The 72,089-nt window shown below is 36.7% G+C and overlaps 1 pseudogene; it reads right to left on the bottom strand.

Moving 5' to 3' along the window:
* Positions 1–57,209: 57,209 nt before the first annotated feature.
* Positions 57,210–58,376, bottom strand: LOC149239827 (auxin response factor 17 pseudogene; annotated as a pseudogene).
* Between the last annotated feature and the right edge of the window lie 13,713 nt (positions 58,377–72,089).

Here is a 72,089-nt window from a genome sequence, read left to right as displayed (position 1 = left end):
TCTATAATACAGTGCAATCATTACAGGATTCTTGTGTCATTTTTATTGGTGAAGTGCATATCTCTTTGTCAAATTGTTTTCTTTTTATTCTCATATGTGATTCTAAAATCTGAATTATTCTAAGAAGATAAAGAATAGAATTTGTTTGAATGTACACTCTATCTCTTGATTAAGAATAATTTCTATGTTTTCCACTGAAGATTAAAATCAGAATTCTTAACTGCTTTGTTTTTAATTGGATTTCTAAATCTTTCCTCTCCTTCACACCATAGATCTTAAAGGATCCAATGAATTTTCCTCTTCCCTGTAATTTTAGCCTGTAAATGTTGCATTTGATCAACCCAAACCTGTGACTCCATTTTCCCAATGGCCTTTCTTCCCAGTTTCAACCCAACAACACAAAAAACCCAAACCTACACTTAATAGCTAGCCTAATACCTTCATTCAAACAAAGTTAAATCATAAAGAGAGATCCCTCTATGAAACTAGAAGGGATAGATTCCCAATTTTGAAAGTGGTTCTGTGGTTACCTCTGTAATTTTTTCTGCAACCTTAAAAATAATGGAGTGATAACACAATCATCAAGCTTTCTAGCCCTCAAGGATTGTGTAGTTTTTTTAGGCAAGCCCGAAACTGCTGAAAAACCTAGGAGGCCAGCATGTGACTTAGAAAGACCAGTTAAGTGTGAAAATTAGTTAATGCAAACACAAGTGAAAAATATAAGTCTCAATCAAAGCAAGAATACTTTATAATAGTGCAAGATAAGCTCATATGAATAGAATTTTAGGCTAAGCATATGCAAAATTTTGGAGGGTGGTTGTAGCCGCTACAACATTGGCGACACATTGGTAGAACTCCAGCTCTCTGAATGAATCTTGTCTCATGAAAAATAGGTCTAACTCTTCTGGAATTATTGTTCAGTTCATTCAATTCACAACTTCTTCACTTAGCTTGAGTTAAAGACATAGTCCCTACCATTCTCTTCATCGGCAACACATATACAAACCCAAGTCAGTCTGAGTTGTTTCGAATGGGGATGAGGAGTGTTAACAATATGTAATTTTCTTTAGGCTGAGAAAGGATTACAAAGGAAACCACATACCACTTTTAGGCTATAATCTAGCCCTTCTAGCCTTGGAGAAGGCTCTCTCACTAGGGTTTTCTTAGTCAATTAGCTAACTGAATGATTCAGATCTTAGGCTAGTTCTTTAGCATATAATTAAATATAATTGTTTAATGTTTTGCTGGTAGGTGTGAAGATGGATCTATTCGGCATGGAATCACTCTCAATTCATGTTTTTAATCAATATGTGGGATAGTGAAGGGTTCTTGTAATAGGAGAAACATAGGTAGTCCTTTTGATGTTTTGATCAAGTTCGTTGTAGGAGGGTGACTAGTAGAACAATGGACAAATGACATATAAAGCATCTAACTAAAGGACGAATTTCACAGGTCATTTAAGAGGCAAAACACAAATTGTTTAGCACATAACATTACAATAGTGAATTCTGAGATTTTTGTTTTGTTTATCTAAACAAGAAGACATATATTCATGGCATAATGATTTCAAACATGAAACTTACATCACAGAGAAGCACATCATCATAGAGACTAACATGAGAATTCTTGTAACAAGTCCTTTGGCCTTCTGCTATTCACTAAAAATATTTAAAATGTACAAAAACAAGTCTCTCTCTTCACACGCAGACCAACCCTTTGCACTATGACCTTCACGTGTTTTATACATTAAAATATTCGACTGCCATCTAACAGGGTTGAATTTTTCAAAAGAAATCTAGTCAATAGCTAGATACATTGAATTTTCACCTACTCTACTGAAAATAGGAACTAATTACCTACCACAAATCTTAAATTAATACATCTTTAAAGCATTTAATTTTCACAACAGTGCATAACTATATCATCCTAAAGTTCTATGACACCTAATATCATCATCAAAACAACTTTTATCAACCAAATCATTGGAAAAGCAAGTCAAAATGTACATAGTGTAATAAACGGAACAAATCTGCTCCAAATCTCCAATTTTGCAACAACTTGTGCAACAATCCAAGTTATGCATATCTTCAGCCTTTTTCCGACATTCTGAAGCGTGTGGGTTGCCTTGAAATGTCCCTAAGAAGCTCATGAACTCAAGAAACAGATTCAAAACTGAAAGTAAGCCTCCAAAACATTATCTCCCTTTGTTATCAAATTCGCAGCAAACTTGCGTAGCGCCTGCAGCATATCCAAAACCTTAACCATGTGGTGATTTTTCCTAAACCAAATTGCTTAAGGAAACACTCACTGGCTATAATAACTTTATAACATACCATAAAACTATCAAAAAATCAAAAGTGTGCCTGCTTTATCAAAATAGGGAACCATGGCCAATGCATAACATATTCTGCTGTGTTTCCGCATTCTTCATTAAAGAACCAACATGTGTAAGTTTTATGGACAAAAAGACAAAATTTAGAACTTAAGGGCATCCACTTGATGAAATTCAAATTTGTGTTGCTTCTGCAAGTTTGTCTAACTTTCCCCTCCTCCTCCTTGTTTTAGACTGCCTGGCCTCTGTCAATTGTTGTTTTACTTGTTGAAGTCTTCTTCTTATAACCAAATTATGTGTATACATATTCCTTAGTTGCCTATGTAGAGGCAAGGTCCACTTCAACTTGTGTTTGGCCTTTTGGATGATAGGTTCAACAATTTACAATTGATTAAATAAGCTCATATTATCCCTTTGATCTTTCTCTACAAGCCAATCTACTTGTTGTTGAACTTCCTCTATTTGTTCCATCAATTTGTTGAAGTCATTTTTCTCATCAAATAATTCCACTATCCTTTGTTTTGGCTGAGCAACTTCTTTCACCTGCATCTCCATTTTCCTAATAACAGACCTAGTTCTAGGTCTCCTTGATTGCTCAACTGTCATCTTTTGTACATCTTCTATGTCTGCTACCTACTTGCCTTTGTCTTCAACAGTTGGTACCAAGGCTTTCTTTGATAGTTCTTCCTTATTGGGCTTATGAATTTCTTGTAAGACTTTTCTCTTGAGATCTGTGTTTTCTCGCTGAAGTTGTGCTATCATTAAATGTGCCTTACCAAGTTGATCTTGCAGGTCTTTAATTATCTGATCATTTTCGTCAGTTTCCACTCCTTCATGTGCACTCTCTGATATCTCAACAATTTGAATAAGTGTAAGGTCTACATGCAATCTCTTATCTGAAGCTCTTATTCTTGATCTCATAGCCACTTGTTCTACCTCGGGTGAGAAGTGAAATTTCTTGGCACTTCTCTTGTCCACTGATTTTTCCTCATTCAAAGGCTTTTTCATTAAGCCAACTACTACAGATGAGGCTTCTTTGGTTGCAATTGATGGGGTGTCTCTCTTACTCTTTTGGCTGTCAGAGGACTATGCCACCCACCCTGAAGATATCAAGAATTCTTGCCATGATTTCTCCCTCTTGTCAAGTTATTTTAGTGCCAATAATTTAATCAATGAAAAATGGAATAGGTTAGGCTCCATCTGACTCCCCCTTACTCGAAATGTGTCAACCATTTTATTGAGACTCCTAAACAAATAATAATGCGAATTCAAAGTTTTCTTGCTTGTGAAATGCATTAGAAGTCTAATGTGGTATTGATAGATTTTGTTGAACCTCCCTTCACATGTGAAATACCTTTGAATCACTTTCAACAACTTACTATAATGGTCCAACAGATAATGCCTTAGGATAACAGACCCATACCCCTCCTAGTATTGTGGCTTCAAAAAGTCTTTAAAATGATCTAGATCCTACTCCATGCCTTTAAAACACTCTTCACCATGTAAAGGGATATCAGTGGCAACAACTATTGATTGCTCAGAGACAACGAACTCCAAATTTCCAACCTTTAACTCCTTCCCCTTAAAATTCAGTGCAAATTGTTTGGTGAGCTGGAAGTGGTGGCCCTGGCTTTGAATCTTCACACAAAAAGTGGGAAGTCCTGGTTACCGGGTGTAAGCCCCGGAAGTGATGATTGATGCTATGTGATTCGTTCTCCACATTTCACTAGTTTCAATCCCACTTCTTCACCCCTGTGAGCATCACCCGATGCAATGAGTGCTAAGTGAACTATTCAAAAATCATGAGAAATTAGTCAGTTACGACTACCTCTCATGGAAATGGTCATACGTTTGAATGACTTACTTAACGCAGTTGAATCCCAAAAATGATATCTAATATAATGCACTGCGTAAATCCCCCATACTTAAAAACCCATCTTATTCAAATGACACCGTGATGACAAGGTCAAAGTTCACTAGAATGAGGTCTTGGGGTTCATATCTCACAATGTATCCTCTTTTGACATTCTTTTTCATATCTTGAGTGTCCATGGTTGTATGTGAAAACTTACAAACTTCTTCAAACAATGTGCAACATTATTCAACGATGAATTTTGCAACAAACTGGAAAAGGGTAAATGTGCAATGAACAGGGGAAATTCACAACAACAATGACTAGGGTTTGTTTGGGAAGCAAAAACAAGGAATTAATCAGTGTCACTCCACTAAAAATGAAGCAAAGGGTATGTATGGCTCACAAAAATACTGAACGTAGAAGAATAACGGATTTTTTACATAGTGGGAGGTAGCAAGAGCTTTTCACGGCAAAGCACGCAACAGTCGTAGCTTAAAATGGTTGGAGGGAATAAGAAGATCTCCAATCAGTTTGACAAGATGAACTAAGGAAAACAAAATGTAAAAAATCTCAGAAAAAATGAGAGAAACCCTTACTCGTGACTGAATTGATGATTTGTTGGAATGCGTAGCGGGTTCCTTAGTTATGCATCAGACTCCAATCTTTCGCAACAATTCCCAATGGAAAATAGGAACGTTCCTATTCTCGTCCTCCAAAGTGTTGCAGGGTAGGAACTTTTATAGCCTTCATACACTTCAACGATCTTCTTTTGAAGTAATGACGACCCACTTCTAGATGTGAAATAATGGCAACATGACATGACTAACCATAACTGATTCCCATAACTGACATGACTCAACTAACTAACTCATGATGACCAAAATATTTCATGACATGACCTTTTAATACTCTTTCATGGTGACCAATGACCCCTTATGATTACCCTTTTAATGATGATCCTTCATGACATTACACTTTGGATTTTAGCAAATAGACCCTTTTGACTTAAAAAATTTACATGACACTCAATCCAAATCTAGACCTCTTATTCAGAACAAACCCCTTTAAACCATAATACTCATGAAAATCAAGACTGACATTTACAAATTGACCTCAAATCAATAGAAAGACTAAAATGACTAAGATCCCTATAATATAGGACCCTAACATAGGCTCCAATGGGGATGACATCCTCCCTGCGAGGTGCCAAGAACACCGTAGACCATGTGCCTATCTGTTGGGTGCTTTATTAACTCTTAACAAGCTAAGACTAACTTAACTAACTATGAATTTTTCATTACATATGGTAGCATCTCATCGGAACCTTAGGTCCTTCACTTCAGGCTTCAAATTTCGATGACAACCACCCACACTTTTAGCACTGAAAATTAAAATGGTATGTATAATGGAGTGTTCAAAACAATTGAATCCAAATAAAATAGTGCTTGATAAGCCTACCATTAACAGTCCCTCCACCGAGTAATTCCCATGTCAAGTCTTTCAACAGGTAGGCATTGTTCCCATGGAAAGCTGAAATTTTAAAAAGCCCTTCCAAAGATTTTCAAATTTTTCTGTGCTTACCCTTCCCTTTGTTTCTAGCATCCCATTTAAACACAACATCATCAATATCAAAATCATCATCCTTTATCCTTTTATGATGAATCTTCTTAATCTTGTCCTGGATCAACTGAGTGATACTATAGATCTCTTGTCTAGTCTGTTGCAACTGTATCATTTGGTTAATCCTCTTATGCATATCATTTGGTTCTACCTTTGTTTCCTGAAATAATTTCATTACTAGAACACCTAGGGAAGTAGGAAAGACAACATCAACTCCATAAACCAATTGGAAGGGAGACATCCTAATTGATTTCTTGGTACTTACCCTATCATCCCATAATGCATTAATCAACTTCTTATGCCAAGTCTTTTTGTTCTCCTGCAACAACTTCTTTATGATATTCACTAGGCTCTTATTAGATGAATCAACTAGGTCATTACCCTATGGGTAATAGGCAATAGAGTGACCAAGTACTATGTTATATCTATTGCATAAATTAATCAACTTCCGAGATTTAAATGCAACAACGTTATCAATAATAATCTTTTAGGACATCCAAATCTTGAAATAATGTTATCTTGAAGGAATTGAATAATAACTGAATATGTGGCTTACCTGGTCGGAATCGCTTCTATCCACTTAGTAAAATAATTTGTGGCTATTAAGATCCATTTGTGCCGAGCTGATGAAGATGGGTGAATTTCTCCAATGAAATAGGTTTCAGGGGCAATGGTAAAAGTTTCTTCTTCCCTTCAAATATCTGACATTCATGACAACTAGAAACCTTCTTGTAGACATCAACAAACAATGTAGGCCATTAGAAACCTGCACTCAAAATTTTATTGGATGTGGTCTTCCAGAAAAGGTGCCCCCCACAATCTCCTTTGTGGAATTATTCCATTATCTTATGTGCCTCATCTTCCAACAAACAATTCAGCGATATACCTCATGAATCCTTCCAATATAAATATTTATCTAAAATTCAAAAATGGATAGCCTTCAACTTAAGAAACCTTGCTTTTGTTTTTGTTAATCTATGTGGAGCTTGTAGGTGCTGCAAAACATACATGATATCAGTGTACCAGGGAGAAGAGAGGAACCTTTGCAACACCTATTAAGCAACTTCCTCATTATTGTCTTATGACAGGGTAGAAATGAAATTGATATCCAATGTATGCAAATTTGACTTAGCCATCATTTTATCCAATCCATGACCCTTTATCAATTTAGTGGGATTAATTTCAACATCATATTCCAAAATGACTATTATCCACTTACCTCTTCTTCCTTCTGGGTCATCTTGGGTAAGAATCTCCTTCACTACAACATTATGAACAAACGCAACTATGTGAGAATGTGATATGTAAACTCTGAAATCCTTCATAGCCTTCACCAATGCAAAATCTTGTTTATCCATTATGTTATATTTCAGAGCAACATCCCTTAAGCTCTTGCTAAAAAATGCTATAGGTTGCTCATGATCTTGCATTTTTTTATGCATCAACACTGCCACAATGGTGTGCTCTGAGGTAGAGGAGAAAATGATGAAACCTTTTGTGTAACCAAGGCTAGCAAAAATAGGAGCATGAGTTAAGGGTAACTTTAACTCATTAAATGACTTCTTTGCTTCAACATTCCACTTGATTTCTCTATCCTTGCTTAACATATTTTTCATGGCCCTTATGATTTCAACAAGATTTGGAATGGACTGCCTCAGAAAATTAATCCTTCCAAGAAAAGACCGCACCTCCTTTTTATTCCTATTGAAGGCTCGAAAATATCGGCCTCAACATCGAGGAAAACCACCCAGTCAGGAACTTAGAGCAGCTCCTTTTCCATTTGGGATGGTGGTTTTGACTGGGTTGATGGGACTAGTTTCCCTTAAAAAGATATATATAGAAAAACAGATGAAAGATATATAGGTGTAAAGCTTGATGAATGTAGATAAAAAAATAAATAAATATAATTAAAAGCCTTACAATATCTATCCCGGGACAATGTATCTTCTATATATGTGACTTAAAAAGATTTCACTTATAATATGATAATGTAGATCATCAAATCATTCATGAATATAAAATGAGTAATGATAACTAATTTAATTAAATAGTTAATTAAATTAGTTGATATAATTCATTGCACATATAAGATATTGTTGTTTGTCTATATACTTAAAATATTTCGATTAAAACACATCAATAGTGATAATTGTTCAATCGCATACAATAACATATATGACAAACTTGAAATAAAATAGTAATTCAACTCATAAACATAGCATCAACATACAAATAGTAGTACCTGATACACATTAACTCTGCTCATAAGTAAAATCAGAGTGGTTCTTCTTTCTATTAAGATTTCTTTTCAACTACAGTAGTGCAAACCAAAAGGCTTCTCGCAAAAATTCAGAACCCCTTCTTCATAACAATGAAGGGGATTTATAGTTTGAAATCAAAACTCAAATATAGAAAAGTTCCATAAAATGCTGGGGTGGTTTAAACAAACCACACTTAAAATAAAATACAAGATAATAATAGTGTGTTGTTATAACAACTTGATCATGACTGGGAGGAGGACTGCTTTTCCATTCAATGACGAAGCTCACATATGTCTGTCATCGACTTCAATTCAGGTGGATGGTGAGGACTAATGCGCATCCAAGAAGTGAATAATGCATCGTTGAGTGCTAGAAGAAGATGACTGGTTATATTTGTAAGACACCTCAACATCAACCACTGACTGTGAGGTTTGAATAGGAAATGCCAATGGCATTCCAAGTCAATCTTTGATAGGGCCTTTATTCCCTCAACCTTCTTCTTTGATGATTCTTTCCAAGTCCTTGTTAGCAATTTTACATTGGGCAAGGTATCTTCAGGGCAGTCTGAAATCAGGTTAGCCTGCAGTAGGTTGTCGTTGATTGATTCAATGATGTTGTTTGATATGTCCTTGGCACTATAGATCGCCATCTCTGCATGTTTGAGCCTAATCTCCCATTCTTGAAAGATAATGTCTTTATGAGATTCTTCTATTTTGGGGAGATTGGTTGATCGACCCTTAGAGTTGTCTTGCCAATCAATGAAGTCAGAAATCTTTTCCTCAACCTCTCTGCAATATGTCCTTAGATCAAATAGTGATTTACAAGTGAATCACTTGATTGGCATAGGTCTTGGATGATGGCCAACTTTTGACAAAATACAACCTGTTGTTGAGCAAGGAGGTTGTTCAGCTCTCCTGCTTCCTTCTTGAACTCTGCTATTTCTGGATTGGCCTTCAGTTGCTCAATCCTGTGTTGCAACTCTTGTATTTGGGAATCTCGGCTCTTCATGTCAGATTCATATTGAATCTTTAGGCTATCAAAACTGGTTTGCAATTGTGCAAGTTGAGCTTTCCATTGCTGAGAAACTCCCTACTTTTCACTCTCCAAACCTTGTTCAAGTTGCCTTATTTTCTCATCCTTCTCCCTTAGGAGTTGTTGCACCTCTAAGGCTTTATCAATTATTGCATTAGCATAAGCTCCTGCATACTGTGGTAACCTTCCTAGATCTTCAGCAGGGATGACTTGGTCATCTTTCCAAATTACTTGAAAGGAGGCATTTATAGGGATTAAATCCCGGCCTTGTTCAGTTATTCTCCTCTTCCTTTGTCTACTGACCAATACCTTATGCTTCAGACTGTAAAATACATCAAGAGGAGGAATCTCCTCTACTTTCAAAATGACCTTAGAGGTCAAAAATACTGGGATGATATTTGAATCATTAGTTTCAATAGGCTTCTTGGAAGCCTCAACAGTAAACGAGGTCTTCTTTGTGACTTTAGAGTCTGTGTGATCTTCATATGGAATGGAGTTTGCAGATTTTTAGGGTCAGATTCTTTGGAAAACTTCTCCCAAATTGCTTCCAGATTCTTCTTTGTTAGAACTTCCTCTACATGTGAAGAAGAATAAGCCTTTGTCTCTTTTGTATGCTCTGAGATATGTGATGTGCTCGCTCCTTTGTCTTGCTTTGTGCTATGCTGATTAAGTTATAGCAAATATGTGGGCAAGTGGGAAAAGTTTTAGTCCTGTATTGATTGAACTGCACCAATTCTTTAGGATTGAATTGCGCTGCTTCCTCTTTTTGAACCTTTGCATAGTTAGACGCTGACTCAAACAGATCATCAAACTTATCAAGCTCATTTGTGAACTGCTTTAGCTTTGCTTAAGTTGTAACATTCTTGGAAGTATTATTGAGGTCGTACTGTTGATTCAGAATGGTTGGAAAGTTCATAAGCTATAAAGATAGGCCACATTGTCTTTTTATTTTCTTTCATGACCTTAGATAAGCCATTTCCCATAGTCTGATAGGTTATTTCCCGGTTTAGGAGCTTGTCGGGAATATATAGGGGAAACACATGTGGGTGTGAAAGGCTGCTGAAAACCTAAACATAGGTAAATGACTCCTCTCCAAACCATCTGCCAATTGATAAGAGGTCATTATTGGCTTTAGGTGAGATTCTAGGGCATTTCTCATTAAAAACAAGCTGGTGGATTGGAAGCACAATGCCATGGAAAATTTTGTAGAAATGGGGCTAATATTTTGACTCCCAGAGAATACTATGATAGATGTGGATAGGCATAGGGTCTTGTATGGTCCATTTCCATCCCATGGATGGGAAATTAGAAGTGAAGCAAATAGAATCCATTATGTAGGCACTCATGTAAAATGGGGGAACAATATTTTCAGAAAAAATGTGTTTCTTCCTATATTCTAGGATTTTGGTACGTAGATTATTGGATTGAATGGCTCCCCAATCCATAACATAACTATCAGAGGCAACATCAATCAGGGGTACCCATTGGTCTGAAAACTTCTGGGTATTAGCATAACCAAATAATCTACACATCATGGCGACAACATAACAGTAGGGTTCAACAAGAGAAGCTATAGAGTACATACCCTTGTCCTCTCATTTATGCTTGCTAGCATCTCTTCTCCATCCTTTGATGACCTCAGATTGGTCCTGATTCTCCTTCATGAATTTCTCAATGACTTCCTTATCATATTTCTTTTGAGGTGACTAAAACTGGTACGTTTGAGACAAATATTTGCTAGTGAAAGAGACAATGACCGTATTCCTCTTGGTCATAAAGTTTATGTCTGCAATTTTTAGATGGTCGATGGCCCATCTAAACATATTCATGAAAGACAAGATGTTCGGGTGAGCAACAATTCTGTGAAGGAACAAATTGGCCACATCACTGTATGTAGTATCAGAAACCGGGAGTGAATCTTCAGCTGTGACTACTCTTTCTCTGATCCTCAACTCTTTATCTTCAAATATATTATACATGGTCTCCAAGGTAGAGGTTCTAGCGTCTGAGGTGCATGTGGTATCAGAGAATAATGTAGGTATTTATGCGGCCTTGAGGGGAGGAGCGACTGGTTGTTGCTAAATAACAGGTTTCCTTTTGGGTTTAGTCAGTCGAGACATTTTTGTTGAATTATGTTTATCGTTACTAGTCTTCCAAGAGAAACACAAGAGTGAGGAACAATTAACACTCGAAGTGACTAACTTAAAGAAAATAACTGACTACACATGAATCAAAGACTTTTATGAGCTAAATCTTAGGAAATAGTTAGAAATCATGAAGACATTTATTATATCGAAAACATTTCTCCATTTATTGATAAAATGTGAATTCACATGGGCTACGTTACACATCATCATATCAGAGAACTTTATCAACGAAATTACATGGTTGCATCGTTAAAATCTGCGATATTGTTTATCTCTGATAAGCTTATAGCGCATAAAAGCTTAAAGTTGCTTATCAGAGGTTCTGTATCGACGGTTTCATATCAAGGAGTTGAAAGGATAGTTGCCAATTTGGAAATCTCGATATGATAGTTGCAAAATGAGAGGCAGTTAGTATGTCAGAGATCAGATATTAGAGGTGAGACAAATATCGAAGATGAGCGTTATGGTATTGTTTGGGTCACATATCAGAGAATGTAGCGAGAAGGGATATCGAAGATCGGAGGATCGAAGGTTTGGACATGGACATCAAAATGAAAATGCCGATATTGAAATCCTGATATGATACGTGGTAGCCTTGCGGGGTCGGACCTTTATTATTATAACATAAACCAAGTGCTTTTATTATTTTAAGGCTTAGACAGTAGAAAATGTTGAAGAAAGTGTAACTAGGTTCGGTCTTCATAAATGTAATTTTGATCTTTGTACTTGTAAAAGAAAAGACATATTATTTTTGTAAAATTATAAAATGAGTTTCTTGCTCATTACATAGGTCCAACACATGTTGAAGTGCTATAGGAAAGTCAAAGAGATCTTCTTGAGCATATATGTAATTTATATGAGTCAACCTAGAGTCTAGATCAACCCTCCAAGACAAGCACAATCCTCTTGAAGAATGCAACAAGCTAAATGATGTAAAACACAATTATGTCGGCCTTCAAATGAATATAAATGTAAAGTTGGCTAAAAAAGGAGACACGTCAGTTCATTGACATGTTAGCTAATTATGGAGGACTAACCACTCAATAGACCCAGTTAGGGTCAACGCAAAAGTGTAAGAAAAAACTTAGATTCTCTTTGTAATTTTAAGATGGTACAACAAGGACAAAATCTCAGATTACTCTGTGACTTTGGATGGTACAATGAGTTGTAGTCTCGATGATAATTACAGTGAACTCCTTGCATATATCTTTGTAGTCTCGGCCTAGTTACAAGGTCACAATGATACAGTCTCAACATAGTTATGACAAATCTCAGTGCAAGGAAAACATGGTTACAGTCTTGGTTAAGATCACAGTAATAGTCTTGACATTCATGTTAGAGGAAGGATCTCAGTGAATCATATCTCATAGATGCAGTCATGTCCTCGACATCACTGTAATCATGATATCAATCATGATCCTAATGAAGATGAAGACTTCGACACAACTGTCATACATATATATACCTCTAAATGGATATCTCATTGGTGTGATAAAGTTCTCGGTGAAGGTGAAGCATTGGTGCAACAATATCTCAATGAAGGAACAATCATGATGTAGCAGTGATGAAGATCTCAATGATGGAGCAATCATGGTGCAACATGAATGAATATCGCAGTGGTGTAGTAGTGATGGCCTAAATGGTGTAGGAATGATGATGATTTCAGTAGTGACAAAGAAGAGGATTGGTGTCTTGGTCTTAGAGTGGCATAATAGGTCGAGGGTCATGGTCTTGGTATTCGTTAATTGGAATCTCTATAAGAAGAATTTTGTGCGGGTTTTCCTCTCCAAGAGGGAGAGGTTTTGGCCTTAGTAGAAAGCCAACATTGTGTGTTTTGGTAGCTATTTGATGAACTAAGAAGACACACTCTAATAATAATAACAAGTGAAGATTATTTACCTCACAAATAGTTATCATGAAAGAAGAATCTTATTAACTCTAATTTCCCTAGATTATTCAACATGGTATCAAAGCTAAGGTGTTGAAGTCAAAGGAAGGGTAACAAAAAGAGACATACAAGGATCAGTCTTCAAGAAGGGCATCAAAGCAAGGTTGAAGAGCTTTGTCAAGATTGAAGAATTAGTCTACAACAACAGTCAAGAATCAATCTACAACAACAAGAACATTTGTCTCCACAGTCATCATCAAAAGGCCACCAAGACCCTCATCAAGTTGTATACAAATCAAGGTAAATCAAAGGACCTCAAAACAAAGATCACATCATCTTGGAACAGGTTGAAATCCTAGAAGCAGTCTTGATCTACACTACAAAAGAAGGAAAATCATATTGAAGGAAAGAAGGCATTGTCATCTCCAAGGTTATAAAATCAAGCAAGGATCATCTCCTTGCCCTAGAAGAAGATCATCTGAGGAAGCAAAAAATCATCCTCATCAAAAGGAGCAACCTTCTCTATTGAGGAAAGACTCTCTCATTCAAAAGAAGGTCATTCAAGAAGAAGTACTAATACATATTCTTCAACCATCATCAAAGCAATCAAGGTGAATATTTCATCTTCACAATCAAGTAAGTATCTTTTCATTCTATAATCAAGTTTGGTAAAATGACTTCATGATTGCAAGGACATCTATAGGTTGGATGGGTCATCAAGATTCCTTGCATGAAGAAGGAGGATAGACATAGTCATCTAAGTAGCTGAAGTCATTGAACATATCAAAAGGTCTCCTCTGAATTCATGGAAAGGGATACTTACGAAAGATCCCCTCATATAGCAACATTGGAGACATCAAAGAGATGTATATGATAAACTCATTCTCTGAAGGTGCAATGAAGAAGGTCACATGAAATCTGATCTACATGAAAGTAAAGGTATCTTCATAAGGTCTCATCTACAAGATCTAGGAAGGGAGATAACCATCACTGATCTATAATGCACTAATAGATAATCAAGGTAACAAATATCCATGGGATAAGAAAGTTACCTCATTCGACAACTTATGGTCTCTATGATAAATACAGAAAGACAAGTTGATGGGAAAAGTATTGAAGGTTAAAGGACTAAATCATCTCCAAAAAGGAAAGGGAAGTTTGGTCCTCAAACAAGAAAAAAAAGTGTAGCTAAAATTCTGGAAAGATTATGGAAGTTCATATCACCTAATAGATGAAGGAAGCCGAAGAAAAGGGCCAAGGAAAGATGGAGTAATAGATCTCTACTATGATTGAGATAATATCCCTCACAAAAGGGTCCTATCATAAGCTTCTGTTATAAGATATGATATGATAATAAGATGCATCTTGGCATCATGGAAGTATTAGAAACAATAACTCGTGACATCACCATGGGAATCATGAAGGACAAAATCCATGGCAGTCAAACATGAAGGATATAGCTCTTGGGAACCTCATGAAGGAAAGGAAGAAGTTATCTAGGACAAGGCTTATCATACATCAAGTCAAACAAGGAAACATATTCCAGATGAGGATATGCAAGATACTCAATATTCTTTGATGGAATCCTCATCGAAGGGTTCACTAATATAGAGAGGAAGCAAGTGTTTCATTAGGAACTCCAAGTTATGGAATTCATGGGATGATAGTATAATGACATGAAGCAGATCAAGGGATTGAAGACATTTTCAATCAAGGAAGCTGTTGGAAGAAGCCTAGATGACCTAAAGGTAAAATGAGGTATGTATGCTTGTGTTTAATATTCTAATGTCATTTCATATGGTTGCAGGTAACATGGATCATTACTTCTACCTCGAGAAGCATGATCAAAGGAAAATGATCTCCTACTTTGAAAGGATGCAGGAAGGCATAAGTCACACTAGATGAAATCAACATAATATGCCCTCATATGAAGTATGATTTGGTTGACTACAATTAAGAAACTATGACTGAAAAATCCTGGGAATGGAATGTGTGAGGAATGAAGAGATCATTAGATATGCAACTGTGTGAAGGAAATCAACATCCAAAGGACCAAGAAGATTTGAATAGGAAATCTCCCAGAAAGATATGAAGACGCTTATGGAAGTATGAAAAAAATGGAGACCTTGACAATGGATATCTTTAGGAGATGTATCAACATGTATGAAGAATGTTGATACATACAGGAAGATTTCATGATGAAAAGACATCTCTAAAGGTACTATTTGATTTAATGTTATGTTTTTATTTCTTGAAAAATATTTGGATGAGTTCATGCATGGATACTAGAACAAGAATTGTAAGTGCAAGCACAACTAGCATTCATGTGGTGGATGGAAATTCCTAAAAGAATCATGATGAAAAAGAAGTAGCGGTATGAAGAAGGTTCCAGATATATATGAAGAAGGCCACTTTCCATGAAGAAAGAAATGGCATGATGAACCAAGAAGGAAAGTGATCGATGGCCTATGCCCTACAAGGAATAAGCTTGACTAAATTTCATGACATCAATGAAAGAAAGTGATCAAGTAGATGAAGGACCAATGAAGAAGAAGATGTTGATGAAAAAGGAGAGTCCCTAGTTAAGAGGGAGCTTCGGCAGGTCCTTGATCAAAAGGGAGCTTGGATTGGGTCAACCTTGCTTAAAAAGGAGTGACAATTGTGTTTTTCTATTTCATGTGTCATGCATTAGAGTAGGAGTAACAGTCGTAAGTCTTAGTGAAGGCCATGAAGAGAAATGTAGACACATGATGGATGTATCCTCCCTAATTAAGAGGGAGAGATAGACACAACATTATTGTCTTCACTTTGGAATAAATAATGGAGGATTAGGTAATCATCTGGCATATGATGCTCTTTGAGGATGTGTAGGGCATCCAAGATAAGAATAGGCAAGAGGACCGATATTCTTTGAGGGTTGGGAACCCAAGATAAGAATAGTCCTAGAAGGTCATACTCAGTGAACACTCGGGTGGGTATGTATCTTGAGAGACAATGATGAAGGTGTCTATAGTCATTAGTCTTTCCAGCATTGTAGCGCATGATCTCGTGGAGAGATGGAGTTGTTATTCAAGTCCTAGCACTGTGACAATGATGGTTGATATGATGCTATATAGATGGGATTATCAATATGATTCTTCTTATGAGAAATTCTTCAGATTGAGAATAACCAAGTACCATTATGAATACCTCCCTAGTTAAGAGGGATTGTTAAAGAAAGTGTAACTATGCTCGGTCTTCATAAATGTAATTTTGATCTTTGTACTTGTAAAAGAAAAGAAATATTATTTTTGTAAAATTATAAAATGAGTTTCTTACTCATTACATAGGTCCAACACATGTTGAAGTGCTATAGGAAAGTCAAAGAGTCAGAGAGCTCTTCTTGAGCATATATGTAATGCATATGAGTCAACCTAGAGTCTAGATCAACCCTCCAAGGCAAGCACAATCCTCTTGAAGAAGGCAACAATCTAAATGATGTAAAACATAGTCATGTCAGCCTGCAAATGAATACAAATGTCAAGTCGGCTAAAAAAGGAGACACGTTGGTTTATTGACATGTCGGTTAATTATGGAGGACTAACCACTATATATACCTAGATAGGGTCAGCGCAAAAGTGCAGGAAAAAACTCGGATTCTCTTTGTAATTTTCGGATGGTACAACAAGGACAAAATCTTAGATTACTCTGTGACTTTGGATGGTATAGTGAGTTGCAGTATTAGTGATAATTATAGTGAAGTCCTCACATATATCTCTGTAGTACTGGCCTAGTTACAAGGTCACAGTGATACAATCTCGGCATAGTTATGACAAATCTTAGTGCAAGGAAAACATGGTTATAGTCTTGGTTAAGATCACAATAATAGTCTCAACATTCATGTTAGAGGGAGGATCTCAGTGAATCATATATCATAGATGCAGTCATGTCCTTGACATCACTGTAATCATGATCCTAATGAAGATGAAGACTTCAGTACAACTATCATACATATATATACACCTCTGAATGGAGATCTCATTGGTGTGATAAAGTTCTCGGTGAAGGTGAAGCATTGATGCAACAAGATCTTAATGAAGGAACAATCACGATGCAACAGTGATGAAGATCTCAATGATGGAGCAATCATGGTGCAACAAGAATGAATATCTGAGTGGTGCAGTAGTGATGGCCTCAATGGTGCATCGATGATGATGATCTCAACAGTGACAAAGAAGAGGATTGGTGTCTTGGTCTTGGAGTGGCATAATAGGTCAAGGGTCGTGGTATTGGAGAGGCATAATAGGTCAAGGGTCATGGTCTTGGTATTCGTCAATTGGAATCTTTATAAGAAGAATTTTGTGTGGGTTTTCCTCTCCAGGAGGGAGAGGTTTTGGCCCTGGTAGAAAGCCAACATCATGTGTTTTGGTAGCTATTTGATGAACTAAGAATACACACTCTAATAAAATAACAAGTGAAGATTATTTACCTCACAAATAGTTATCATGAAAGAAGAATATCATTAAATCTAACTGCCCTAGATTCTTCAATAGAAAACTCGATTGGGGAATGTTTTAATCAAAGTTTTTTTTAAGAGGACATGTTGGAATGTTCCGATAAAATAATTTTGAAGACAATTTAAAATAAAAGCCAATGTTTAAAGGCTTAAGATCCAATATTTGAATTCAGATAAGGGAAATATCTCGATTCAATCAAGATTTTGGAATAATAAAGCTAAAATTACCTTGTTTTATTTGAATTTTTGGGGTTTTATCCTAAATTTTAAAAGAGTCCCCATTATTTATTAGTTCTACTATTAATTATAATGGGGAGTTGTTGAGTAGTACAATAATTCCTTGGGATATCAATCTTCTGGATTGCATCAATTTTGCTTGGATTAATCTTGATGCCATCTTTTGAAATTATGTGTCCAAGCAACTTACTTTCTTCCATTCCAAAAAGGGACTTCTTTGGGTTCAAAGATATACCATACTTCCCACACTTCTAAAAAACAATCTTCAAATGATGCAAATGATCTTCATCAAATTTAGAGTACACAATAATATCATCAAGATAAATAACAATAAACCTGCCTTTCTCATCAGTAAAGGCAATGTCCATGGCCCCTTCGAAGGTCTCCCTTGAATTCTATTGGGTAATTTAATTGACTGTTACATTACTTGCATTTATATGTCAATCCGGGTATGTGAGCTTTTGAAGTACACTACACTGTATGTGCTAGAAGATTAGCTTTCAATATTTATGCATAATTGAAATGAATCGGAAACTTCAAAAGGAAATTAGATTATTTAATATAATCTATGAAAGTACTAAGTTTTTGGAAAGGAAATTAAGGTTAAACTAGAAAAAAACCATAAAGATTATTGATATAAGAAAACATGAGATTTTATCCTATGAAAGCATGGAGATTTTGTTCTAAAACTTACAAACTTTAATATATGGAATCATGAACATTTTAATCTAAGAAATCATAAACATTTAATCTATAGAAAGCATGGGTTTTTTTTAATCTATGATAAGCATAAACAATTAATCTATGTAAGCCATTCATGAGAATATGAAAGAAATGGAAAAATTTATACTATTCTCCAGGGGGCCCTCCTGAGGACTGCAAGGTGTTGAAAACTCAGATCAAGAGAAGATATTTAAATCACCAATTTCATTCAGAGCTGTGCCATATTAAAAAATTACATTCAATAATAAAAAAATAGAGTTCTTCTCCTTTAATAAGCAACAACAATTACAAACTAAGATCATCCCCCCGCTCATCAAAGAGATTGCAATTTATAGAATTTTCAGACAAATAACAAACTCAAAATTTCTTGCTTGAGTTTTGTTCATGAGATCAAATCAAATAAAATTTCATGGCTTTTTGGATCAAAGATCAACCCAGATCTGATCAAACTTATCTCTATGCCATGAATTTGCTAAAGAAAAGCTTGTTTAGGCCTTTTTGTTGATTGCGCATTAAATGAAAAATTGAAAAACCATATATCCATGTAATCTGCAAAATAAGGCTCCAAAGAACTTTGGAAATATCTCAAATGGTAACGAATTTGAGAAAAATTCTCATAGACAACCTAATTGGGCTAGTGTTGAACAAAACCCATGTTTTTTTAAAATTTGCTTTCGATTGCTCAAAAAATGTGTTTTAAGTTGACTGGTCAAAACTGCTGCGCTTTTCCCTTGATTTGATGCTAGAGGTCCACATGCGAGTGTCATATTTCCTTCTAGAGTGGTGCTACTACCTCAACCATGGAGATAGCTACAGAAACTTGACAAAACTGTAGCAACTTGAACTTGCTAAACTGTCATTAGTAAAACCATGCAAAATTCTTCTTAATTCATTAAAAATAATGGAAATAATAATAATAAACCATGTAAACATGTATGTGGGAATTTGGTGCGTTTATGAAGAAATGTGGTTAAAAATGATGACAATGGGTGAATGGAATGATGTGAAAATGGATGGTTTCATCAACAAAATCATGACAAGTTGGAGGCCCAACATTCCCCCACACCGGAGATTTTGCATGTCCTCATGCAAACAAAGCATTGCAAAGTTTCATAATCCAACCAGTTCCTTGTGTTCCTTTATTCTGTCATTTCAACTAAATCCTTGACCAAAGCTCCAAGAGAGAAATATTGACCCTCTATCTCAATAAGATGCACTTTTCTCTCTCTGTTTTCCAAGATTACTAATCTTGTAGCATAACTCTTTGTTTCTACACTTTCTTGTTGTGTCATTAGAGTAAGAAAGAAGAGTTACCCATCCTCCTTTGAAAGTCAAACAACTTGAAGTCTTCACATACTAGGTTGCTCATGGATGTTATAAAGGTAGAAGCGATGCTTGCTGATTTGTTCTTCTCTAATAAAACAAACATCCCTGCATTACTTATTAGCCCCTTGCACATTATCATATACAACTTGTGTGAAGGGAAAGGGTGCCCACAAAGTAGCACATCCAAGTACTTTTTCATTGTTGTCAAAGCCTTTGCAAATTCGTTTTTTTTTTTTTTAAATATAGCTCTTTCAATAAGTTGGAAACTATTTATGAGGTTCTCATCACTAAAATATGCACAATTTGTTCAATCCTTGTAGAATGCCATATTGTGAAGAACACATCAAGACTCTTACTACATCAATAGAATGTGCTTTCCATCCTTGTGAAATTCATCCCATTAGTATGGCTGGAAATGATCATAGATTGCAACCCATAATGATTGTCTTCTTATCATCCATGCATAACAACCAATCTTATTTCAACAATGTTATCAAATAGTTTATTCAAGAACTCACAAACTAATGAATGAAGAAGACTTCCTAATGTGAAGCTTTGACAAGATGAGTTGCACATAACACAAAATAAGAATTTTTGGTGAGGGTTATACAACTTATGAAAGCCTAAAATATGCTTCGAAGTGATTTCAAGAGTGTGTGAACAAAACCTTGTTGCAGCCTTCTTCTTCTTGTGGCTTTGTACTCATCAATTCTTGGCTTCCATAACAATATGACACATAATTCAAGTGCTCCATGTACCTTTTGATCATGTGCTACAAACATGTACCATGAAGTCAAGTTTTTCTATTTCTCAAGAACATAATGTTGATGGACCATTAAGGAAAACATGGATTAACAAGAAGAGAAAGTTTAAACAAGAGAGTGGTGAAAGCATAGAAGAACATCATTATGACCATGGAAAACAATGAGATGATTGTATGGGTGGCAAGACTTTGTTGATAAAGAATCAACCATAGCTTGTGGGATTGGTTGTTAAAGGGTATGACAAAACATAATGGGAGATCAATTGGAACTACATGTTTACAATAGCTTTTCATCAAAATTTCTAGTTTTTTTAACAAATTAAGAAGTTCAAGGCTAGTTTTACCTCAAGTTTGCATTTTGGAATTGGAGAAGAGAACACAATCTGATGACTGATTTGGTGTTGACTTGGCTTATGTACTCTGCTCCATGATGCGTTGACCACCACTTTGACCTTGCTCTACAAAATGTATATATTTCATGTATCAAACTTGTTTTTCCAAATTCTCTCAAATGGTAAATCAAATTCTCCTGAAATTTTCTGAGATTGTTACCATTACTATTATGCATCTTCCCACAAAATATCTTGACCAATGGGTGCAAGGTATCGAGAAAATTGAGAAATGGATGTAGGTGAAAGTTACCAACTTCTTGAAAAATTCACACACTAGAATTTCTTGAAATTTTGTGTATTTATTTACCCTACCTCAATGAATTTACCATAAATAATTTAGGACCAATCGATGCATGGTTTGCAAGATATGGTCAAATCAATTTATGTCCCATTTCACCCTTCATGTTGCCGAGTGTTGCAAAAAAAAAATGCCATGAACTCATTTTAAGGCCAAATTGAGTGATTCAAAAGGGGAAAATGTATTTTTACCTTGTTTACCGCTAAATGAATTCAGAATCCACTTTTGATGATGAAAAGGAGTTATGATGCAAAATTACCAAATTATGACCTAATTTGTGCACGATGATAAAAAATTGAAAATCTGTCATAAAAACCCGCTGAAAAGTCCTGGAAAATTGCACTTTTTTAAAAATTTTGCTCGCACCTTACTCAATTTACCATATTATGAGAAAACTAAGAAGCTGGATTTTTTATTTTATTTTATATATATATATATATATGTCTTATTTTTATTATTTTTATTTTATTTTAATTTAATTAATTAATTAATTTATTTTTTTTCCCGCTCCAATCTCTTACAATATTTGTTCCAAAACTTCCTTTGGAACAAGTTGCTACAACAAAAAAAACAGGTTGTTACAACAATAGCTGCAAAAGCTGCAACTTTCCGTCGCTGTTGCAGAAAATGTCAATTTTTGCAAAAGGTTGTTTTCTTTGAGTTTGAATTGTTGATTTGGATAGCATGCTAAAGTAGAAACCATGAAACATAATGCATATTGAATAAAATAGACCCAATTTTATTGTTTTGCCTGAAAATGAAATGAATGAAAAAGCGTTGTAGTGGTGCCATCATGTTGTTGTTGAATGAAAATAAGATGAACATGTTGCTACAAGAAACCAATAAAATATACTGCCTCAACTTGTTGTTGATTCCATAAAACCATATAGTCTTCATCAAAACCAAAATTCATGGTACAATTCTTACCATGCAAATGAATGTGTCGAAGTCAAGCATGGAAAGAAATCACTGGATTACCAATCAATGATGAAAATCGTTAACCAATGCGAGACAACTCACAAATAATGTAAATGAGTGTTAAGGTACCAGAGTGCATCTTGACATGCATGAATGAATGTGTTGAAGTCGAGTAACCTGCAAGATCTGAAAATCAAGTGAGATTGTTGTATTCCCATTGTTGTCAACGAGGAGGCTTGCCATTGATGTATGCAAGTTCCAAGGCACTCTAAATAATCTCTAATCTTGATCCCAGATAAAGTGTTGAGCTCGATGGGACAAGATCTATTGGAAGGTGGGCCTTAAGGAATCCCACATCAACCAACTTGAGCATAGAACCAAAAAATATTTGAAGAACCATAATAAAAGATTGAAACCATCATAAAATTGCAGAATTTATTGTGAACTTTGCTTGCTAGTTGCCTGGTTTTCAAGCAAAGCTCATGTCCAATTGCGCCAGCAAGCTAGTTTTCACAATAGGACTTATTTTTCTCTTTACTTTTTATTTTTTATTTTTTATTTTTTAATTTTTTATATGTCCTACTCTACTTGAAAAATAAATCTCGTTCAAATATATGAATACTTCTAATGGAGCCATGTGTGTAACAAGATGATAAATAAACTCATATGCAGGCTTGAAATATACTCTTTGATATGTACCAGTATATGAGAGACCAACTACCTTGATTGAGATAATGTTAGAAGATACTGCAGAATGGAGTATACTGGGATCTAATGACTGCCTTGAACCAAGATTCAATGTAATCTTGTCTTCCTTGGCTTCCTGCTATCATGCTATGCGAGTCTTCAGAGATGTGATCTCCATTCATAGAATATGGTGATAGGCATGCATGAAACTTTTCAATGTGAGGTTCCAACAACTGCTCTTTATTGACAAGAATCCATGATTCTTGGACCTTATCTGAATCTTGTTCTTTTGGTTGTTGTTCTTTAATGACAACTGAAGAATCATTTTGAAATGCCTCAGAATTCGTAAGTGGATTGAGGTGTTTTATTGTTTGGGATTCGAAATGGTTGTACAGGTAATGGAGTGGGAATGGATCTTTGGGGCGTTTGTGTGGTTGGTAATGAGAAAGTTTGGATTGAGATCAACTGACGGTGAAACTGGTGCTATGGTGGAGGTGAGTGGTATGGATAACATTGATATTGGTATTGAGGATAATGAGGGAAAGATTGAGGATATGGTGGATTTCCTCTGTAAGGCCCTTGTCAACCTTGTTGCCAAGATTGGTTTTGAGATTGGGATTGAGATGGCCAAGGTCACAAAGGCAAGGGTGTTTTCCAATTACGCTGTGATTATTGTGCATAACTTGAATTAAGATCTTGCATCATACGAGATTGATGAGTATGCCATGGTCTTCTTGGAGCTACATAATAGGATTGTTCCAGTGTCTTATTTACTCCTTGGTAAACTGCCTTTAACCCTATTAATGATGGACAATCTTTAGTAGTATGTGATCCTGCACAAATTTCACAAATTTTTTAGTTATCAAGTGGACATTCATGAAAAGCATGTTTCTTTTTACATTTAGGGAAAAATATAAATGAAGCAACAATCTCAACTTTTTGCTTGTTTTGCATTCTTAACATATTAATTTGTTCATTTAAATTACCAAGAATGTCTAGCAAATTGTTAACTTTAGTTCAACTTAACAATCCTGATGTCGATTTACTTACTCTTGCCATAAATGGATCTTGAGGGGATCTTACATACTTTGATTTTCCTCTTGATATGTTCTTGCACAATTCACAAATATATTGAAATGACAATTGAGAGACATCTCCTTTTACCATGAGGTTAAGAATATTAATCCATTCATCCTTTATAACTTTTAGTAGGAGAGTTTTTAATGTGTCTAATCCTAAATTATGAAATTTAGATCTTTTGAAATTATAAGTAAATCTCTCCACTAAATCTTCTAGGCTTTCATCCTCTTTTTGATTCATCTTAAAGGCTTCATTTCTAAGGTCATGGCTATGCAATAATCTTCATATTTTCCGAAAAATACTCTTTTCATATCATTATGTGTCCTTATAGAATTTGTTCCTAAAGTCATGAACCATTAAAGAGCTCTATCCTTCAATGTTTCTGAAAACAAATTCAATTTTTGAGTGTGTAATGAGTAGCCATAAGATCTAAAAATTATTTCAAATTCAAACAAAAATATTTCCCGGTCTTCTGATCTCATACCTTTGAAGTTAAGAAGTACGGATGGAGGGATGTTATTCATATGAACATTTACATTAGTTTCTTGAATAGGAAATCCAAAGGATATTCCTCATTATCATCATCCCCATCCATTTCTTCAACCTTTTTTTTTCACCTCTTCTTCTACCTGCAAAAATAAGAATTCATGATGTGGCTCTTACTGCATCATGTGATATAGTGGGGGTGGTAGGCGATTGAAGTTTTTTTTTTAGTGAATCTACTTTTAGGATGTACTAAAATGAAATTATTCTTATGCAACTAAATGGATGCAACTAAGAATGAGATTCAATTGAAAGCTAACACCTATGTATACTTCCCCGACAATGACACTAAAATGTTTGGTAATTTAATTATCTGTTGTAGGAATTTACAGGGTAAGTTCCTTAGATAGAACACCAAAGGACACCGCTCACAAACAGATCACAGATTAGTACACCAATATTCTTGACGTGGTTAAAACCCTCAAAGAGGGAAAAAGTCCATGACCTTAGCCAACGCGGCCACTTCAGGAAATTTATTACGGTAAAAGAAATAAAATTTACATAAGCTTCTCTCATGAATAATCACTAACAAATGACCCTCCATGCTCTTTAAATAAAGATCATGGACCAATCAGGTGTTAAGCCACAGATTAAGTGTTGATAATACCAAGGAGAGAATGAACCATCAGATCACTTCATGTCTAGAACATATTGTGATTGTTGGATTGTAAGTTACAAAAAGTACATACTAAAGAAACACACTTTACTTAACTATACACTAGACCAAGTTATACTTTATTATTTCCTATGTGTCAGAATATCCTAACATCTCCCCTTAAGAACAATTTGGGATAGGATTGAAGGATTTACAAAGATGACACAATATGAGAAGGAAGGAGGCATTAGAGCCTATCCCCCCTTAGTGACAACTTCCTGAACTCCAACCATAAATCGAAGAGTAAACTTCACCTCTATGAGGGCCTTTGTAAAGATGTCTGCAACTTGATCATTGGTTGGACAATAGTGTACTTCAAGGACATGGTCATGAATGAGCTTTCTAATGAAGTGCATGTGTATTTCAATGTGTTTGTTGTGTTGATGTTGGACTGGATCTTTGCATAGTTGAATGGCACTTTGATTATCACACCAAAGTGTAGTCGGATGTTGCTACTGAAAACCAAACTCTGACAACGTCTGACGAAGCCACAGGTCTTCCTTACTAGCTTCAATGGCGCCATGATACTCTGCTTATGCTAAAGAAAGAGAAATGACACTTTGTTTCTTGCAAGCCCATGTAATAGGTCCAGAACCAAGAGTGAAGATATAACCTGCAGTAGATTTCCAATCATCAGGGTCACTAGCCCAATCAGAAACCGTGAAACCAACCAATAGAGGAAATGCTTTTGCACTGTAATGAATCCCAAACTGAACTGTACCTCGAACATAACGAAGTATTATTTTATCTACTTTCCAATGAATTTCATGTGGGTTTTTCATAAACCAAGCAACAAGGCCAACAATAAAGGAAAGGTCAGGATGGGTATGGGTCAGATACAAAAGTTTTCCAACAAGCTGATGATATAAGGTAGCATCAACTTCAGTAGAAGTACAAGTGACTGAAAGTTTGGCTCTATACTGAAAGGGAGAAGGGGTTGGCTTACAGTCTTCCATGTGAAAGTGGCATAGAAGATCACATGCATACTTGGATTGGGAAAGGGAAATACCTTCTTTGGATTGCATGACTTGAAGACTAAGAAACTAATGCATTTGTCCTAAGTCTATCATTTCAAATTGATTTTTAAGGCTGGACTTCACATGGTTTATAAGGTTGGGATCACTACCAGTAAGGATAAGATCATCAACATAAAGAACAATAATGATAAGAGACTTACCCACTTTCTTGGTGTATACAATATTGTGAGAATGACACCTAGAAAAGCAGTATCTAAAATAAAGTTATCCATTTTGGCATACCAAGCCCGAGGGGCTTGCTTGAGACCTTAAAGGGATTTCTTAAGCCGACATACAAGGATGGAGTGTGTTTGTATAAATTCAGGAGGTTGTTCCATTTATATTTCTTCATGCAAGTCCCCATGCAAGAAGGTGGATTTAACATCCATCTGGTGGACTTCCCATTTGAAAGAGGCAGCAAGGGAAAGAAAAAGGCAGATAGAGTTCATTTTGGAAATAAGGGAGAAGGTTTCAGTATAGTCAATGCCTTCAACTTGTGAAAAATCCTTAGCAACAAGACGAGCTTTATGTTTATCAACTTTTCTGTCTCATCCAAACTTGGTTTTGTAAACCCATTTGCATCTAACAAGTTTTCGTCCCTTTGGAAGAGGTACAAGGTCCCATGTATCATTTTCCAATAGGACATCTATAGGTTGGATGGGTCATCAAGATTCCTTGCATGAAGAAGGAGGATAGACATAGACATCTAAGTAGCTGAAGTCATTGAACATATCAAAATGTCTCCTCTGAATTCATGGAAAGGGATACTTACGAAAGATCCCCTCATATAGCAACATTAGAGACATCAAAGAGATGCATATGATAAACCCATTCTCTGAAGGTGAAATGAAGAAGGTCACATGAAATCTAATCTACATAAAAGTAAAGGTATCTTCATAAGGTCTCATCTACAAGATCTAGGAGGGGAGATAACAATCACTGATCTATAATGCACTAATAGATAATCAAGGTAACAAATATCCATGGGATAAGAAAATTACCTCATTCGACAACTTATGGTCTCTATGATAAATACAGAAAGACAAGTTGATGGGAAAAGTATTGAAGGTTAAAGGACTAAATCATCTCCAAAAAGGAAAGGGAAGTTTGGTCCTCAAACAAGAAAAAAGAGTGTAGCTAAAATTTTGGAAAGATTATGGAAGTTCATATCACCTAATAGATGAAGGAAGCCGAAGAAAAGGGCCAAGGAAAGATGGAGTAATAGATCTCTACTATGATTGAGATAATATCCCTCACAAAAGGGTCCTATCATAAGCTTCTATTATAAGATATGATATGATAATAAGATGCATCTTGGCATCATGGAAGTATTAGAAACAACAACTCTTGACATCACCATGGGAATCATGAAGGACAAAATCCATGGCAGTCAAACATGAAGGATATAGCTCTTGGGAACCTCATGAAGGAAAGGAAGAAGTTATCTAGGACAAGGCTTATCATACATCAAGTCAAACAAGGAAACATATTCCAGATGAGGATATGCAAGATACTCAATATTCTTTGATGGAATCCTCATCGAAGGGTTCACTAATATAGAGAGGAAGCAAGTGTTTCATTAGGAACTCCAAGTTATGGAATTCATGGGATGATAGTATAATGACATGAAGCAGATCAAGGGATTGAAGACATTTTCAATCAAGGAAGCTGTTGGAAGAAGCCTAGATGACCTAAAGGTAAAATGAGGCATGTATGCTTGTGTTTAATATTCTAATGTCATTTCATATGGTTGCAGGTAACATGGATCATTACTTCTACCTCGAGAAGCATGATCAAAGGAAAATGATCTCCTACTTTGAAAGGATGCAGGAAGGCATAAGTCACACTAGATGAAATCAACATAATATGCCCTCATATGAAGTATGATTTGGTTGACTACAATTAAGAAACTATGACTGAAAAATCCTGGGAATGGAATGTGTGAGGAATGAAGAGATCATTAGATATGCAACTGTGTGAAGGAAATCAACATCCAAAGGACCAAGAAGATTTGAATAGGAAATCTCCCAGAAAGATATGAAGACGCTTATGGAAGTATGAAAAAAATGGAGACCTTGACAATGGATATCTTTAGGAGATGTATCAACATGTATGAAGAATGTTGATACATACAGGAAGATTTCATGATGAAAAGACATCTCTAAAGGTACTATTTGATTTAATGTTATGTTTTTATTTCTTGAAAAATATTTGGATGAGTTCATGCATGGATACTAGAACAAGAATTGTAAGTGCAAGCACAACTAGCATTCATGTGGTGGATGGAAATTCCTAAAAGAATCATGATGAAAAAGAAGTAGCGGTATGAAGAAGGTTCCAGATATATATGAAGAAGGCCACTTTCCATGAAGAAAGAAATGGCATGATGAACCAAGAAGGAAAGTGATCGATGGCCTATGCCCTACAAGGAATAAGCTTGACTAAATTTCATGACATCAATGAAAGAAAGTGATCAAGTAGATGAAGGACCAATGAAGAAGAAGATGTTGATGCAAAAGGAGAGTCCCTAGTTAAGAGGGAGCTCCGGCAAGTCCTTGATCAAAAGGGAGCTTGGATTGGGTCAACCTTGCTTAAAAAGGAGTGAAAATTGTGTTTTTCTATTTCATGTGTCATGCATTAGAGTAGGAGTAACAGTCGTAAGTCTTAGTGAAGGCCATGAAGAGAAATGTAGACACATGATGGATGTATCCTCCCTAATTAAGAGGGAGAGATAGACACAACATTATTGTCTTCACTTTGGAATAAATAATGGAGGATTAGGTAATCATCTGGCATATGATGCTCTTTGAGGATGTGTAGGGCATCCAAGATAAGAATAGGCAAGAGGACCGATATTCTTTGAGGGTTGGGAACCCAAGATAAGAATAGTCCTAGAAGGTCATACTCAGTGAACACTCGGGTGGGTATGTATCTTGAGAGACAATGATGAAGGTGTCTATAGTCATTAGTCTTTCCAGCATTGTAGCGCATGATCTCGTGGAGAGATGGAGTTGTTATTCAAGTCCTAGCACTGTGACAATGATGGTTGATATGATGCTATATAGATGGGATTATCAATATGATTCTTCTTATGAGAAATTCTTCAGATTGAGAATAACCAAGTACCATTATGAATACCTCCCTAGTTAAGAGGGATTGTTAAAGAAAGTGTAACTATGCTCGGTCTTCATAAATGTAATTTTGATCTTTGTACTTGTAAAAGAAAAGAAATATTATTTTTGTAAAATTATAAAATGAGTTTCTTACTCATTACATAGGTCCAACACATGTTGAAGTGCTATAGGAAAGTCAAAGAGTCAGAGAGCTCTTCTTGAGCATATATGTAATGCATATGAGTCAACCTAGAGTCTAGATCAACCCTCCAAGGCAAGCACAATCCTCTTGAAGAAGGCAACAATCTAAATGATGTAAAACATAGTCATGTCAGCCTGCAAATGAATACAAATGTCAAGTCGGCTAAAAAAGGAGACACGTTGGTTTATTGACATGTCGGTTAATTATGGAGTACTAACCACTATATATACCTAGATAGGGTCAGCGCAAAAGTGCAGGAAAAAACTCGGATTCTCTTTGTAATTTTCGGATGGTACAACAAGGACAAAATCTTAGATTACTCTGTGACTTTGGATGGTATAGTGAGTTGCAGTATTAGTGATAATTATAGTGAAGTCCTCACATATATCTCTGTAGTACTGGCCTAGTTACAAGGTCACAGTGATACAATCTCGGCATAGTTATGACAAATCTTAGTGTAAGGAAAACATGGTTATAGTCTTGGTTAAGATCACAATAATAGTCTCAACATTCATGTTAGAGGGAGGATCTCAGTGAATCATATATCATAGATGCAGTCATGTCCTCGACATCACTGTAATCATGATCCTAATGAAGATGAAGACTTCAGTACAACTATCATACATATATATACACCTCTGAATGGAGATCTCGTTGGTGTGATAAAGTTCTCGGTGAAGGTGAAGCATTGATGCAACAAGATCTTAATGAAGGAACAATCACGATGCAACAGTGATGAAGATCTCAATGATGGAGCAATCATGGTGCAACAAGAATGAATATCTGAGTGGTGCAGTAGTGATGGCCTCAATGGTGCATCGATGATGATGATCTCAACAGTGACAAAGAAGAGGATTGGTGTCTTGGTCTTGGAGTGGCATAATAGGTCAAGGGTCGTGGTATTGGAGAGGCATAATAGGTCAAGGGTCATGGTCTTGGTATTCGTCAATTGGAATCTTTATAAGAAGAATTTTGTGTGGGTTTTCCTCTCCAGGAGGGAGAGGTTTTGGCCCTGGTAGAAAGCCAACATCATGTGTTTTGGTAGCTATTTGATGAACTAAGAATACACACTCTAATAAAATAACAAGTGAAGATTATTTACCTCACAAATAGTTATCATGAAAGAAGAATATCATTAAATCTAACTGCCCTAGATTCTTCAATAGAAAACTCGATTGGGGAATGTTTTAATCAAAGTTTTTTTTAAGAGGACATGTTGGAATGTTCCGATAAAATAATTTTGAAGACAATTTAAAATAAAAGCCAATGTTTAAAGGCTTAAGATCCAATATTTGAATTCAGATAAGGGAAATATCTCGATTCAATCAAGATTTTGGAATAATAAAGCTAAAATTACCTTGTTTTATTTGAATTTTTGGGGTTTTATCCTAAATTTTAAAAGAGTCCCCATTATTTATTAGTTCTACTATTAATTATAATGGGGAGTTGTTGAGTAGTACAATAATTCCTTGGGATATCAATCTTCTGGATTGCATCAATTTTGCTTGGATTAATCTTGATGCCATCTTTTGAAATTATGTGTCCAAGCAACTTACTTTCTTCCATTCCAAAAAGGGACTTCTTTGGGTTCAAAGATATACCATACTTCCCACACTTCTAAAAAACAATCTTCAAATGATGCAAATGATCTTCATCAAATTTAGAGTACACAATAATATCATCAAGATAAATAACAATAAACCTGCCTTTCTCATCAGTAAAGGCAATGTCCATGGCCCCTTCGAAGGTCTCCCTTGAATTCTATTGGGTAATTTAATTGACTGTTACATTACTTGCATTTATATGTCAATCCGGGTATGTGAGCTTTTGAAGTACACTACACTGTATGTGCTAGAAGATTAGCTTTCAATATTTATGCATAATTGAAATGAATCGGAAACTTCAAAAGGAAATTAGATTATTTAATATAATCTATGAAAGTACTAAGTTTTTGGAAAGGAAATTAAGGTTAAACTAGAAAAAAACCATAAAGATTATTGATATAAGAAAACATGAGATTTTATCCTATGAAAGCATGGAGATTTTGTTCTAAAACTTACAAACTTTAATATATGGAATCATGAACATTTTAATCTAAGAAATCATAAACATTTAATCTATAGAAAGCATGGGTTTTTTTTAATCTATGATAAGCATAAACAATTAATCTATGTAAGCCATTCATGAGAATATGAAAGAAATGGAAAAATTTATACTATTCTCCAGGGGGCCCTCCTGAGGACTGCAAGGTGTTGAAAACTCAGATCAAGAGAAGATATTTAAATCACCAATTTCATTCAGAGCTGTGCCATATTAAAAAATTACATTCAATAATAAAAAAATAGAGTTCTTCTCCTTTAATAAGCAACAACAATTACAAACTAAGATCATCCCCCCGCTCATCAAAGAGATTGCAATTTATAGAATTTTCAGACAAATAACAAACTCAAAATTTCTTGCTTGAGTTTTGTTCATGAGATCAAATCAAATAAAATTTCATGGCTTTTTGGATCAAAGATCAACCCAGATCTGATCAAACTTATCTCTATGCCATGAATTTGCTAAAGAAAAGCTTGTTTAGGCCTTTTTGTTGATTGCGCATTAAATGAAAAATTGAAAAACCATATATCCATGTAATCTGCAAAATAAGGCTCCAAAGAACTTTGGAAATATCTCAAATGGTAACGAATTTGAGAAAAATTCTCATAGACAACCTAATTGGGCTAGTGTTGAACAAAACCCATGTTTTTTTAAAATTTGCTTTCGATTGCTCAAAAAATGTGTTTTAAGTTGACTGGTCAAAACTGCTGCGCTTTTCCCTTGATTTGATGCTAGAGGTCCACATGCGAGTGTCATATTTCCTTCTAGAGTGGTGCTACTACCTCAACCATGGAGATAGCTACAGAAACTTGAAAAAGCTGTAGCAACTTGAACTTGCTAAACTGTCATTAGTAAAACCATGCAAAATTCTTCTTAATTCATTAAAAATAATTGAAATAGTAATAATAAACCATGTAAACATGTATGTGGGAATTTGGTGCGTTTATGAATAAATGTGGTTAAAAGTGATGACAATGGGTGAATGGGATGATGTGAAAACGGATGGTTTCATCAACAAAATCATGACAAGTTGGAGGCCCAACATTCCCCCATACCGGAGATTTTGCATGTCCTCATGCAAACAAAGCATTGCAAAGTTTAATAATCCAACCAGTTCCTTGTGTTCTTTTATTCTGTCATTTCAACTAAATCCTTGACCAAATCTCCAAGAGAAAAATATTGACCCTATATCTCAATAAGATGCACTTTTCTCTCTCTGTTTTCCAAGATTACGAATCTTGTAGCATAACTCTTTGTTTCTACACTTTCTTGTTGTGTCATTAGAGTAAGAAAAAAGAGTTACCCATAATCCTTCGAAAGTCAAACAACTTGAAGTCTTCACATACTAGGTTGCTCATGGATGTTATAAAGGTAGAAGCGATGCTTGCTGATTTGTTCTTCTCTAATAAAACAAACATCCTTGCATTACTTATTAGCCTCTTGCACATTATCATATACAACTTGTGTGAAGGGAAAGGTTGCCCACAATGTAGCACATCCAAGTACTTTTTCATTGTTGTCAAAGCCTTTGCAAATTCGTTTTTTTTTTTTTTAAATATAGCTCTTTCAATAAGTTGGAAACTATTTATGAGGTTCTCATCACTAAAATATGCACAATTTGTTCAATCCTTGTAGAATGCCATATTGTGAAGAACACATCAAGACTCTTACTACATCAATAGAATGTGCTTTCCATCCTTGTGAAATTCATCCCATTAGTATGGCTGGAAATGATCATAGATTGCAACCCATAATGATTGTCTTCTTATCATCCATGCATAACAACCAATCTTATTTCAACAATGTTATCAAATAGTTTATTCAAGAACTCACAAACTAATGAATGAAGAAGACTTCCTAATGTGAAGCTTTGACAAGATGAGTTGCACATAACACAAAATAAGAATTTTTGGTGAGGGTTATACAACTTATGAAAGCCTAAAATATGCTTCGAAGTGATTTCAAGAGTGTGTGAACAAAACCTTGTTGCAGCCTTCTTCTTCTTGTGGCTTTGTACTCATCAATTCTTGGCTTCCATAACAATATGACACATAATTCAAGTGCTCCATGTACCTTTTGATCATGTGCTACAAACATGTACCATGAAGTCAAGTTTTTCTATTTCTCAAGAACATAATGTTGATGGACCATTAAGGAAAACATGGATTAACAAGAAGAGAAAGTTTAAACAAGAGAGTGGTGAAAGCATAGAAGAACATCATTATGACCATGGAAAACAATGAGATGATTGTATGGGTGGCAAGACTTTGTTGATAAAGAATCAACCATAGCTTGTGGGATTGGTTGTTAAAGGGTATGACAAAACATAATGGGAGATCAATTGGAACTACATGTTTACAATAGCTTTTCATCAAAATTTCTAGTTTTTTTAACAAATTAAGAAGTTCAAGGCTAGTTTTACCTCAAGTTTGCATTTTGGAATTGGAGAAGAGAACACAATCTGATGACTGATTTGGTGTTGACTTGGCTTATGTACTCTGCTCCATGATGCGTTGACCACCACTTTGACCTTGCTCTACAAAATGTATATATTTCATGTATCAAACTTGTTTTTCCAAATTCTCTCAAATGGTAAATCAAATTCTCCTGAAATTTTCTGAGATTGTTACCATTACTATTATGCATCTTCCCACAAAATATCTTGACCAATGGGTGCAAGGTATCGAGAAAATTGAGAAATGGATGTAGGTGAAAGTTACCAACTTCTTGAAAAATTCACACACTAGAATTTCTTGAAATTTTGTGTATTTATTTACCCTACCTCAATGAATTTACCATAAATAATTTAGGACCAATCGATGCATGGTTTGCAAGATATGGTCAAATCAATTTATGTCCCATTTCACCCTTCATGTTGCCGAGTGTTGCAAAAAAAAAATGCCATGAACTCATTTTAAGGCCAAATTGAGTGATTCAAAAGGGGAAAATGTATTTTTACCTTGTTTACCGCTAAATGAATTCAGAATCCACTTTTGATGATGAAAAGGAGTTATGATGCAAAATTACCAAATTATGACCTAATTTGTGCACGATGATAAAAAATTGAAAATCTGTCATAAAAACCCGCTGAAAAGTCCTGGAAAATTGCACTTTTTTAAAAATTTTGCTCGCACCTTACTCAATTTACCATATTATGAGAAAACTAAGAAGCTGGATTTTTTATTTTATTTTATATATATATATATATATGTCTTATTTTTATTATTTTTATTTTATTTTAATTTAATTAATTAATTAATTTATTTTTTTTCCCGCTCCAATCTCTTACAATATTTGTTCCAAAACTTCCTTTGGAACAAGTTGCTACAACAAAAAAAACAGGTTGTTACAACAATAGCTGCAAAAGCTGCAACTTTCCGTCGCTGTTGCAGAAAATGTCAATTTTTGCAAAAGGTTGTTTTCTTTGAGTTTGAATTGTTGATTTGGATAGCATGCTAAAGTAGAAACCATGAAACATAATGCATATTGAATAAAATAGACCCAATTTTATTGTTTTGCCTGAAAATGAAATGAATGAAAAAGCGTTGTAGTGGTGCCATCATGTTGTTGTTGAATGAAAATAAGATGAACATGTTGCTACAAGAAACCAATAAAATATACTGCTGCAACTTGTTGTTGATTCCATAAAACCATATAGTCTTCATCAAAACCAAAATTCATGGTACAATTCTTACCATGTGAATGAATGTGTCAAGTCAAGCATGGAAAGAAATCACTGGATTACCAATCACTGATGAAAATCGTTAACCAATGCGAGACAACTCACCAATAATGTAAATGAGTGTTAAGGTACCAGAGTGCATCTTGACATGGATGAATGAATGTGTTGAAGTCGAGTCACCTGCAAGATCTCAAAATCAAGAGACATTGTTGTATTCCCATTATTGTCAACGAGGAGGCTTGCCATTGATGTATGCAAGTTCCAAGGCACTCAAAATAATCTCTAATCTTGATCCCAGATAAGGTGTTGAGGTCGATGGGACAAGATCTATTGGAAGGTGGGCCTTAAGGAATCCCACATCAACCAACTTGAGCATAGAACCAAAAAATATTTGAAGAACCATAATAAAAGATTGAAACCATCATAAAATTGCAGAACTTATTGTGAACTTTGCTTGCTAGTTGCCTGGTTTTCAAGCAAAGCTCATGTCCAATTGCGCCAGCAAGCTAGTTTTCACAATAGGACTTATTTTTCTCTTTACTTTTTATTTTTTATTTTTTATTTTTTAATTTTTTATATGTCCTACTCTACTTGAAAAATAAATCTCGTTCAAGTATATGAATACTTCCAATGGAGCCATGTGTGTAACAAGATGATAAATAAACTCATATGCAGGTTTGAAATATACTCTTTGATATGTACCAGTATATGAGAGACCAACTACCTTGATTGAGATAATGTTAGAAGATACTGCAGAATGGAGTATACTGGGATCTAATGACTGCCTTGAACCAAGATTCAATGTAATCTTGTCTTCCTTGGCTTCCTGCTATCATGCTATGCGAGTCTTCAGAGATGTGATCTCCATTCATAGAATATGGTGATAGGCATGCATGAAACTTTTCAATGTGAGGTTCCAACAACTGCTCTTTATTGACAAGAATCCATGATTCTTGGACCTTATCTGAATCTTGTTCTTTTGGTTGTTGTTCTTTAATGACAACTGAAGAATCATTTTGAAATGCCTCAGAATTCGTAAGTGGATTGAGGTGTTTTATTGTTTGGGATTCGAAATGGTTGTACAGGTAATGGAGTGGGAATGGATCTTTGGGGCGTTTGTGTGGTTGGTAATGAGAAAGTTTGGATTGAGATCAACTGACGGTGAAACTGGTGCTATGGTGGAGGTGAGTGGTATGGATAACATTGATATTGGTATTGAGGATAATGAGGGAAAGATTGAGGATATGGTGGATTTCCTCTGTAAGGCCCTTGTCAACCTTGTTGCCAAGATTGGTTTTGAGATTGGGATTGAGATGGCCAAGGTCACAAAGGCAAGGGTGTTTTCCAATTACGCTGTGATTATTGTGCATAACATGAATTAAGATCTTGCATCATACGAGATTGATGAGTATGCCATGGTCTTCTTGGAGCTACATAATAGGATTGTTCCAGTGTCTTATTTACTCCTTGGTAAACTGCCTTTAACCCTATTAATGATGGACAATCTTTAGTAGTATGTGATCCTGCACAAATTTCACAAATTTTTTAGTTATCAAGTGGACATTCATGAAAAGCATGTTTCTTTTTACATTTAGGGAAAAATATAAATGAAGCAACAATCTCAACTTTTTGCTTGTTTTGCATTCTTAACATATTAATTTGTTCATTTAAATTACCAAGAATGTCTAGCAAATTGTTAACTTTAGTTCAACTTAACAATCCTGATGTCGATTTACTTACTCTTGCCATAAATGGATCTTGAGGGGATCTTACATACTTTGATTTTCCTCTTGATATGTTCTTGCACAATTCACAAATATATTGAAATGACAATTGAGAGACATCTCCTTTTACCATGAGGTTAAGAATATTAATCCATTCATCCTTTATAACTTTTAGTAGGAGAGTTTTTAATGTGTCTAATCCTAAATTATGAAATTTAGATCTTTTGAAATTATAAGTAAATCTCTCCACTAAATCTTCTAGGCTTTCATCCTCTTTTTGATTCATCTTAAAGGCTTCATTTCTAAGGTCATGGCTATGCAATAATCTTCATATTTTCCGAAAAATACTCTTTTCATATCATTATGTGTCCTTATAGAATTTGTTCCTAAAGTCATGAACCATTAAAGAGCTCTATCCTTCAATGTTTCTGAAAACAAATTCAATTTTTGAGTGTGTAATGAGTAGCCATAAGATCTAAAAATTATTTCAAATTCAAACAAAAATATTTCCCGGTCTTCTGATCTCATACCTTTGAAGTTAAGAAGTACGGATGGAGGGATGTTATTCATATGAACATTTACATTAGTTTCTTGAATAGGAAATCCAAAGGATATTCCTCATTATCATCATCCCCATCCATTTCTTCAACCTTTTTTTTTCACCTCTTCTTCTACCTGCAAAAATAAGAATTCATGATGTGGCTCTTACTGCATCATGTGATATAGTGGGGGTGGTAGGCGATTGAAGTTTTTTTTTTAGTGAATCTACTTTTAGGATGTACTAAAATGAAATTATTCTTATGCAACTAAATAGATGCAACTAAGAATGAGATTCAATTGAAAGCTAACACCTATGTATACTTCCCCGACAATGACACTAAAATGTTTGGTAATTTAATTATCTGTTGTAGGAATTTACAGGGTAAGTTCCTTAGATAGAACACCAAAGGACACCGCTCACAAACAGATCACAGATTAGTACACCAATATTCTTGACGTGGTTAAAACCCTCAAAGAGGGAAAAAGTCCATGACCTTAGCCAACGCGGCCACTTCAGGAAATTTATTACGGTAAAAGAAATAAAATTTACATAAGCTTCTCTCATGAATAATCACTAACAAATGACCCTCCATGCTCTTTAAATAAAGATCATGGACCAATCAGGTGTTAAGCCACAGATCAAGTGTTGATAATACCAAGGAGAGAATGAACCATCAGATCACTTCATGTCTAGAACATATTGTGATTGTTGGATTGTAAGTTACAAAAAGTACATACTAAAGAAACACACTTTACTTAACTATACACTAGACCAAGTTATACTTTATTATTTCCTATGTGTCAGAATATCCTAACATCTCCCCTTAAGAACAATTTGCGATAGGATTGAAGGATTTACAGAGATGACACAATATGAGAAGGAAGGAGGCATTAGAGCCTATCCCCCCTTAGTGACAACTTCCTGAACTCCAACCATAAATCGAAGAGTAAACTTCACCTCTATGAGAGCCTTTGTAAAGATGTCTGCAACTTGATCATCGGTTGGACAATAATGTACTTCAAGGACATGGTCATGAATGAGCTTTCTAATGAAGTGCATGTGTATTTCAATGTGTTTGTTGTGTTGATGTTGGACTGGATCTTTGCATAGTTGAATGGCACTTTGATTATCACACCAAAGTGTAGTCGGATGTTGCTACTGAAAACCAAACTCTGACAACGTCTGACGAAGCCACAGGTCTTCCTTACTAGCTTCAATGGCGCCATGATACTCTGCTTATGCTAAAGAAAGAGAAATGACACTTTGTTTCTTGCAAGCCCATGTAATAGGTCCAGAACCAAGAGTGAAGATATAACCTGCAGTAGATTTCCAATCATCAGGGTCACTAGCCCAATCAGAAACAGTGAAACCAACCAATAGAGGAAATGCTTCTGCACTGTAATGAATCCCAAACTGAACTGTACCTCGAACATAACGAAGTATTATTTTATCTACTTTCCAATGAATTTCATGTGGGTTTTTCATAAACCAAGCAACAAGGCCAACAATAAAGGAAAGGTCAGGATGGGTATGGGTCAGATACAAAAGTTTTCCAACAAGCTGATGATATAAGGTAGCATCAACTTCAGTAGAAGTACAAGTGACTGAAAGTTTGGCTCTATACTGAAAGGGAGAAGGGGTTGGCTTACAGTCTTCCATGTGAAAGTGGCATAGAAGATCACAGGCATACTTGGATTGGGAAAGGGAAATACCTTCTTTGGATTGCATGACTTGAAGACTAAGAAACTAATGCATTTGTCCTAAGTCTATCATTTCAAATTGATTTTTAAGGCTGGACTTCACATGGTTTATAAGGTTGGGATCACTACCAGTAAGGATAAGATCATCAACATAAAGAACAATAATGATAAGAGACTTACCCACTTTCTTGGTGTATACAATATTGTGAGAATGACACCTAGAAAAGAAGTATCTAAAATAAAGTTATCCATTTTGGCATACCAAGCCCGAGGGGCTTGCTTGAAACCTTAAAGGGATTTCTTAAGCCGACATACAAGGCTGGAGTGTGTTTGTATAAATTCAGGAGGTTGTTCCATTTATATTTCTTCATGCAAGTCCCCATGCAAGAAGGTGGATTTAACATCCATCTGGTGGACTTCCCATTTGAAAGAGGCAGCAAGGGAAAGAAAAAGGCAGATAGAGTTCATTTTGGAAATAAGGGAGAAGGTTTCAGTATAGTCAATGCCTTCAACTTGTGAAAAATCCTTAGCAACAAGACGAGCTTTATGTTTATCAACTTTTCCGTCTCATCCAAACTTGGTTTTGTAAACCCATTTGCATCTAACAAGTTTTCGTCCCTTTGGAAGAGGTACAAGGTTCCATGTATCATTTGCCAATAATGAATGATATTCTTCATTCATAGTTGCGTCCTAATTTGGATGGCCTGAAGCTTCTGCAAAGGTGTCAGGATCATAATTCCCTAAAACTTGAGCCAATAAAGAAGAGGCTATATCAAACTGAGAACGTGTACAATGTTGATCTGTATGATCACCTGCAAGAGCACCTGCTGCTTCCTGAGTAGCAGGGACCCATTTGGGAAGATGAGGAGCTGAAGGAGGATCCCGAGAAGGTGGGGGGGGGGGATTGTCATCCTCACTTTCATCATATGAAGAAGAAATATTTGCAAAATTAGAAGGGATAGAGAGAGGTGGCACATCCGCCGAACTAGGCTCGTAGGCCGATATATTTTCAACAAACTTTACATCTCTTCTAATGATAACACTTTTGGATTTTGGTTGAAGAAGTATATATCCTTTGACATCTTTAGAATATCCAACAAAAATACATTTTTCACTCTTAGGTTCTAAGGCTTTATGTTTCTCATCTGAAATATGGGCCCATGCTTCACTTCCAAAAACACGAAAGTTACTTACATCTGGTTTAATTAAGCTCCATGCTTATTTTGGATTGATATTCTTTAAAACCTTAATAGGAGTGCAATTTACTACATAATTTGCGCAGATAATTGCTTCTGCCCAAAAATTAAGACTAAGTCCTTTAGATTGAAGCATACAACTAGCCATTTCCTTTAAGGTGCGATTCTTCCTTTTAGCTACACCATTTTGCTGTGGAGTATATGGAACAGTATGTTGCAATTGAATTCCATGCTCAATGCGAAAGTTGATGAATTTTTCTCTAAGGTGGCCCTGGCTCTGAATCTTCACACAAAAAGAAATACACCCATCTTATTCAAATGACACCCTGATGGCAAGGTCAAAGTTCACTAGAATGAGGTCTTGGGGTTCATATCTCACAATGTATCCTCTTTTGACATTCTTTTTCATCTCTTGAGTGTCCATGGTTGTATGTGCAAAATTACAAACTTCTTCAAACAGTGTGCAACATTATTCAACGGTGAAGTTTGCAGCAAACTGGAAAATGGTAAATGCGCAATGAACATGACAAATGCACAACAACAATGACTAGGGTTTGTTTGGGAAGCAACAACAAGGAATTAATTAGTGTCACTCCACTAAAAATCAAGGAAAGGGTATGTATGGCTCACAACAATACTGAATGTAGAAGAATAATGGATTTTATACATAGCGAGAGGTAGCAAGAGCTTTTCACAACAAAGCACACAACAGTCGTAGCTTAGGATGGTTGGAGGGAATAATAAGATCTCCAATCAGTTTGATAAGATGAACTAAGGAAAACACAACATAAAAAATCTCAGAAAAAATGAGAGAAACCCTTGTGACTGAACTGATGATTTGTTGGAATGTGCAGTGGGTTCCTTAGTTACGCATTAGACTCCAATCTTTCTCGGCAATTCCCAATGGAAAATAGGAACGTTCCTCTTCTCGTCCTCCAAAGTGTTGCAGGGTAGATGATAGCTTTGAATGTCTAAAATGAAAGTGAAAAGGAACTTTTATAGCCTTCACACGCTTCAAATATCTTCTTTTGAAGTAATGATGATCCACTTCTAGATGTGAAATAATGGCAACATGACATGAATAACCATAATTGATTCCCATATCTGACATTTCTCAACTAACTAACTCATGATGACCAAAATATTTCATGATGTGACCTTTTAATACTCTTTCATAGTGACCAATGACCCCTTATGGCTACCCTTTTAATGATGATCCTTCATGACATTACACTTTGGATTTTAGCAAATAGACCCTTTTGACTTAAAAAATTTACACGACACCCAATCCAAATCTAGACCTCTTATTCATAACAAACCCCTTTAAACCATAATACTCATGAAAATCAAGACTGACATTTACAAATTGACCTCAAATCAATAGAAAAACTAAAATGACTAAGATTCCTATAATATAGGACCCTAACATAGGATCCAGTGGGGATGACATCCTCCCTGCGAGGTGCCAAGAACACTGTAGACCATGTGCCTATCCATTGTGTGCTTTATTGCCTCTTAACAGACTAAGACTAACTTAACTAACTATGAATTTTTCATTACATATGGTAGCATCTCATCGGAACCTTAGTTACTTCACTTCAGGCTTCAAATTTTGATGACAACCACGCACACCTTTAGTACTGAAAATTAAAATGGCATGTATAATGGTGTGTTCAGAACAATTGAATTCAAATAAAATAATGCTTGATAAGCCTGGCATTAACAATCCCTCCACCGAGTAATTCCCATGTCAAGTCTTTCAGCAGGTAGGCATTGTTCCCATGGAAAGCTGAAATTTTAAAAAGCCCTTCCAAAGATTTTCAAATTTTTCTATGCTTACCCTTCCCTTTGTTTCTAGCATCCCATTTCAACACAACATCATCAATATCAAAATCATCATCTTTTATCCTTTTATGATGAATCTTCTTAATGTTGTCCTGGATCAACTGAGTGATATTATAGATCTCTTGTCTAGTCTGTTGCAACTGTATCATCTGGTTAATCCTCTTATGCATATCATTTGGTTCTACCTCTGTTTCCTGAAATAATTTCATTACTAGAACCCCTAGGGAAGTAGGAAAGACAACATCAACTCCATAAACCAATTTGAAGGGAGAATTCCATTGTGCAAAAGTTGATGAATTTGTTGTTAACATATTCTCTGCCATTATCATATCTTAGCTTAAGAATTCGATGTCCATATTGTTTCTCAACAAAGGCCTTAAAGGCCAAGTACATGTTAAATACTTCACTCTTGAGTTTTAAGAAGTATACCCAAGTGCATCTAGAGAAATCATCAATGAAAGTTAAGAAATACTTGTAGCCAGAGAATGAAACAACTGGAAGTGGACCACATAAATCACTATTCACAAGTTGTAAAGGGGCTGAGGCATGCTAAGAGGCACGTTTTTCAAAACTACCCCGATGATATTTTTCAAATACACATTCGGAAGAAACACCATCTCTGCAAGATACCATCGGAAGACCTGCCACCATATTTTCTTTACATAGATTTTGAAGGGAGTAATAGTTTAAGTGACTAAATCGCTCATGCCAAAGTTTGATCACTTCATCATTATGAGAGACAAATACTGAGGGAAGAGTTGATGACCCAAAGTTGTTAAACTTATACAACCTTGTAGAATCATTAACGATGCCAGTAGCTAAAATATGTCTAGGATCTCTTAGGTCCTTAATTACAACATCATGAGGTGAAAATTCAACAGTTTTACCTTCACCTGAATAAGTTATTTGATATACAGATAGAAGGTTGCAGGATAAGGTAGGAACACATAATACATCATTAAATTGACCATTGTCTAAATGAATAGTTCCAATCCTTACAACCTAAGAGATCTATCATCGCCAACATAAATATTTTTGGTGTTACAATCATTTAAAGAAGAAAACATGGCTTTGTTTTTGGCCATGTGATAAGAAGCTCGAGATTCAATGAGCCACTCATGAGAATGAGAAGAAGAAGATACATTTAGTTCATAACCAAACCGAGATGCTTGACAACCACATGCAGAAAGTGTTATTCCTAAATATGAAGTTGAAGTTGAAGAGTGCTCCAAATGGATGTTATGCTTCTTCGTTGCTACTTCCAAGGCTTCCATCTTCTTAAAGCATTTGGATTCTAAGTGGCCATTACAATTACAAAAGTTGCAATGTCTATCAGTGTTCTTCCCTTTTTTTTTATTTGCCTTATTATTTTTTTGAATTCATTTTTCATTTTGAGATTGAAATTGCTTAGGACCCTTTTTTGGTTTAGGACCATTCTTTTTAGTATGCTGCTTCTTAGGATTCTTTGAACTTGGTTGCTACTGGGCTGCTCGGTTGCTAAGGCTTTCTTAGAAGAGTTTCCAGTATTAAGAAGACCAAGATGTAAGGGTTTTTCTTGCTCTCTTATTAAAGAATCACAAAAGGCATCAAAAGAGGGGGACTTATGGTCTTGTCCTTGAGAAATAAAGGCTCCTCTACTAGAATGGAAGATAACAAACACAAAGTAGGCTGGTTCTACCTTAGTAAGAATTGAATAGATAAGGATACCATCTTATTTATTAACCTTAACACCTTTCAAGAGAAGTCTAAGGGTCTTGAACTTGGACAAAAAATCTTCAATGGAAGAAAAATGATTGAGGTCCAACGTATGTAACTCATTTTCGAGTTGATGGGCTCTAATTTCATTTTTAATTCCAAAAAAATTATTGAGCTATTTCATTGCTTCATCAAGGGTATCAATTTATGCGATATGGAAAAGTTATGGATAAATAGACATCTATCAACCCACATGCTTGATCTTACTTATTTTCCCATTTGGCTTGCTTATCTTCATCTAGGTGTAGACTCTTGGCCTGATACTATTCTATAAAGACCTTTACTTCTAAGTAAATCCACAATGTGGGATAGCCATTGGAAGTAATTGGTGCTGTTAAGAATAACTAGGCATGGAATTTCCATTTTAAAAGAAACCGAAGTTGTATATGTTGAAACTAAGTGTTCCAATGGAAAGATCTCAAAAAATTAGGCCGATTAAAAAAAACAGCTCTGAAAACGGCTTCCAAATAAAGAAGTTATGGCTTTTTGAAGAAAAGTTGTTGAAGATGCTGATGAACTACGTGAATGTTGAGAAGTGAATGATAATGTTATATTTAAAAAAAATCTCCCCATTTCCAAACTTAATCTAAATAGCTCACTTAAAAAAAAAGATTACTTTATGTGATCCATTTTTATAAATAAGTGAAAGTCACTTTTACAATGGTACTTTATGAGCCATCCACTAAATTGTAACTTAAATAAAAGATAAAATGACTTTAGAATTATAAGTGACTCACTTTTTATAATGGTTGTAGAAATTCTCTACAAACTTGGCTTTGATACCATGTAGAAAATCTGATGTAGGTTAATCCGATAATGTAATATAAATCAAAGCAGAATACTATAACCTACTTCTATTATCAATTTGCGGAAGCTTAAAGATCGAGCTGAACAATATAACCAAAAGAAGAAGAATCAATGCACAATACACATGAAAATACTTTGGGGAAAGCTTCAGCTAAAAACCCCACAGTATTGTATTATCATACAGGTGGAAATACATAGGAATTATACAAAACCTTAGCTCTCAGTACAATCCTCACAGATGCTCACAAGCAATCTTGGCTTCTCCCCATCCTTCCTCTCTGCCCTCCAACCTCCTATTTCCTTGCGTTGTTCCTTGTGGATGATCTTCACCTCACCAAGTGGAAAACCTGTCTCACACACTGTCAGAACTACGCAATCCTCAAGGAATGATTCCTTGACTGCATGCATGAGTTTTCTTTATAAGGAAACACATGCAACTGATAGTACACTATCCTTGACTTTAATCTCAACTGGGTCTTTCTCGGAATAGACATGCATGAGTTTCTGATGAGGGAATCTTCAGTTAACTGGAGTAGCACTAGTTGGATGCAAGCATGCATCAATTGACTGTTAACTCACCATTAGTTCCTCAAACAGTTTGGAACTAATTTAATTGGACTTAACTCAGTAAACTGAGTTAACTAATTACAACTCAAATATAACTCAATCTTATCTCCTTAATTTAAGGGATAACTCTTGCAGGACTTCAGAAAGACTTCTAACTTGAATTTCTCAAACTAATTAATTTGAAACAAAACAATTAATTATTTCCAAGTAGCTGTTAAGACTGAATTCTATTTTAATTCACAATTTAATTCAAGGACAAATTAAATTGGAATATCCTTGTTGCCATATTTCAACAATGGGTGAGAACACTTTTACATAAAGTAACTGTAAAACATAAGTTACATGTACTTTTTGAAAAAGTAACTCAACAATAAGAAAGACTTGAACTCAAGACCTCTATTCTCATATCGTAACTTTGGACCAAGTGAGATAATTTAAAAGGTTAGTAATTTTTGGAAAGGAGGGTTTTTTTTTCTTTGCTTACTGAAGCTTTGGAGTGCGTGCTTACTTGGAAAACCTTTTTTTGCCTACAAAACAAAAAAACAAACACACAACCCAAAACGAACAAGCAAAATAAATCCAAGCCTTACGACTTAAAGTTAGATTTGATCAGAAACTACATATTTTATTCAATGTTTTTGATTTTCCGAGATCACACTAAGGCGCAGTGGAAAAAAGCATACGCATGAGAAAAATCCTTTCTCTCTGTTTCTGGTTTGCCCATATTGCACAAAGTCGTGGGGCAAAGAGAATACGCAGAAATGAAAGGTATAGATCCGGTAAATAATTTTTTTATAGAGGAATATAATCCAAAATAAATAGAGAGATAAATAACTATAACTGCAAATAGATACTGTATACCTCAAGATCTTAAAAATGGCGTAGCTAGGTCTACCAAAAATATTTTCGCGTCAAACAAAAGGGGTTCCTCACTGGAACAAATGCTCCTAACACAATAGAGTAGTTTTCTCAGCCCAAAAGTGACTAGAAATAGTAGATCTAGGAAACGACAATCAGATGCAGTTGTACCAGCTTCGGATTTGGATCAACAATAGATGCGGCCCTCGAATAGCTCTGATACCATGTAGGAATTTATAGGGTAAGTTCCTTGGATAGAACTCCAAATGACATTGCTCACAAACAGATCACATATCAGTACATTGGTATTCTTGACGTGGTTAAAACCATTAAAGAGGGAAACAATCCACGACCTAAGTCAACACAACCACTTCATGCAATTTATTAATGTAAAAGAAATAAAATTTACATAAGCGTCTCTCATGAACGGTCACCTAACAAATGACCCTCCATGCTCTTTAAATAGAGATCATGGACCAATTGGGTGTTAAGCCATAGATCAAGTGTCGGTAATACCAAGGAGAGAATGAACCGTCAGATCACTTTATGTCTAGAACATATCGTGACCGTCCGATTGTAAGTTACAAAAAGTACACACTAAAGAAACACACTTTACCTAAATATACACTAGACCAAGTTATACTTAATTATTTCCTATGTGTCGAAATATTCTAACAATTGTTAAATTACTTGCATTTATATGTCAATCGGCATACGCGAACTTGTGAAGTACACTACATCGTACATGCTAGGAGATTAGCTTTCAATATTTATGCATAACTGAAATGAATTGGAAACTTCAAAAGGAAATTAGATTCTTTAATATAAACTATGAAAGTACTAAGTTTTTGGAAAGGAAATTAATGTTAAACTAGAAAAAAACATAAAGATTATTGATCTAAGAAAACATGAGATTTTATCCTATGAAAGCATGGAGATTTTTTTTATAAAACTTACACACTTTAATATATGGAATCATGAACATTTTTTTTTCTCAATTGGTCTACTCCTATATTGATACAAAATGATATTACAGAGAGGCCGAGGCCGCGAAAGTTTTAGCCATGGAGTTGGCATTCTTACAAAAAACTCTTAACATGCCAAACAAAGAACCTACATAATGACTTGCATCAGGATTTGTTGTCTCGGACAACATAAGATTCCAAATCTTGACAATGACCATACCAAAATTGATCCAAACAGCGACTAGAAACTGACCCATACAGTGACCAGGACTGACTTGCGCACAGCTAGTACTTGGACAAGTTCCACCATAAGCATAGACTTTAACAGACACCGGCATATGAGAAAAACACTACCTCATAGTAGAGACCGACATGTAGAATTGACAGAGACCAGAATCAGCGAAGTTACAAGCATCTTTCTTTGCCAACTGACCAAAAAAAAGACCGTAGGCGCAGACAAGTTCATTCATCTTCCGAGGTTGATGGCTGTTCTTCAACAATTCTGCACCCAAAATGATCTGAGTCTTTGGAATCAGAATGATGGGCCACAGAACTTGAAGGGTCACCTCCCGCGGGCGCGCTGGGGCCGACATCTGCATTTGTCTTCATAGTGTGCAAACCACCTGAGTCTTGGCGCTGGGTAACGTGCTGGTTAACCATCCTCTGCTGCAGGGGAGCCTCAGGATTAACCTCCCTCGAGCTTACCGCTGCCTCACACATTTCGACAGAGACTGAAACAATAAAAGATGAATTTCCCAGTGAGCAAGGAATGCGAAAACGGGCAGTGTGCGTATGAGAATGATGCGAGCAAACTTCAGCTGTTGCTTGCCCCCTTCCTCTGCCCTTCCGCTTCTAGTAGCCGGGTATCTGTTGCAACAGAACTCCAAAGCGTCCGAGGAAGGTTCCGAGGTGGTAGAAGATGACTGGCGGGAGCCACGACCGTGATAACTGCCCCGTCTGCATCCCATTCTGGGTCGTTCCCTTGGCATTCTGTGACGAGCGGGACCGGCGAGCACAGAGGGAATGACAGGTGAGCGCTTGAGGAACAAGCACACCGTGTAAAGAGGAAACTGAGCACACTAAACTTTATCAACGCCTTGAATCAGAGCTGATGGAAGGCGGAGGTTGGAGTTAGCGGATGAGGTGCAGCAGGGAGCTGCAACCTTGCTGAGTCTGGAAGCGCGTGGAGGAGAGACCTGATGGAAGAATAACCCAAGCGCCATTGCAAATAAAACTAACTCCGGGAAGGGCAGCATTAACACTGCCATTAATGGGTTTGTGCGAGACTATGTTGCCCACCCGGGAGCGTAACATTTGGCGCTTGTGGATGGCCACGCGCCCACCCTCCACGCCGGATTCGTACCTCTGAGCCAGCTATTCACCCGCATCCGGGGGGAATCATGAACTTTTTAATCTAAGAAAGCATAAACATTTAATCTATAGAAAGCATGAGCTTTTAATCCATGATAAGCATAAACAATTAATCTATGTAAAACAAACCATTCATGATAATATGAAAGAAATGGAAAACATCTATACTATTCTCACAGATCTACAAGGGGCCCTCTTGAGGACTGCAAGGTGTTGAAAAATCAGATCAAGAGAAGAGATTTAAATCACTAATTTCATTCAGAGCTACACCATATTAAAAGAAATTACATTCAATGAAAAAAAAATAGAGTTCTTCTCCTTCAATAACCAACAACAATTACAAACTAAGATCATCCTTGACATCTCTGATCATCCCCCTTCTCATCAAAGAGACTGCAATTTATAGAATTTTGAGACAATTAACAAACTCAAAATTTCTTGCTTAAGTTTTGGTCATGAGATCAAATCAAATAAAATTTCATGGATTTTTGGATCAAAGATCATCCCAGATCTGATCAAACTTATCTCTATGCCACAAATTTGCTAAAGAACAACTCATTTAGGCCTTTTTGTTGACTGTGCATTGAATTAAAAATTGAAAAATCGTATATCCATGTAATCTGCAAAATAGGCTCCAAAGAACTTCGAAAATCTCTCAAATGGTAACAAATTTGAGAAAACTACTCACTAACAACCCAATTGGGTCCATGTTTTTGTTTTCTGAAATTCACTTTCATTTGCTCATAAAACGTGTTTGAAGTTGACAATCAAAACCGTTGTGCTTTTCCCTTGATTTGATGCTGGAGGTCCATGAGGTCGAGTTGAGTGGAATTTGACCAATAAAAATCCAGATTGGAGGTTCTAGAAACCAATTCCAAGTGTCATATTTCCTTCTAGAGTGGTGCTACTACCTCAACCATGGAGATAGCTACGTAAACTTGACAAAATTGCAACAACTTGAACTTGCTAATTTGTCATTAGTAAAACCATGCAAAATTCTTCTTAATTCATTAAAAATAATGGAAATAATAATAATAAACTATGTAAACATGTATGTGGGAATTTGGTACGTTTATGAAGAAATGTGGTTAAAAATGATGATAATGGGTGAATGGAATGATGTGAAAATGGATGGTTTCATCAACAAAATCATGACAAGTTGGAGGCCTAACACATTCATTAGCTCGAAAGAAATTTTTACATACATGAATGTCCCCCATGGCATAGTGAAAGCAATTTTATCCCGATCATCCAGATGTACTAGAATCTGATTGTATCCGGAGAAGCCATCTAGTAATGAAATCCTCATGGAACCAACTACCTGCTGCAATATGTGATCCATTTTTGACAAGGGGTAATTATCTTTAAGAGACACCTTATTAAGGTTTCTAAAGTCAACACATAGTCTTATCTCTCCTATCTTCTTCCTTATTGGGACTAAATTTGACAGCCACTTGGAAAACCTTAAAGGGACAATAATCTTTGCATCAAATAGTTTTCTTACCTCCTTCTCATTAAGGGGTAACAAAACAGATTTGATTCTCCTCAGCTTCTTCTTAAAAGGTTTATGACCTTCCTTGATAGGAATGGTGTGCTGGATAATGCTCATGTTATAAACTTTTAAGTCCTCATGCCCCCATGCAAAGACATCAAAATACTCTCTCATAAGATCAATATATTTATGCTTTTCTTCATGACCTAAGGATTTAGAGAGCTTTACAATTTTAGGTTTGTCCTCTGTTCCTATTGTGCAATATTCCACCCCAACCTCAGTAAGAAGTATTTTAGGCTTATGAGACACTTCAATGTATACTATATTCTTGTCGATATCTTCTCTGATTTAATTTATGTAGGCTTCCAATTCATCTTTGTCAAAACCATTTTCTTCATCAATGTGTAGATTTGAAAATTTTCCTTTCATTTGCAGAAAATTGTCCAGTTGTTTATCACTATCAAAGACTTACCAATACCTTATATTGTCTGGGAAACATGGCCTATGTCTAACCTATATCTCATACTTTCTATTGGGATGAATAAGGATTTCAAAATCACATGCAGAGGTGGATAATGCATCATCTATTTCATTCTGCCTTCGAGGAATGAAGAACAAATTGTATTATGGAAAACATTTCAGAAAATCCAAGACAACATTTCTATAAGCCCTCATTCTAGGGTGCTTGGTTTGATACTCACCTTTAATTTTCTTAACGATCAATTCTGAGTCCCCATGGACTGAAATCCTTTTGGCTCCTAACCTCTTCAACACTTTCAGTCCAAAAATTAGTGCCTCATATTCAACAACATTGTTTGTGCATTCGAAAGCAAGCTTATAAGAACACAACTTTGATACACCCTTTGATGGAATAATCACCCACACGCCATCTCCAACACTTTCTCTGCTTGATTCTCCATCAAATTACATGTTCCAGAGCTCTTCCTCTTCTGACTTGTTTTCAAATTATTTCTTCTGCAACTCATTTCCATTTTCTTCTGACAAGATGACCCCATTTTGACTGTTTTCCTCCAAACATAAATCGTTGTACAATATGAAGGAATCTAAATCATAATGTACATAATAAATAGGATAATTATTTGGTTTATCTTGACTACTTACCATGTATTTCATTAGAGTTTCCTTGTACAACTTCCTTGGCTCTCCAAACACTGGGATAGTATCATATGACATGTACATCTGTAGACAACCCTTCAATTTTGCACCCCATGATCTCGATAAAAGCATACCATATTTTGGAGGAATGTCAATGACAATTACATCCATAACTATACTATTAGTTGGAAATTGAGTAACAATGACACATACATCTTTAATCAAACCCAAGCATTTCACCTTACTTGAATCAAAAGAGAAAATATCTTTGTAAGGCCTTGTAATATCTAAACCAATCTTTTCCATGACAACCTTCGACATTAAATTGTGTGATGCACTTGAATCTAACATGGCATTGTGTAGGATCAAATTACATATATTGCTACTCACATAGAATGATGGCACATTTCCATCTTGAGAACCTTCTTGAACTTCTGGACCAAACAAAAGCTTAGGATGATCATCATTCAAATTCACAGTACTTGAAACATCTCCAAATTTTAATGCATTGATAATATTATATCTGTATACTCAATTCTTGATCAGTTCAATAAATGGGATATAAATTTTGACTTTTGATTTCTCATTTTCTAAATTGAAATATGATTGACCCTTTTATACCTCTTTGGTGGCTGCATCTTTCTTTTTAGGAATTTCCTTTGGAGGATCAACTTTCTTCTGGCTTGAAGAAGGTGCATCAACTTGGGCTTTCTTCGGAGGATTAACTGATGCCTTTCTATTTCTAAAATTATACTATTTTTGTACCTCCAAAATCACATTTTGATATCCCTTCTTGTACTCTTCTGATTCCGTAGATCTGACATCTTTCCATGATTATGAGTACAAATCTTGCTCTTTTGTTAAAAAGATGGTGTCCTTTGTTTCACCAAAATAATGAATGTGATCTTTAACATGATATTAATATTCTTCTGTCACTTCCTCCTCTTCTACATAGTTCTCTTGAAAAGGAGTTATGATATGTTGTTAGTCTGTTGGATTTCTCTGCTCCCTTTGCTCAATTTGAATCTGTTTCCTTCTGAAATTAGGATTTCTGATTTGAGGACCTCCCTGTGGTTCTCTTATAACAATTCTGTCTCCCAGAGTCATTCTCTCCATCATATTGTCCATGGACTTCACCAAAGTGTCCAATTTAACATCTGATGATGTAGAAGGCTCCTCCTTGAGAGTTACCCTCTTTTCAATCTTCATCTTGGATTTCTTGGCCAACAAGTTAGCTTCTACATTGACAACATTCTTCTGCATGTCTTCCAAGGTAGCTGGATTTCACTCCCTTAGTTGGTAGGCCATCTTAGCATCAAATCCATCTGGATAGTGAAGTAGGTCCAATCCTGGGGGAGACTTTATGTCTGCAGGGATGGAATTGTAAACCTTATTGAATCTGGTTGAGAACTCTTGGACTGATTTTCTCGAAGCTCTCTTCAAGTTTTCATACTTAGCTAATGTTTGAAGAGGGTTCTTTTTTAATTCCAACTTGGCAAGAAAACTTCTTTCAAGCTATTGGAAACTAGTAATACTTGCAACTGGTAAACCTCTGTACCACTTCTTGACTTCTCCAAAAAAAATCTAAGCAAACAGTCTCATTTTAACATCATTAGGGTCAACCTCTTCTAGATCTATAAGATCGCTCATCTTATCAAGATGTTGTTGTGCTATCAAATCCCCTATACCATCAAACAAAGGCAACTGTTGAGCATAGTTTTGTGGCATATCATGTAGTTGACCTTGTAAATCCAATGGAGCATAGAGAAAAGCCATGATTGTAGTGTGAGATGTGGTTGTACAAGTTGTTGTACTTGATGATGATGAAGAAGAAGAAGAAGAAGAAGGTAGGTAAATAAAGGAGAAGAAGATGTTGGAACAATCTGTTAAAATATATGTGACTTCTCAGCAACCTCGTGCAGTTGATTAACCAAGTGCTCAAGCTTATGAAATTTCTGTAAAATGTTTTTATTAGATTTTGAAACACCAATTTTATGAGATGAGATATATGGTTTTATTTTATACTCATCAATGATTGTCTCAAACACAAAAGATTCAGATTTGGATATGAAAATACATTTCCCAAATGGCAGATCAATTTAAATGTCTTCAACTATTACAATACTCTAAGGAAGGTTGTAAGATTTCTCTAGAGGGTTGTTACTTGCTTCACCTTCTTCAAACCTCTTCTTTCTAAGAAATTTCTCAGGGTCACTTACAATTTCAGAGGGATCAAGATCTGGACGTGATCTTGTGTGGATCTTTCTACAAGCCAAAATTTTCAAGCAGTCTGATTACAGTTGGGTCTAAACACAACTTTTCGGTGAAGATTCAACCTGATTGATACCTAACTCACTGTCACCCATAGAAGCTAGAATTAATCTTTCTAAACAAAGGTTTTTCCAGGGAAAATTTAGCCTTCATTTCCCCAACAATGGAACCGAACCAAAATTTTAGCACTGTGTAATTTCCTTTAGGCTGAGAAAGGAATACAAAGGTAACCACATACCACTTTTAGGTTAGAATCTAACAGCTGTAGCCTTCAAGAGGTCTCTCTCACTAGGGTTTTCTCAATCAATTAGCTGACTGAATGATTCAGATCTTAGGCTAGTTCTTGAGGACAAAAAGAAATAGAATTGTTTAATGTTTTGCTGGTAGGTGTGAAGATGGATCTATTGGGCATGGAATCACTCAATTCATGTTTTCAGTGAATAGGTGGGACAATGAAGGGTTCTTGTAATAGGAGAAAGATAGGTAGCCCTTCTAATGTTTTGATAAAGTTCGTTGTAGGAAGGTGAGTAGCAGAACAATGGACAAATGACATATAAATTATCTAACTAAAGGACGAATTTCACATGTCATTTAAGAGGAAAAACAAAAATTGTTTAGCAAACTAAAAATAGAGCACTGCAATAGTGAATTCTGAGATATTTCTTTGTTTATATAAACAAGAAGACATACATTCATGGCATAATGATTTCAAACAGGAAGCTTACATCACAGAGAAACACATTGTAATTCCCTACTTAATCTTATCATGCAAATTTTATTAGTGTTTAAATTACCTGAAAATATTGCTTTATAATTATCAAGAAATATTGGTACATACCTACGTTGTTGAAACTGTAAATTTATTATTGATATAAATGTTATTATTGTTATTATTCAATTCCCAACTTATCTTCCAATTTAAATATCTTATTCCCAAAATGTCTTCTCAAAATCTCTTTGGGAGAAGATATGGTACTATCAATTAATTACCAAATTATATATCCATATCTTATCCCCAAAATGTCCTCTCAAATTTACTTGGGAGAAGATATGGTAAGAAAAGTCAAATGAAAGGAGGAGGGGGTAGTTATGACATTAATGATAGGTGGTTGAGGTGGATGGGAGGAAGAGGCATAAAAAGGGAAGGATGATGAGAGGAGGGGGGTCCTTGGTCTTGGTTTTGGTTGTGGTGTTTGAGGATTTTGTTTTGGGAGGAAGGTGGAGAAAAGAGAAGGAGAGTGTTTGTTTAACTTGGACACACTACTTCTGGTTGGACTTGGGCTCGGAGGGCTAGGGAACCTGTGGAGGTTCCCTGGGCTAGGAAATACTTCCTAGTTGGCTGGGAGGTAAATCCAGTCGGGTAGTCAAGAGGAGCATCCCAACAGAGTCAGGAGCTTAGGAGCACCTCAACTAAGCTATTGGAACATGTATTCCTTTGTTTATTGATTACATATGTAAATGGTTGCAATGAAATTCTTACTTATTTAATTTGTGGTAAATAAATTTTAGTGGTATATTATCATCAAATAAATGTTTAGATAGAAGTAAGTTATTTCCCATTTTATTGTATTTAAAAATTAGAGAAATTTAGTTTTTAGTTAGAGGACCCTAGGAAAGAGCCTCACACGTGGTATCAGAGCCAGGTTCAAAATCTGGACCCAAAACCCACTAAACCCAAATTTCTGCTATAAGAGCTTGTAACCCTCATAATTACTTGTAATCCTAATATATATATATATATATATATATGAACACACACACACACACACACACACACACACATATAACAATTTGTTTTAGATTGAAAATGATACGTCTCTTTATTGCCTTGGAAAGCAATAAAACTTGAGTAAAGACATATTAGAGTTGCATTTTACAGGCATATTAACTGCCATACGTTTAAAAAAAAATTGATGTCTGTATATGTTCCTAAGTAACCTGTGGGGAATTTCTTTCTTGAAAAAGGCTATCCTTTCAGCCTTTGATGCCGGACTTCTCTAGGTTGTATCTGAGATGAGAACCTCAAAGTCCTCCATTTCCCTGTCCAGCGATGCCTTTGAATCCATCTGCTCCTAACCGGCCTTGTGGAAGGAACTCCTTCGCCTCCATTTTCCACCAAGACAACGTCCAGTTCCACTTGCTTGTCACTGAGAGGCTTGGCTGTATAGAGGCTTTGACCATCACAAGCAGGGACAACATTGTTCACGCCCTCAGGGTACTTCTTGAATGCTTCATATAGAATCTTATATTGGAAACCCTTAGGAGGCCTCAGATCAATGGTAACATCGTAATGGAGCAACTCCTTGTTCTGAAACCGAACCCTGTAATGATTTGCCAAGGGGGAAATACACTGTCCAAAATTTCCAAAGTTGGGTCGCCTCAAAATGTTAAAATTTCCAATCAAATAAGGGGTTGCTGGAACCATTTGTGTGCCACCACCAGCCGTTGAACTGGGCATAGCCATTGCTCGTTTTCTTTTTTCACTTTCTTTCTTCACAGCTTGAGGTACAAGATGTTCGAACAATGAACGAAGTGACGCACGGTACCAGAAGTCGTGACACAAAGACAAAATTTACTAATATAACACAAATTTCACTAACAATGACTTCAGTCATTGTTCTGATAGTTGTTGAGTTTTGAACTGGAGACCAGTCTGAGACATTATTGCTAAAAGTTCTTACAGCCGTCACAAAATTTACTAAGACAATGCAAATGTCACTGGAGCGCAAAATGCATTTAATGAAGGCATTGCAATTGCATGATGTGTGGGGATGGGTTTGGAAAACCGTCTGCCTTCTTAGCGAATGAAAGGCAAGGAGGGAGTTAATGGGCCACACATAAATTGTTGTTCCTCCACCTCCTTTGCGTTGCTTCTGGTGCGCTACCAGCAGCAATAGCAGAAGAGCATTTACTACACAGGAGTACGAAAATTGATACACGAAAGTAAGTGGATGGATGGAAAGTAAGTGCCACATTTAACGCTCTAATAAATCCCACACTGCAAAAATGCAATCTTCCTAATACACTTAATTCCACTCTCCAAAATATGGAAAGTCGCCTTCATTGTTTCAACAAACTGTTACCCTTTTAATACTATTGCAAATGCTATATAAACACGATTTAGGAGTGTAGTAGGTATGTTTCGTTTTGGCCTTTACATAAATCATATGTTTTCCATAAATTTGAATATATATATATTTTAATCGGACCCCATTATTGAATGTATCTATAGTGCTTCCCTTATTTGTTGTGCGTTGTTGGGTTGCTTTGATATCTAAACTAAATTTACCAGTAAGAAATGGACTTTTGATATTCCACTAGGGAGTTGTAGGGTATTAACACCTTCTATGAGATTGATTGGTGATTATCTTAGGCATTAGAGTAGAATTTAGTTGGAGTCAAAAGATCTTGGCTGCCATCCAAGCATGGTCTATGATCAGTTTCCCAAAGGCAAAATTTGTTTTTTCCCAACTTTGTCAAGATATTCTATGAAGTCAAGTGTATCAACTGACATGGATTCAATTGAATGGAGTTGTCATTATCTATGTGATGTATGTTCTTTGTTCCTTCCTGTTGGCTAACATCTGTTCTTTGTTCCTTCCTGTTCATTGACATCTGTTAAAATCAGATGCTGTTTTAATGTTCATCATCAGCTTTTGTTGGAGAATTTGAGCCAACAATCCCAATTTCCTGTAATGTTGCCACAACCATTGACTTGGACATATCTGGTTGGATTCCTGCCACATAAGAATCAAATCTATCCTACATCTTCATCCAAGGATCCATGCCTAGCACTTGAAATTTCAAGCCCTTAAGATGTTGCTCCCCATTATCTCCTCCTGTCCACATGAAACTTTTCATCATCTTGCAATCGTCATCTTTAACACTAGGAACATAAGCCATTCCTTGAAGTTGTGGCCATGGGCGCTTTAACCTCAAGGGATAGGAAGGTGGGTCCATCAAGAATGTGATCAAAGGCTCAATCTCCCACAAAGATACACGGGGTTGTCTTTCACCTGCAATAGATTCATTCCAACCAACCATCACAGAGTGCCATTGAGAATTTGGCTAACGAACTAGATCCAAATCACCAATGCCAATTATAATACCCATGTTCCTATGCACACTACAGTCTTCTGTCTCAAATAACATGCGAAACTGCATCCCTGTTGAAACTCGTGTATGATAAATTGATTTTTCATACTTGGAAAGTGGTACAACAAACTCAGATGGACTTGCCCTTGGATTGTAAAATACAATGAATCGACTATTTTGTAGTAGTAGCATGAGCTGCAGCAGTAAGAACTCCAATGGGCATGCTATCACTGGAGAGAACCAATGATGGAATAACTCTATGTGATCCATTTTCTCTTTTAATGCCCAATAATAACTATCCCTTCTCATTTCTAATGAACATGACCGAGTCTCCAGCGACAAGACTCTTCGCACTTACAAACACACTCCATCCTATTGTCAATAAATGTCTCTTAGGCTGACCCCTACAGAGATTCCAAAACTTAATTCATTTTCATGCAGATCTCTTGCAATGAGCTCCTGAATGGGAGGCTATTAAGTAAAATAAAGTGGAGGAAACACTTTCTCAGCCGCACAACATGGAACTGAAAATCCACCAGGAGTACTAGTGTCAATTGTAGTTAGTGCTTTATAGAAGTAATTAATTGGTTGCTTGTTGGGTGCCCCAAGTTCAGGAACTAGACTAGACGGTTCCTTTTGTTCTTACAGGTTCAATGGCTGCAATGTAATTTGATCATATACTTCATATATCTCAACATCAGCGTGCATTGTGGCATTGTGAAGTTGGCAGATTAGTTGAGGTGGAAAGGTTGGATAATTAGGTATATGAGCATCCACTTCCTTGTTTGTAGAGGCAACCACCTGCTCACTGTGACCTAGAGGAAAATAGACCACACAACTCCCAACTGCAGATAGAGATACAAGGGGCCTGACACATCCATGCCACAACTTTGAATTAAGGCTTCTCCTTTCCCCTAAACCTTGTAGCGGTTTTGTTTCACTGTGACCACCCGTAAAACTCTATGATGTATCAGTGGACTCTCTAGGATCACAGGAAGATGTTTTAATATTTGCAGAACATGACAAAACATTGTAGGAAATATTCTTTGCATCCATCATAGGCACACGCTTGGGGATTGTCTCTATATCTTTTTTCTTGGTGTTGCATGTACCTAAGCTTGAAGGTGATGAGTATCCAGAATGACCAACACGACCCTCAAATTTGGAATGGGGTGTTTTACATCTATTTGTTTCAGGTCTGTCAACTGTGATTGTTGGGTTGTGTTATATTATTTCCACGTAGTTAACAGGGGGTTTGAGGGGTACCCGTAACCCCACTTTATGTGGTCTGGGGCAGTGCCCAGAAAAATTTTGATTTTGGACCCTATGTTAGGTTGGGTGGACCCACCTATGGTTTTGTGCATGATTTTCGCACATGTTTTTGGACGCGATGGTTTTCGGTCCATGGTATTGGATGCGATGGTTTTCGGTCCATGGTATTGGATGCTTCGGCATGTATAAATATGTATTATAACATTGAAAGGAACATAATGAAAAATCAAGCTGGTAGTCCTGGTTTTGGGATCCAGGGGAAAATATCTATGTATATGTGTTTTATGTGTTCTGCTCTCGCATTGTTTATTTTCTGTGTTTTAGAATTCATATGCAGGTAATTTTTGTACGGGGTTAAACCTACATTTGGCATCAGAGAAGTTTTGGCTTCAAGGGGACGCCTTTGTTGCTGAGGGGTTTCACTTGGGCCTGTGGTAGACCCTGTTCAGTGGGAGATCTGCGAGATCGATTCTAGTGGTGAAAGAAGATGGTGAGCAGTGGAAAGATAGAGATCGAGAAATTTAATGGTCAAAGTTTTGAGTTGTGGAAACTCAAGATGGAGGATCTATCAGTGGATCGCGGTAGATCCGGGTACTAAACCAACGGGAGTGTCCAATGAAGAATGGAAGAAGTTGGATCGGAAGGCAAAGAGCACAATACGATTGTGTGTCTCAGATTCAATATTGTTGAATGTATTAGGGGAAGCTACGACAAAGGCTTTGTGGGACAAGGTTAGGGACTTTGTACCAATCTAAGTCTCTGGTGAATAAACTGTTCCTGCAGAAAAAGATGTATAACTTGAGGATGAAAGATGGAGACTCGGTGATAGAGCATCTGAATGCGTTTAATATCGTGGTAAGTCAGTTAACATCTGTTGATATTAAAATTTTAGATGAAGATAAGTGCACCAGTTTGTTGTGTTCTCTACTAGATTCGTGGGATAGTCTAGTTATTGCAATAGGTAGCAATGCAACTCCCTTGCATTTTGATGAAATAGTCTCATCCTTGCTGACGGAGGAGATGAGACGGAAAAATATGGAGAGCCAGAATGGTGATGCCTTGTTTGTACGAGGATGGTCCCAGAACAAAAACAAAAATAAGTCATTGAGTGGGAGATCTAAATCTCCAGGAAAACCTGTAAAGGTGGTGTGCTGGAAATGTGGAAAGGAAGGGCACTTCAAAAGGGAGTGTAAATCTAAAGCTCCTGATAAAGGGAAGGGATCTGATGATGCTCCTTCTACAGAGGCGAAAACCACCTCAGATGAAGGTGGGGATGTGTACTTGGCTTCTTCAAGTACACATGTAGATCATGAGGCATGGTTGATTGACTCAGGTGCATCCTTTCACTTCACTCCCCATAGAGAATGGTTCTGCGAGTATGAGAAATATGATGGTGGTAATGTCTTCTCGGGGGATGATAGGAAGGCTAGAATCATTGGTCGTGGAAAAGTAAAGTTGAAGTTGCAAGGTGGAATTGTTAGAACACTTCCGGGTGTTCTACATATACCTGCATTGGCCAGAAATCTGATTTCTGTAAGCAAGCTGGATGATGCAGGCGTAAAAATAGTGTTCGAGAAGGATACCTGCAAGATGGTTTGGGGAGAATTGGTATTGATGCGGGGAGTTCGGACTGGAACTTTGTACAAGCTGCAAGGTAGCACTGTTGTTGATGGGTGCAACAGTTCTGTGGTTCCTAAAAGTGGAGCAGAAAATCTAGTCGTCTTTGGAGAGAGGACCATGCTGTGGCATCAAAGGCTTGGACATATTGGAGAGAAGGGCCTTCGAATACTTCATGGTAAAGGTATGGTAGGAGGTATGAGTAATAGCTCTCTGGATTTTGATTTTTGTGAAAATTGTGTATATGAGAAGCAGAATCAGGCGAGTTTCCCCTCTAGTAGTAAGAGGGCGAAACAAATATTAGAACTTGTGCACAGTGATGTGTTTGGACCTGTGAAGGTTCCATCACTGGGTAAGTCTGTGTACTATGTATCATTTATAGATGACTTCTCAAGGAATACATGGATATATTTCCTTAAGAAGAAATCTGAAGCCTTTGACAGGTTTAAAAAATTGAAGGCTCTCATGGAAAATCAGATAGAGAAGAAGATAAAGGTGCTGAGGACAGATAATGGTGGAGAGTTTTGTAGCAAGGAATTTGAAGAATTCTGTAAGAAGTGTGGTATAGCACGATAGAAGACTACTCCATATACACCTCAGCAAAATTGAGTTGCAAAAAGAATGAATAAGACATTGATGCAAAGGGCAAGAAGCATGCTCAATGGTGCCAGGTTAGGATAGGAATTCTGGGTAGAGGCGGTGGATACTGTATGTTACCTGGTCAATAGGTCACCTTCATCAGCGTTGGAGGATAAGATTCCTCAAGAGGTATGGACTGGTAAGAAACCCTCTCTTTCACATCTGAGAGTATTTGGATGTGATGCATATGTACATGTTCCAAAGGAGAAACGAACCAAGTTGGATAGTAAATCTGAAAAGTGCATCTTTATTGGGTATAAGGATGGTTTAAAGAGTTATAAGCTTTGGAACCCAGTAACAAGGAAGGTTGTGTACAACCGAGATGTGGTGTTCAGAGAGGTGAAAGATGTTATTAAACATGAAGTCCAACCAAAGGAACCTGAAAAGATAGAGTTTGAGCTAAAGGAGGAAGAATTAGACTCTACAACAAAGGAGGAATCAGAAGATGAAGAGCCGCAAACTCCTGCTGTGAGAAGATTAGTTCGAGAAAGAAAGCAACCAGAAAGGTATAGTCCATCTGCTTTTTGTTCAAATTTTTCTTTTTCTGTTACTGATGATGATCCCAGAACTGTGAAGGAAGCAGTGGATTCAGAGGATGGAAAACTCTGGAAAGAGGCCATGGTTGATGAAATGGCATCTTTGCACAAAAATGAGGCTTGGGATCTGGTGGAGTTGCTGGCTGGAAGGAAATCCATTGGCAGAAAATGGGTATTAAAAAAGAAGACAAATGCAGAAGGAAAAGTGGAGAAATACAAAGCTCGGTTGGTAGCAAAAGGTTATTCCCAGGTGCCGGGAATTGATTTTGGTGATACTTTTTCTCCTGTTGCCAAGGTAACTTATATTAGATTACTTTTATTTGTTGTTGCTGCTTTTCATCTTGAGGTAGAATAGATGGATGTGAAGACAACATTTCTTCACGGGGATCTGGAAGAGGAAATCTACATGAAGCAACTTGAAGGCTTTGCGGTGAAGGGTAAGAAAGAACTGGTATGCAAGTTAAAGAAGTCTCTATATGGGTTAAAATAGTCACCAAGGATGTGGTATCAGAAATTTGATACATTTATATGGGGACTTGGCTTCACCAAAATAAAAGCAGATTATTGTGTGTATTTTAAATTAATTGGTGACCGTGTTATTTATCTAGTCTTGTATGTGGATGATATGTTGCTGGTTGGAAATGACAAAGAAATTATCCAGGATTTGAAGACTCAATTGTCCTCCAAATTCGACATGAAAGATCTTGGTGCTGCAAACTATATTTTGGGCATGGAAATTAAAAGAGATCGGGCAAAGAGGAAGCTATGGTTAAACCAGAGGAAGTATGTCGATACAATACTGCAGAGGTTTAATATGCAGGATAGTAAACCGGTGAAGGTTCCTATTCTTGTAGGTGTGAGGTTATCTGCTGAACAATGTCCCAAGACACAAGAAGAGGAAGAGGACATGTCCCGTGTTCCATATGCAAGTGAAGTTGGTAGCTTGATGTATGCAATGGTCTATACTAGACCAGACATTACACATGCAGTGGGAGTATTGAGCAGGTTTATGTCAAAACCAGGAAAGGAGCATTGGACAGCAGTGAAGCGGGTTTCCAGGTATTTGCGTGGCACTAGTGATTATGGTTTGTGCTACCAAGGAAGACCAGGATTGGACAGAGTGTTGGATATTCATGGCTTTGTTGATGTAGGTTGGGCTTGTTACACTAAAATTTGTCACCATGACTATTTGCAGTTAGTATGGCTCCATCAACTGTCATACTATCCTCCTTGGCAAGCCTCATACCTCTGCTCTCCATGTCAAACTCCAAGAAAGAGAGAAAGTCATTAAAAATCTATATATCTCTGGGTACGCAGTTTCTCTTAGCCTTACCTGCGTGTACGCACCCCAAGTTCACAATACCTGCGTACTTGTACGCTCTGTCTATAAAGCAATGGGTGCGTACTCCTGTAAAGGTCAAAAGGCGCAAGTTTCACTCCAAAAAGTTACTTGTGGTCATTTCTAGAGCATTCTAGAAGCTTGTTTGACGTGTATGAAGCGCCTCCAGATGGTTCATGTATCCCTACCAAAGAGGAACTTATCCCATCAAGAGGGGAGCTATCCCATCCAAAGAGGGGCTTATCCCATTGATGGTGGACCTGAATAACTTCCTCTAGAGCACTATAAATACAGGCATTGGGCCAAAGGGAGGGGAGGTTGAAAGCTGAACATTCCTAAGGGTAGATGCTGCTGGAATTAGGACTCCCTTGTAAAGCTTGAGAGGAGAGATTCCCATCCTTTCCTAGCCTTATTTGAGAGTGGGTGAGCTGATCAAAGTAAAGGAAAACTCTTGCTGGACCCTAGGAGGGACTTGCACAACACCAAGGCTCAGGTTGTAATGGTTCCTTTTGTTTCCTCTTAATACAAATGAACTCATTTTTCTCAACAGATTGTTATTCATGATTTGTTTCATATACTCCTTGGTCTGTATGATAGATATGTATTGTTTTATGAGTTTATCAGGTGCTATTTAATCTTTTGGCTTGTTAGTGAATGCAGGTTTCGAAGAGAAGGAGGAGCTCATCCGGATCGGCGAGGCTGGACTACTACAAAGCGTTGGACTAAAGGTATGTTAAGATCCCCTGATTACTTGTACTCTCAATGCATGTTTAGAGAAAGGTAGTGTTTATTTGTCTTGTTTGTCACTAGAAAGCTTTAGCTTCTAGGGAGGTCGGTTTTGTTTGCACTATCGACTCTTTCCGCATGACAAAATGGCAACTCCGCTGGGGAACTCCATTGATGTGAATGATTTTTCCTTTGTGTGAAACTTTGATTTGAGAAAAGTCGTTTGTTTTCTGGTTTTTGGCTGTTTGACTGTGCATTTGGGTGGGATAGCTTAGGGTTAAATTAGATTTTATTTTTCTTGGTTTTGCTAGAAGTACGCAGCCTCTGCGTTAAGCACAGTGCGTACTTGAATGCATTGCAGCTTTGTGCACAGAGCGTACCCGCACCTGTGAAAACAGGCTGCCTGCGTACCCCTGTCAAAAGCCTAGAAAATTTCAATTTTTTCTTTTTTATCTTTTAGATTTGTTTATAGCTTATTTTTGCTGCCCAGATCCATTGTTCACCTGTCAGAAGCTTTCATCTTGGCTAATTTCATTGGCATTTCTACTTTAAGCTTTCATCAATTGGGTGTTATGAGTCTCTTTTTTGAGAAATCCTTAATTTGATTTCCTTTGGTCATTACTTGGAGGTTTGTCTCAGTCTTTTCACAATTTTGCATCTTTTTGCTTTTGTTTTTGCAAAAAAATTTCCCCCTCATTCGCCGGGGGGGGGGGCTAAATTGTGTCTGAGTGTTAATCGCCTTTGAGTGTTTTTATTTTTTGATCTTTGGAACTCTCACCCAATTTTCTCGACTTGCACTTGATTGGTTCTTAGATTACATTAGAATCGTCTTGTGTCTAAGAATTCTCTTGCATAGATCACATTTGCATACTTAGAATTCTCATTTTCAGAATATGAATGAAAAATGTGCATAGATTACATTTGCATACTTTTCAAGTGAATTGTGCTTAGATTACAATTGCATAGTTTACATTCTGAAAACTCAATCGTAGATTTAGATCAACTTTCTTTGATTTGAATTTACACAAAAATAAAAATGAAAAAAATGGTTTGGAATTGATTTGCATTAGTTTTTCTTGATAAAATTAGTGCATTAGAGAATTTGTTATATTTTCTCTTAGTGATCAATTTTTTGCATTGTTGGAAGTGAATGGAAACTCTCTCCTTACTTTAGTTAGGATTCATCGAATTGAAAAGATTACATTATCATATTCGATTGCATTCAGTTGAGTCGGGTCATAACACCATTGGTTTCGTATCCATTTACCCATTTGAGTAATAACAGCCTTAATAACACAACGCTTAATTAAAATTCATCTAGTAATTTTTTACATTTCTAGGGCTCTGAAACACCAATATAGATCAGGCTAGTGTCTTGGAGTAGGAGAGTAATTAACTCTCCAAGACAGTAAAACCAAACAAGTAGCTCATCTTGTGGTAGGATAAATCCAACTGTTTCATTTGTACTTTGGGAAAGCTCCTCTTAAAGGAGAAGCACGAGACCGTGTCCGAACCAGTGAGGGGATTAATCCTCCTTCATTGGGAAAGACGCCAGATACGCACATACTACAAACGGTAAACCTCAGATTATTGTCGAGGAGCCTGGGGTCACTTGTCGGTAAACCTTGGATTATTGTCAAGGAGCCGGCAAGGGGATTGAGCTTGTTACTCTGCCCTTGCGTGCTATCAGGTCGTAGACTGTTCCCCCAGGTGTATTTGTTGCTGTTGGTGACCTTAGTGACCATTATCTTTAGGGTTCTACCCAAGGTGACGGTGGAGGGAAGATCCCACTGTACCTGGAGCAGACGTCGGCTAGACTCACTTGGATTTTCTGGGGGGTTCACTTCACTCGAGACGGTTAAAGTGGAGGAACTTGGTCCAGTCTATTCATTAAGCAGGTTGCCGCGGTAACTGTTCCACCCGCCACTTCTATACTGAATTCTGCGATGTTGGATTTCATCCCCAACTAGTGTTTTCGGTCCGAAAGGTTACTATTTGTGTATGGTTTGACTCCTAGATTTGATAGCGCGTGTTAATTTGTTTGTTTTTACTTTTAGAGACCATAGGTGTGAATTGTGAATTTTAATTGTTAGGTGTGAATTGTGAATTGTTAATTTTAGTTTTAAAAATTGTTACTAAAATTCACTGAAGTTGAATATAATGGCAAATTTTCCGGAATTTACCAACCTAGGAACCCCTCCTAACGAGAATCCTAGTACTTTTCCTTACTTTGGAAATGTTGGTCCTCCTTATATGGCTACTTTGTCATTACGTGGATTTACAATAGGTTTACCGATATGGTTATTTTCAACTTCGTTGGCCCAAAGTACTCCAATTGTTCCACCTCAACCGGATGCTTCACCTCAACAGAGTTCACCATCTCAACATCACCAACCTTCTGTTGACCCTTTACCTTCTTCGCCTAATTTTTCTTCCTCCATTTCTTCCTCTTTGCCTGGTAAAAGCCTTGATGCTAGTAACCAGGAGGCTAAGAAGAAGAAGAAAGGGAAGAAGAAGAAGAAGAAGAAGAAGCAAGATAAGAAAGAGGTCAACCAACCAACCACGACCGTAAGTGTTAGTTGTGTTGAGGAAAACTCCAACATGCATCGTAAACCCAAATACCCTTGTAGGCTTTGTAAGGGTGACCACTTCCTTGTCAATTGTCCTGGTATTCCAAAGGTCTTGGAAGTATGGTCAGAAAAATCTCATCAACTTTCCATTGATCCATCAACCAGTGATAGTCAGGTTCCTGGGAAAAAGGGTAAAGTTAGGTTTCCTTGTAAGTTATGCAAAGGGAGTCATCAAACTCACATTTGCCCTCACATGGATGAAGAGTCAACATTGTTGGAAAACCTTACTGTTCCACAGCAAGAATTTCCAACTGGTTACCGTAAACTTTCTCCCAACCTACCGTCAACTGACGGAGTGATTGATCTAAATTCAAGTATAGTCGATCACACTCTCCCATTGGAGAGTGAAATTCATGTCACTCAGGTTGATGATCCATTAGTTGATCAAGTGGTCGATTCCATTTCACATTCGATCGATCCCACTTTCCATTTAGAGAGTGAACTTCATACCGCTCAGGTTCTTCTTGTTACATCCGATTCTTCTATGCCGGGGGGCATTTCACCTGTTTCTACAGAACCCCCTCCAAGTACTGAGGTCTTTTCCTTTGATTGGAATAGACTGACAGAACCTCGTCTTCCTTCATCCATCCCTTTCCAAATCATTGTCAAGGCTGGTGGTAGGGACATACATTGTACTCAGGTAGATGAAGGTGCTTCTGTTAGTATTTTATCCTCAACTGTTTGGAAAGCTTTGGGTTCCCCTCAGCTTGCGCCTATTACGCAGAATCTGAAAGCTTTTAACAGAACCATTAGTGAACCTTTAGGGATCCTTCCTAAGTTTTCTATTACCTTGGAAGGTAAAACTGTCTGTATTGATCTTATGGTAGTTCGAGGTCCCTTGGATTTCAATTTACTCCTTGGGCGAGACTATGTTTATGCAATGAAAGCTGTCGTATCGACACTCTTTCGCGTGATGTCTTTCCCTCATAATGGAAGTATTGTGACTGTAGACCAGCTTTCGTTCCCTAGTCTTGTTTCAACTACCAATAATATGACAGCCCTAAATGTTCCTGATTCTCAAGTGGTATCTACCCCGCCACGGGTTAATTATGTGGCAACTGGTCCCATGTTTTCAGTTACCGATGTAAGTGAGCCTCTCACTGTTTGCTCATCTTCCTTTGATTTAGATCCGGTAATTGACATGGAAAACTCTATGGGATTACTTGAACACGATGTTCTTATCCCTTTTGAGTCCCTTGAAATGTGTTCCTTCCAAAGAACTATTCTTCCTTCTGATGAAGATCTCTTGGAAGCCATGATCAAGGTTTGTCCATTGACATGTCTTTCTTCCAGTTGGAAGCCATGATCAGAGGCACGAGGAAAGTTCCTTTTACTGTGTCGACCTCGTTAAAAAATGAATCAGTGAGTCTGAGGACAGTTCTTTTCTTGTGTCAACCTCCTTAAAAATGAAACAACTCCCTTTTCAAGTTAAATATTGAAAGCTAACCTTCATTCCATCCATCTAGTTGAATGCAATGAAGCCTGGGGGGCATGTACCTCGTTTTGCATCATTAAACTGGGGGCATGCGAACTTTTTGAGCATAGTTCCTTGTCTTGTGTCAAGCTCATTAAAAAATGAATCAAGGATTTTAGAACATAGTTCCTTGTCTTGTGTCAAGCTCGTTAAAAATGAATCAAGGTTTATAGAGTAAACTTTTTTGTTAGGTAGATTGTAGAGAGTAGTTACGAGCATAGTTCCTTATCTTGTGTCAAGATCGTTTAAAAAATGAAACAAGGGTTTTGAGGATAGTTCTTTTCCTGTGTCAACCTCACTAAAAACTGAAACAACTCCCACAAGTCTTTCCAAGATCTTGAAAGTAAAGCTTCATTCCATCCACCTCATTGAATGTAATGAAGCTTGGGGGGCATGTACCTCGTTTTGCGTCATTATGCTGGGGGCATGCGAACTTATAACAAGCATAGTTTTTCGTTTCAAGCTTGTGTAAACATGAAACTGAATCCGAGCACAGTTCTTTTCCTGTGTCAAGCTCGTTAAAAAATGAAACAAATCCTCCTCTACTTGAGTCGAGAGTTTGACTAGATCTCATAAATGTTAAGTTGTATATTTAGGTTAGTTATTTCAGTTTTTTACATAATTTTCTTACAGTTTTAGGTCAAGTCTTTCAAATGATCTCGTAACTCAACCTTCATTTCATCCAACTGGTTGAATGAAATGAAGCTGGGGGGGCATGCGCTCTAGCAGTTATGCTTAGGGGGCATCAAGCACAGTTTTCTCTCTGTTTCAAGCTTGTGTAAAAATGAAACTACTCTGAAGCATAGTTTTTCTCTGTTTCAAGCTTTTGTAAAAATGAAACCTATTTCGAGTCAATTTCAGTTATTTTCAAGACTCGTTAAACTCATGAAAATCTCGAGATTATTTTGCTATCTTTCATTCTCGTAAAACAAATGAAAAATGTCGAGTTCTTTCCATCTTTTCCTGCTCGTAAATTAAATTGAAAGTCGGCCATATGAGTACATTTTTATCATTTTTTCGAACTCATTAAAACTTACGAAAAAGTGAAACCTTGGAGTTCTCTTTTAAGCCCTTTTCAGACTCCTAAAACATGAAAAGATTGCCGAGCGTTTCTTTTACACTCGTTAAAACGGAATTAAAAGACGGTCCCCTTATAGCCCTTTTCTGACCGTAAAAACAGGAAAAGATTGCCGGGTTTTTATCGTTTCAAACTCGATACTGGAAATAAAACGACATGTCCATGATCGCTTTTTACTTTTCAGGTTAGAGGCACTAATCATGAAAGTACTCCTTGGTCGCAAGATCAAGCGGTTCTCTCAAGTATTATTTTATACTTTTTCGGGCTTGGGAGACACAACTTTACGAAAAAGTTCAACCTGGAGTCTTCTTAAGTTTTTTCAGACTCTCTAAAAATGAAAAACGCCGAGTTTCTCCTATACTGGACTCGTTAAAATTTCACAGTAAAGGACCTGTTCGATTACAAACAGGAACGGACCACTCCTTCTTAGGGTTCGAATCAAAACTAAGTTGACTCATCCGAAGGATGAGCTTATAATCAAGCATATGTTATCCTCCTCAAGCTTGTAGAAAATAAAGAGGTACTTGCCAGAAATGGTGGGGGAAAAGAGAGAAAAATGAGCCCATTTGTTATCCTTTGTCTCAGAAGAAGCTTTATTACCACTCTTGAACACGACACTTTTCATTCACCCGGGTTGGGAAATCCTTTGCCTGACAGTTGATCAAACCACATTGAAAGTCTTTAGCCGGGTATTAACTTTGGGTCAAATGTCACCAAGCCATCTGTCGTGTCGTTATGTGTTCAAGAGGTCTCTGCAATAAACATTCATCTGCAAAATACTCGTCATCCATTTTGACCATCCCTGAGTCAATCCTTACAGCTACATTTCTTCAACTTGATCTATGATTTCGTGTTGTGGGCTTGCCTGCAACGTGTCGCTTTCTATCGACATCAGCACATTATCTAGAAAGATGACCTAGGAATCGTCAGTACCTTGAAGTCTGCATGCATCAATGGCAGGTTTCTCGCCTTTGACGACAATTTACATCATTGACTTTCGATCGAAGGATTCCATGAAATGTTTGACATCAACTCATTCATTCACATCTCATGGATTGTACTGGGTACTTTGAGAACCATTGACATCACTGGTGGTCTCTCTCACGCTTGTTAACAGTTTACATCATTGACTGGTAATCAAGTGGTTTCTACCATGTTCGACATCAACTCATTTATTCGCATGGATAGAATCGTACCTGTTCGGGAAGTAGAAATGAAGACCCTGGATCTAGTTTCCACCATCCAGGCTGCGAGGAGTTTTGTATTCATTATACAGTAGACTAACTATAAACAAATGGCTGCGTCCATACTGTGTCTACAAAAGTCTATGATTATGATGTACTGCAAAATCATTCCTGTATCAGAGCAGTAGATAGTCAATTAGTTAAAGTTTTCAATCTGAGTATGGGAATGCCTACCTCAGCGATGATATGATCATATATATGTATTTTGTGTTGAATACTTGCAGGTTCCGACTGGGCTCTCCACAAGATAATCCTTGAAATGATAAAGTACTTCACCCTTCCTAGATAATATGAAACCCTAATCTACTACAGGCTTCGCACTTTAGGGGGCAATCTGTTACACTAAAATTTGTCACCATGACTATTTGCAGTTAGTATGGCTCCATCAACTGTCATACTATCCTCCTTGGCAAGCATCATACCTTTGCTCTCCATGTCAAACTCCAAGAAAGAGAGAAAGTCATTAAAAATCTATATATCTCTGGGTACGCAGTTTCTCTTAGCCTTACTTGCGTGTACGCACCCCAAGTTCACAATACCTGCGTACTTGTACGCTCTGTCTATAAAGCAATGGGTGCGTACTCCTGTAAAGGTCAAAAGGCGCAAGTTTCACTCCAAAAAGTTACTTGTGGTCATTTCTAGAGCATTCTAGAAGCTTGTTTGACGTGTATGAAGCGCCTCCAGATGGTTCATGTATCCCTACCAAAGAGGAACTTATCCCATCAAGAGGGGAGATATCCCATCCAAAGAGGGGCTTATCCCATTGATGGTGGACCTGAATAACTTCCTCTAGAGCACTATAAATACAGGCATTGGGCCAAAGGGAGGGGAGGTTGAAAGCTGAACATTCCTAAGGGTAGATGCTGCTGGAATTAGGACTCCCTTGTAAAGCTTGAGAGGAGAGATTCCCATCCTTTCCTAGCCTTATTTGAGAGTGGGTGAGCTGATCAAAGTAAAGGAAAACTCTTGCTGGACCCTAGGAGGGACTTGCACAACACCAAGGCTCAGGTTGTAATGGTTCCTTTTGTTTCCTCTTAATACAAATGAACTCATTTTTCTCAACAGATTGTTATTCATGATTTGTTTCATATACTCCTTGGTCTGTATGATAGATATGTATTGTTTTATGAGTTTATCAGGTGCTATTTAATCTTTTGGCTTGTTAGTGAATGCAGGTTTCGAAGAGAAGGAGGAGCTCATCCGGATCGGCGAGGCTGGACTACTACAAAGCGTTGGACTAAAGGTATGTTAAGATCCCCTGATTACTTGTCCTCTCAATGCATGTTTAGAGAAAGGTAGTGTTTATTTGTCTTGTTTGTCACTAGAAAGCCTTAGCTTCTAGGGAGGTCGGTTTTGTCCGCACTATCGACTCTTTTCGCATGACAAAATGATGTACCTCGTTTTGCGTCATTATGCTAGGGGCATGCGAACTTATAACAAACATAGTTTTTCGTTTCAAGCTTGTGTAAACATGAAACTGAATCCGAGCACAGTTCTTTTCCTGTGTCAAGCTCGTTAAAAAATGAAACAAATCCTCCTCTACTTGAGTCGAGAGTTTGACTAGATCTCATAAATGTTAAGTTGTATATTTAGGTTAGTTATTTCAGTTTTTTGCATAATTTTCTTACAGTTTTAGGTCAAGTCTTTCAAATGATCTCGTAACTCAACCTTCATTTCATCCAACTGGTTGAATGAAATGAAGCTGGGGGGGCATGCGCCCTAGCAGTTATGCTTAGGGGGCATCAAGCACAGTTTTCTCTCTGTTTCAAGCTTGTGTAAAAATGAAACTACTCTGAAGCATAGTTTTTCTCTGTTTCAAGCTTTTGTAAAAATGAAACCTATTTCGAGTCAATTTCAGTTATTTTC

The sequence above is a fragment of the Pinus tabuliformis genome, chromosome 8 (genome assembly GCF_031772625.1).
Source record: "Pinus tabuliformis cultivar Carrire ecotype Pingquan chromosome 8, CPIR1, whole genome shotgun sequence".
Classification (NCBI taxonomy): Eukaryota; Viridiplantae; Streptophyta; class Pinopsida; order Pinales; family Pinaceae; genus Pinus; species Pinus tabuliformis.
Note: the sequence above shows the minus strand (reverse complement) of the source record. Positions and strands in the feature narration are given on the sequence as shown.